General features: G+C 43.1%; 1 protein-coding gene and 1 non-coding gene across 2 annotated transcripts; one reads left to right on the forward strand and one right to left on the reverse strand.

Moving 5' to 3' along the window:
• Positions 1-2078: 2078 nt before the first annotated feature.
• TRNAK-CUU (transfer RNA lysine (anticodon CUU)) lies at positions 2079-2153 on the reverse strand. Its single transcript has one exon. It is a non-coding gene; the product is annotated as a tRNA-Lys (tRNA).
• Positions 2154-3062: 909 nt separating this feature from the next.
• On the forward strand, positions 3063-52341 carry FAM194C (family with sequence similarity 194 member C). Its single transcript, XM_035106520.3, has 15 exons — positions 3063-3603; positions 4519-4629; positions 5430-5558; positions 6095-6179; positions 7538-7729; positions 10085-10237; positions 13195-13315; positions 14212-14343; positions 16089-16212; positions 17013-17214; positions 21151-21472; positions 23196-23303; positions 27166-27308; positions 46489-46536; positions 51312-52341. The coding sequence occupies exons 1-15, from the start codon at positions 3063-3065 to the stop codon at positions 51406-51408; spliced, it is 2508 nt and encodes an 835-aa protein (XP_034962411.1). The 3' UTR covers positions 51409-52341.
• The last annotated feature ends 19748 nt before the right edge of the window (positions 52342-72089 follow it).

Consider the following 72089-nt stretch of genomic DNA (forward strand, 5'->3'; position numbering starts at 1 on the left):
CTATCTATCTATCTATCTATCTATCTATCTATCTCACACACATTCCAAACTATCTAGGGCCCATCAGAATGAGACCTGAGAGACCAGGGTTCAAATCCCCACTCGGCCGCAAAGCTCACTGGGTGACATTGTGCCAATCCCTGTCTCTCAGCCTAGTCTGCCTCACAGGGTAGCTGCTGTGTGGATAAAACTGGGGAGAAGGAGAACTATATACACCACTTTGACCTCCTTTAGAGGAAGGGTGGAATACAAATGCATTTAAAAAATAAAATAAAAATTATGCTGGCTTCCTGCATACTTATCCCTAGTCAGAAGTAGAAGTGACCATGTGGTTCTTCCCAGTCTAACTGTACGGACTGGGCAGCAACTGTCCAATCAGAGATAGTAAATTAGGGCTGGGGGGGGGCAGAAAGCATGGAGACCAACAGTAGATGGAGCCTGAGCCACTCACAAGGATAATTCCAGTTTTGGCTGCTGCCATCTCCCTCCTGAGTTCTACAACGGCAAGACTGATGCTAAGTAGGAAGAAGATGACAGCGACACTACCTGGACTCATAAGTAGGAAATCAGGTGGGGTCTGGCTAAGGGCAGGTGGAGGTTGGGACAGCAACCCATTTCCCTAATGGACCAGCCTCCCCTGTTTTTGCCTGGTGTCTGAATGGTAGAAGTGAGGGTACCAGGTGGGCCTCCCTAGAGAGTGCATTCCAATGGTGAAGACCAGGCATACCCAAACTTCGGCCCTCCAGATGTTTTGGACTACAATTCCCACCTTCCCCGACCACTGGTCCTTTTAGCTAGGGATCATAGGAGTTGTAGGCCAAAACATCTGGAGGGCTGCAGTTTGGGGATGCCTGGTGAAGACCCACCACTGAGAAGACTTTCTTCATGCTGGCCAGGGATGATGAGAATTGTATATAAGAAGCAGTGTAGATAAATAACTACCCAACTTTTAGAAGACACCTGAAGGCAGCCCTGTAAAGGGGAGGTTTTAATGTTGGATGTTTTATTGTGCTTTTATATCAGTCAAAAGCTGCCCAAAGTGGCTGGGGCAACCCAGTCAGATAGGCAGGGTACAAATAATAAAATTATTATGGTTGTAGTCTGCAACATCTGGAGGGAACCATGTTGTCTTCTTGTGGTTCAGGTGGGTGGACTGGACAGCCCGTCTAATATGTTGGTTGCTTTTTTCCATTTGGGATTTCAAAGCAAGCCCTAAATGAGTGCAAAAGAAGTCTCTACTGAGTTGGCTTGTGTGAGAAGGAGGCTGAACTGAATTAGCCATTCCTCTGTAGAGGGTATTAGCCTCTAGCTAGCTGTAGAAACTTCAACTTCCATAAAACTTAGACTGACAGTTTATTAGTTCCAGCTGAAAGTTTACTTTGTAATTAAGAAAGTGCTTCAGATGCATTTTCTAATTAATTCAAGGGTAATTTATCTGTCACACTTGAAATGCCTGGGACTATTTTTGGACTTCTCATTGGTGAACATAGGAGCAATAAAAAAAGCATGGCTGCCTGCTTATGCTGGGAAGTTTTATTGTCTCTTGAATTCCATGTTTTAATTCTCATAGCCTTTTCAATTATACATGATAACTCAGTTCATTTTTTGTCCTTCAAGCCTATTTTGCCAGCTTCTGTCTTCAGGCCACTGCAGTTTCTTTTAAGATGTACTTCTAAGAGTACCAGAACAAAGTGGTTCTAAGTGTGGCTTGACTGAATTGGACCTACAGTTTATACATATCTTTAGATTAAATTTTAAGAAAGCAGAAGAGATGCACATCTTGTTCTTCATTGCAGCTGGTTCATTTGATGTCACAGTCTTCAAACTGTAACTTGGAGCTGAGCTTTAATATACCTGTTGACTGCTGAAGAAAGAGCTCAGTGAAACAGAAAAGGTTGTGTGTGCTTAATCTACTGGTTAATCTCTCCGTTGCAGCAAAAAGAGTATGTCTGATATGAGGGCTGCAGATGGAACCAAACCACCAAAGCCTGTGAATCGTTTCACCATGCACAGAATCATAGAATCTTAAGGGAGCACGAGGATCATCTTAGTCCAACCCCCTGCAATGCAGCAATCTATTGCCAAACATGGGGTTTGAACCCAGGACCCTGAGATTAAGAGTCTCATGCTCTACCAACTGAGCTATCACAGCAGGCTTTCTTTAAGCATGAGGCATTTGTGCTCAGGGCCTTCTAAAGCAGCATTCCTACCTCCATATGGTGGAAGCCTTGCTGCAGCGGGGTAGCTTGACTCTAGGAGAGATGGCCAAATTTGAGCTCCCCTCCCCACATTTTATCTAGCTGTCTCTTATATGTGTGTTTTCTGCTCATCCAAGGAACTCAAAGTGCTGAATACGGTGATTTAAAAGTGATGGGGAAGGCATTTTCTAGAAATGAGCCCGCAGTATTGACAAATAACCTGGTTGGGCTGGGGATAGTTGCATAGTCTTCCCAGGATCAAAAAGCAAATGATTCAGAAAGGCTTCCACTTTGTAAGAGTCCTGTAAAGATTACAGTCTAGGTTGGTTGACCCAAGCTGAATAAAATCTCAAATAACAGACACCCCTAATCAAAACATTTATATTTGTTTATTTGTCTAGAATGCACTTCTCTTTGTCAATCAACATACTTTCCTCCGCTAGCAAACAATTTCTTGATGATCCAAATCTAGTTTATGCCCCTTCTGTCACCTGATTCTTCCCTGTCCTGTCCCTAATATCCATCTGGCAAACTCTAACCTCTTCTTGCCCACCACAATTTTTTGTTTAGCTATTGTAGAGTTCAGGTCCTCTGGAAAAGGACCAAGTTCCATGTGGGTCCCAGGGTGTCCTCTGAAAGATGCAGAAATATTGTGGAAGAAAATCTGGCTGACGTGAATAGAATGCCATCTGGGAACGCTAGGCATGCTTCCTTGAGCTCTCTGGGAGGAAGGTGGGATATAAATGAAATAAATATGTGTGAAGTAGTGTTAGTGCTAGCTGTAGAAGGCATTCATAACACAATAACACATTCTTCTCCACCACATTTTTTTAAAGATCTCCTCACATCAACTGAAGTGGTGATATGAATGACCCAAAACCCGAAACAAAGACTGACCAAAAAGGCGAGGCAAAGGGTAGCTCCAAAGGAGACCAAAAGACTGATCCCAAGGGTGACCAAAAGGCTGACCAGAAGCCCAGCCCAAGGGTCTCCCCAGTGAAAACTGTAGACTATGCACAAATCAAAGCCACGGCACCAAGAGTTTTGGCAGACATGGTACAAATGCTTATCATAGGGCGGAAAATGGGCTTCCATGTGCCACGAGGGGTCAGGAATATCTTTGAGTTTACATGGGATGAGCTCCTGTTGACACCACCAAGAAAATCATTCGCTGGTTTATATTGCCCTGTGGTCAAGTTCGCTTCCATGGATGACACTGATATTTCCTCCACTCCTACTTCAAGAGCTCAGAAGGCGGGTCCTACACCCTCAAGGTTAAAAGCGAATTATGTGACCCCTTCATCTGAAGACCAACAGATGCTCCTCAAATTCCAAAAACGGTCTGTCCATCTCCTCACTGAACTCCTGAAGATGAAGATGAAACTAATGATTGAAGCAGCTGCTGGTGAGATCATCTAAACTAAGTGTTCCTGCCAGTCTTCAATTTACACAGGGAATTTAGTAATCTCTTTGGAAATCCTGAACTTTATCAGACAAGCAGGCACCATCCTCCAGGATGAAGCGGAGTGTTGTAGAAGGCAGCATGTATCTGTTATGTGCTTACCAGCACATGCTATGGTCCCTGCAGTTGGAAACACCAAAAACCAGGGTTCTTGGTTGTGTGGATTATTGCCTTCTCATTGTGTGAATGTAGGCACATTGCAAATATCTGATTGAACATGTGTGTTGCATGGGCAGACCCTGTCACCCTTTACCATATATTTGAGAGTACAGGGTGAACTCTGTAAGATCTGAGTTGGGCTGAGCTAGCACTCAGAGGCTGAGTTATCATTCATGAATTATATGCAATTTTTTGGCATGGGACTGTAAAGAGGCCAGATTTGTTTGGGCTAGTGCAGGCATCCCCAAACTTCGGCCCTCCAGATGTTTTGGACTACAATTCCCATCATCCCTGACCACTGGTCCTCTTAGCTAGGGATCATGGGAGTTGTAGGCCAAAACATTTGGAGGCCCGCAGTTTGGGGATGCCTGGGCTAGTGCTTTCATTCTTGCTTTGAGGTTCTAGGTTCAATCTCTGGCCTCTCCCACTAATAATACCAAGTCCTTGGTAATAATAACAGAAACCTTGGGAAACTGCTTCCAATTAAAGTAAACAATACCAAGGTGGTAGGACCAATGGTTTCACTCAGCAGTATTTTTTATCTGCAGTTAGTGGGAAATTGCATTCCACTGCCGCTGTGAACACACACTTTTCTTATTTTATGCATGGTAGCTGCTTTTATATCTATATCTATCTAAATGTACACCCCAATTGTTCAAATATTACCTTTAATTTCTAACCATCATGTTTCCTTCCCAGGCCCCGGTGCTGAGGAGATTGCAAGGAGGTTTTTGGAAGGTGGCCAAAATCTGTTCCCGAAATCACGCGAAGATGCAGCTGAATTCACACCCAAAGAACCTAGGAGGAGAGGTTGGGGAAGAAACAGTGTTGTCAGGTGTTTGGACCCTGTGATAGCACCCCTCCTTTAACTGTTTACACTCTAGTCTCCTTTGCAGCTGGAAATGCTTTTGTTCCCAGGAGTTTTGCATGTGCCAAGAAGATGGGCCAACGAGTAGGTATGGTAGCAAGACCACTTGGGCTGAGGCCTCGGTGTATGCATGCACCAGAACGAGATGTGAATGAGGTGGCAGAGTCCAGGCCAGCATATTTTATTCTTATGTTATTTTATTCTTATTTATTAATTTAGATTTACATGCCAAAATGGCTTCTTAAGCAGCCTACAAGAACAAAACCAATTATAAAATATCCAAATGAAATGCATGATAGAACAATTCCACCATCTAACTGGATTGTTAAACCACTCTGAGAATTGTAGCTCTGCGAGGAGAATGAGGATCTCCTAATAACTTTCTGCACCCTTAACAGTTTTATTTTGCAGTGTGTGAAGACGTACTTTTTTTGGTGTGAGTTGAATCTTCCAACATTCAGCTTTACTGAATGCCCCTTTCTCTTTCCATTTTCTGTACACCATACATAATTTCTATCATGTCTCTGATCTGACGTAAAAAGCCCCAAACATTGTAAGCTGTCTTCCTGAAGCAGCTGCTCTATCACCCTGCCCATTTGGGTTAATATTTCAGGTTTTTTTCACAGATGCGCTACCCCTGAGGTATTTTACTTCCTGCTCTCCAGAGTGTTTTCATTTTTAAAACAATCTGAAATGGAAAGGAATTCTTCTTAACTCATCAGTTTGCGTTTTGTTGCCGCAGGACGTGGTATGGCGCCAATACTTCCAGCGATTCCTGTTTCTTCAACCACCCAGCTTATACAGCAAATGTCAATGAACTGTCTTTGCTTTCAGTTGTCTCTGAAAGACACCAAGCAGCAAAAGGGCGCAGGTAGATACAATTTCTAGAAAATGAGAGAATACTAAATGCTCCGTAGGGCAGAGTTGCCACAGGTGCTTGGGAGCCCATGTTGCAATGCTGTTGCTGTGTTAGCCCTTGATACTGGTATCATTTTGCATTTGACTTTACTGCTGGAGGAGCACAGCATCATGACTATAATATGCCAACATAACCATGGTGTAGCAGTCATTAGTGTAACGGGTATTGGGCTGGTACAGCAGGGCTATCCACATGGCTATTTGCCTATAAACAAACAGGTGTGTGTGTGTGTGTGTGTGTGTGTGTGTGTGTGTGTGTGTGATTTACTGGTGAGTGCAAATAATTTAATATTGAATTTTGACTTCCAGTTTTGATAAAGTGATGTCCAGTATAATGTACAAAAGGCTATTTGCAACTTACAAAAACACCATGTGGAAATGTCAAAAGTATCCAGTAGGTTGTATTGAATAAATTTAATATTTAACAGATTTACAGGATGACTTTAGGAGAGCTCCATATATATATATGTTTTCCATGTCTGTCTAAAGGTAAGGAGAAAGAGCCAGCTTACGATGAGAGACTTGATCCGTGCCCTGAAGCTAAGGAGTTGCTCCGAGACATTTGCCGGACTATGTAAGCATCTTCAAATGTTTAGGATACAACACATCTTTATAGGGTAATCTCATGGGTTATTTTAATAGGTCGAAAGCTCAGCGGCAACCCCACACCTGCAGTGGGATGATATCTAGGCAGATGTTTTATATAGAGTCCATCTAGGCCTGTATTTGCTTCTCTGCTTGGCCGTAACTCTCCAGAGTCTCATGAACTGGTCTTTCCTTACGCTGCACCATGAGAGACTTACTTGAAGAGGACAGGGATTGATCAGTGGGTTTTATACATACAAAACTGGGGATTTGCACCGGTAGCCAACAATGTTTTTAGACCCACCACAGCCCAACTGTAGCTCAAACCTAGCGGTACATTTCAGCCATTCCTGACTCTGGAATTAATGGTCTTAGGGCTACCTCATCTTTAGATGGAAATGTGTATTACTCAGGCCCCATCCACACCACTAGTTACCAAGTGCAGTAATGCTTCTGAATACCAGTTGCTGGGCAGCGCAGAAGGGCAGAGTGCATTTGTGCTGGGTTCCTACTTGAGGCTTTCCCACAGCCATCTGGTTGGCTGCTGTGAGAACAGGATCTTGGACTGGATGGGTCCTTGGCCTGATCTAGCAGGTTCTTCTTATGCTCACTTGCATTCCACTTTAACAGTCACAGGCCTCATGCCTTCCCCCAAAGAATATTGGGAAGTGTAGTTTGTTAAGGGTGCTCAGAGTTGTTAGGAGACCCGTTTCCCTCTCAGAGCTACAGTTCCCAGAGTTCACTCAGAAAAGTCTTTGGCTGTTAAACCCTTCTGGGAATTGTAGCTCTGTGAGGGGAACAGGGTCTCCTAACAACCTTCAGCACCCCCCTAACAAACTACATTTCCTAGGATTCTTTGTGGGGAGTCATGAGTGATAAAGTGGTATGATAGTGCTTTAAATGTATGGTGTGGATGTTGCCTTTTCTTGAAAATGTAGCCAGCCAGGCCTGCTGTGTTGGCGCCCCCTCCTGCTCATTCCGTTCAGACTCCCTCTCCCAAGTGGCACTTACATATGTGTGGATTAATTCTAAGTTTCAGCCCCTTTCATTTATTTTGCTCTGTAAAGTTGCTGGCAGCCCGAACATGAGAGCTATTGAAAATAATAATCCTGAAAATGACATCAGTTTGTTATTGTTTTATTATGTATTTTGTGATTTCATTTTGTATTTTTATCCCCACCCCCCTTGCCCTGTGATCTTTGGATGAAAGGTGGAAAACTAACTAACTAACTAACTAACTAACTAACTAACTAACTAACTAACTAACTAACTAACTAAAGAAAATCAACCTACAGTACTGAAGTCCTGACTCTGCTGACACACTGCTGTTGTTTCTGTTCCTTTTAGAGCGCTAGAGAAGAATGCAGCCATAGTAAAAGGCCATACGAGACCCCTAATCTTGAGAAATTACATGACAATCCATAGGTCACCATCTCAGGCCTTGAAAAGGGCTTCAGTGTCCCTAGTAGCTTCCGAGGTCCGGCGTATGAAAGGGAAGAAGTTCTTCTTTTCCTTTCCTGATGGAACATCCCTGATGTAGTATCCTTGGAAATGTATGGGGAACGAGTTTGGGAGATAGGATTGGTTGTTGTTCTTTTCCATCCCTACTGTACAAGGATTAGGCTTCTTCTGAGTGCAGCTACAAAATTCAGTGTGGCTTCTTGATTAGCAGTTTTTTCAGACCTTTAATGGGTCTAGACTGTTCGGTTTATCTATGTAAGCCAAACCTCCTGTGCTGGAGTGGAATGTTTAAAGGTCAGCTGATTGTGTGGCTTGCTGCAAAGAACTGCACCGGGCGTGATGCGCTGGGCTTTACAATGGCCACTGACCAGCTGATCAGTGATGCCTGCAACCCTCACGCTTTGGCACACTACATCTTAAGCTGCTCCACAGTGGAGTAGGTGGACATGGCTTGGCCTCGCAGGACAAATGGGGCTTCCTCCAAAGAATGATGGGGGAAGCCAGTGGGGGCTGCTCCATTAGTGCCCCACCAACCTGAGTCTGCCCTTCTTTGCTTGCCTTGTTACAATCAATGAGTCTGGGGTGGCTCTGCCTGCCATTGTCTCTAGCGACACCTGCTGTTGGTCTCCTTGTCTTCTACCCTACCAGCACCAATAGGCACCAGGCACCACTTTGGGGGAACCCAGAGTAAATTTGGTGGTTGGGGCTGCACAAAGGGGGTGGGAAGGGGGAATTTCATTGCACTTGTGGATGTAAGGATGCAAATGAGTGAACGGAAGAAAACATGCAGCAAAGTGTGTCCGTTCCAGTTCTGAAATTAATTTGAGATTCCTAGTGAAGTTGGCATCTGAGAGCTGTAGAATTTAGGACAGAGCAAACCCACAGAACAAAAAACTATCAGAAATCCCATCATCCCTGTTGTGTGAGGGCTTGCAGAAGACTCGGACTCACTTTCTGTGGGATGTCACTTTGTTGTTGTTTAGTCGTTTAGTCGTGTCCGACTCTTCGTGACCCCATGGACCATAGCACGCCAGGCACTCCTGTCTTGCACTGCCTCCCGCAAATTTGGGGTAGGAAAAGAGGTCAGAGGAGAGAGTCTTAATGAAATCTGCAGCCACACTCCAAGAATCTCCCCCTCCCCAAATGCCAGCCAAATAATGGCTGCACTGTAGCCTTCTAAGATCAGTAGCTAAGGGAGCAATGGCACAAAAAAGCAAGGGGGTGATGTAATTCAAGTACTGCTAGCTTAGCTGGTGCTGCTGAAGCCTCTCTGCTTGCATTGCAAGAGCATAGAGCTAAGCTATTTCAAATCCTTTGCACTCTTGCTTTCTCTTCTCTCCCTCCCTCCCTCCCTCCCCAAACTTCCTTGACAGCCACTTGGCTGCAGTTCATTTGGAGTTGTTTCACAGAAGCACATGCTCCATTTGATCTTTCCACCAAACTGGGAATTAAGAATGAAAGACTCTGACAGTGCAGGCTTTCAGATCAGTTCTGTGGTTCAAATGACTCCATTTGTCAGTCTCCATTTTCTAACACAGTGCGTTAAACACAAAAGCCTCATTTTGAGACCTTTACATACCCCCTTTTTTCTAGCTGATCACTTTGGCTAATAGATTCTTTTCCTTGCTGCGGTGCTTATGAAGATGTTGGGGAAATAACTCCTCTGAGGCAAACTGTTTCGCAGACAGAGGCACCCTATGCTTCATCAGACACTCAGCAGCCTTGAATAAAACTTCACCACTGGCAATCTGGCAAGGATCTGCATATGAAAATGATACAAGAAGGCAAGAAGCTCTAGAATTATGAGGACAATGATTACAGATACAGAGTACGCACTTGCTAATCTCCCTTCATGGGGAAAACTAGTGCATCAGAGAAGGCTATAATTAACTGTGTTAGTTTTGCACTTGCAGGGACTTTAAAGTGCCCCCCTGTGCCCTCACCCCTCCCACTACCAGGCCATGGGCAAGAGTCTGGGGTGAATCAGTTGCAGGGAACAAGGAGCTGGTTAGAGTAGGAAGCCAGTAGTCAGGACTCAAGAGTAAGTCAATACCACAGACCTTATAATTCAGAGATATGCCCAGTGTGTTTTTTCTAGGGGTACTCAAGGGCACACAGTACCACCCCCCCCAACAATGTTAAAAGTGTGGCAGCTACTGTAACAACTTCATGGTGAGTGCCGGCACCTTTTCATTTTTTTATTTTATTTAAAAAGTACTGGATATGACTTTAGTATTAATTTGAGGACTTGCCTTAAGGCAGTTCCTACAGTTGGTTGCTCAAGTTTGTAACATTGGAAACAGCCCTCATCAAAGATCCAGCTCAGTGAACTTGTACTATTACACTACAATCCCACAACGCATAGCTAGACAAATGCCTTTATTTTCTTTTTCTTTTTCTAAAAAGTGTGATATTACTTGACCCATGTCAAAGTTACCCATCAGGAAGTGTTGCCGTCTACCAGTTTCCCATATGCTGCCTAGGAAAAACCATCACCCTTCTGTTTCAGGATGCTCCTAGTCAAACGCTTCTAGGTACAATTACGTCTCAGGGCCATTCGTGGATACGCTATTGCTTTAAGGCCAGGTGAGTGTCACTTATTGATCCTAAAGGTTTGGTCAGGGGGTGTAGCGGGGAAAAGTGCAACAGCTGAGTACCCAGTGGATTCTGGGTCCTGATGTTAGATGGGCCATTGGCCTGATCCAGCAGGACTCTCCTTATTTCCAAATGTCTAAACAAGAAGGGAGCAGCACTTTCAAAACAGTGGTGAAAGCATACTGAGAGATTTCTTTTTTAAAAACAACAACCCCACATTGAATTATACTGACCTTGGCTCAGTTGTTCACAACTGGCACTGGCATTGCTTCTGCTTACCTAGGCAAGTCTTGGGGCTGTGCGGGTGAATGGGTGGGGCTGACACTTCTGATCTGGCACTCCCACTGGTGCACATGCATGCCCCGACCTCACTACTGCTCCACCACATGGGCATCACTGCTTAGGCCAAAAAGGATGGGCATCACCAGAAAGGTCGCAATGTGCATATAATTTACACATGTATAGATGCGTATTTAGAACTCATTACTATAATTTACTATAGTAATCTGGGACGGGGAACCTGTGCATGCACACGAAAGCTCATACCAAAAAAAGAAAAAAAGAAAAAATTTTTTGTTTGTTTCTCCAGACATCGTTGGACTCCAGCGCTAATTGGCTCCAGTCTCCATGGCCAATGATCAGAGATGGTGGACTGGTTGTAGTATAACAACATCTGGAGGCACACATGTTAGCCACAATCCATCTCACCATAGGGGGCAAGGCTGTGACCAGCTCACCTGGGTGCCTGCTCAGACTGCTGTTCAGGGGTTCATTGCTGATGGGTAGTTTCAAGGCCGCTGGTCTCCCTTCTTATAGCTTGCTTTTCTTTAAACTGGACTTGAACCAAAACGGCCCAAACAGAAGACTAATAATAATAATAATAATAATAATAATAATTTATACCCTGGCCATCTGGCTGAGTTTCCCCAGCTACTCTGGGTGGCTTCCAACAGAAAAATAAAATACAGTAATCTATTAAACATTAAAAGCCTCCCTAAACAGGGCTGCCTTCAGATGTCTTCTAAAAATCTGGTAGCTGTTTTTCTCTTTGACATCTGGGTGTTCCACAGGGCCGGTGCCACTACCGAGAAGGCCCTCTGCCTGGTTCCCTGCAACTTGGCTTCTTGCAAAGAGGGAACCGCCAGAAGGCCCTCGCTGCTGGACCTCAGTGTCCAAGCAGAACGATGGGGGTGGAGACACTCCTTCAGGTATACTGGACCGAGGCCATTTAGGGCTTTAAAGGTCAGCACCAACACTTTGAATTGTGCTCGGAAACGTACTGGGAGTAGAGGACTGTCATCCTGTGAAAGCCCTTCAAACAGAGGACTGTCCTCTGTAAAGTAGCACACATTGGTACCGTAATCCTGACCCCAGCCATGCTCATCTAGAGCAAGCTGTTTATATGTCTCATAGGCTCAGACCATTCAACTCTGTTGATTGAGTGGTGGTGGTAGTAACTTCAGGATTATAAAGATATTAATGAGTGCTTATAGAAATGCCTTCACTTCCTGGACTGCTTAGGTATCATGTGAGAGAGGCGCCTGCATTATCTCAATTTTACAGATGAATAAACAAGAAACACAGGGAAAGCTCAAGGTCACATAACTAGCCAGTGACATGGATGGAAAAGCCAAGGGCCATAACCCCAATTAAATCAAATGTGCCTTATCGTTCATGGTAGACTTTTAAAACCAAGTAGTGTAGATCTGTTACTGGTCATTTATTGTCATGATTTGCACCCATCATTCCTTTTATAAGGGAGGATTAATTAATTATCTCGTTTCTCAGTCTTTAAACCGTGTGATATAGGAAGCTGCTAATGGCAGATGTTAAAAGCATAACCCCACTGGGTGTAACTAATGGTTACGCTACATAGCACTGCTCAGGGAGAGAAAGGTCATTGGAGTGATGAGGATTTGGAAAGGGGATTGTAAGGGGGGGGGCGGAACTAACATAGCTCTGCAGCCAGACAGGGGCAGGCCAGAAACAGTTACACGTGATATTTCCTGGGGAGTAAAGAGCAACCAGAACAAAAGCACAGCAGCTATAGAGAGATCTGAGGAAACTGAGAGGCCAGGGTTAAAGAGGCCATGGCTGGAGGCAGCAATGCATTTGAACACCAGTGGCTGAAAACCACAGGAGGGGAGAGTGTTCTTGTGCTTGGGTGCTGCTTGGCCTCTGTGAGAGCAGGGTGCTGGACTAGATGGGCTAACTAGTCTGATCTGGCAGGCTCTTCTGTCCATAGGAAAGTAGGGACCCCTAAAAAGGGGGAGAGTGACTGGTGTGCCTTTGGGAATAAGGAAAGCGATCGTTAGACTGACCACCTGACTTATTATCAGAAGAAGAAATCATGCAATGATGTAAATGCATGCTAGTTAGTCAGTTTTAATCATTTCTGAAAGCCTGCAAGGATTTAGGTTCCACACCAGAGAAAAGTAGTGGCCCAGCTGGCTGGTACTGTAGTTAGAAAAAAGACAAATGTGAGAGTTGGCAGTGATGTGACCTAGAAGTAAAGCAGCAAGCTTTTGTTTGAATCTAAGGCTCTGGCTATGGGAGTAACAAGACCCTTTAGGGTGTTGATGCTGTGAACCCCTCCATTGTAGGCTCAGGCTATATATGTGTGTACATAAAGGTACCACAATCTCTACTGTGCCTCATTCTCAAAGAAACATGAACCCTGGGTAGGTGCCTGGAACCTCTGGAATCTCATACCGCTTGGAAATTGGGGAGGTGTGCAACAGTATTATAACATCTATTGTGGGCTATGAATATCATGGTTCAATCACATCAGTTCAGGATATTAAAAAATTGGGCCACTGAGTTCCTTATTATGCATTTCCCAATATTATTGCAATCGCTACAGTCAGAATCTTTATTATGTATGTATTCCCATCAACTTCTTCCTTAGTATTAAATTGCATAGTTTAACTGTTTTTCCTCTCACCCAGCTGTTCAATAGCGCTGATGATGAATAATGAAGGAGGGAGCATTAGAGACAAGGATGGCTATTTAACCCAGCACTGGAGCTGGTATTCCAAAAACCAGATTCTGCAGTCGTTAGACTATCAGGTATCAAATGGAACTCTCGGACCAAAGAATCCACTAACATCTCACATTTTTCGAATAGCCGTCTCTGTGGTTGGTCTCTCTAGAATTCTACAAAGATCTCTAAAAGTGTGTTCTTCTAGTTGAGAGAAATTATAGGCAGAAATTCCAGTTTATGCTTTGTTTCTGCTGGTTTCCAGAGTCACATTTTACAAATCCCAGAACTGCCAGCAGGCACTGGGCTAGTTGCCACAAACTCACTTGTGTGACGGTTCCCAGAGATGAGATCACAGCTGCTGAACTTCTCCCTTTGTCCTCCCTTTGCTGTGCTGCAGGGGGCTAGTACATGGTTTGGCTTAGCATGTCATCTCAACCCTGGTTTGTGGTCTGTTTTGCTCCAGATAAACCATGAGCTGTAATCAAGATTTGTCTGTGAGTTGTCTGGATGAGAATCCATGAGGTTAGATTTGGATAACACACCAAGCCAGGTCATGGCTTAGCTCATTGGGTGTTGAGTGCACTCACACAACTAAAGTCATCTAGCTTGGACCTCAAATGCCCCATTTGTCCAAGACTTGAGTTTGCTGTGGACATAAAGTACTATAATGAACTCCCCATCAGAATCCAGTAACGTGAAGCCTGCACCCCAAATTTGGGCAACATTTCCATACAATTTCATCACCACTACTGTAGTTGAGGGAACTTTTAGATGTGGGAAAGAAGGCTTTTGCACTTTGCATTGCACCCAACTAAATTATACTCAGGTAAGACTCATTGAAATTAAGTCTGTCATGTCCACTAATGGGACTGCTCTGAGTAGGACTGACCTTGGATACAACCCTGTAAGCATGATGACAGTGGCAAATGCCAATTGTGTGAAGCAGCCCCTAAGACTTTCGTTTTCTTCTTTTACTCCTTAGATAAATGAACAGCTAAAACTCAAGGTTGTTAATCAAAGTTCAATGACAATTACTTTCACCGACCAAAATGAAAGCATCACCTTGTCTTTGGTAAGAGATGGATGCACACATAGATCCAAAACTGATAGGCAGGTAAGAAGTCACAGCATGGAAATAACATTATGGAAGTAACAATAGGATATCCAGTAACTGCGTGTCCATTGACTTTTTCATAACCCTGAGGGAAATTTCTAGAAGTAACATTTGAAAACTTGTCCTAGGTCTAATTTTCCCCAGTACATCAATCCTTCTGTTATCTCTCTTTTTGGGATACAAAAGTCTTACTGCCATACTCTGTAGATTGTGATAGAATCTATCTATCTATCCCGCCAGACAGCCGTGCTAGGAAACGGGGCGGGCACCGGAGGGATCTTCGCACCACGGCGCCAGAGCGCCAGATATGCTTAAGACGGCCCTGTTCCCAAGGCAGTTAACATACAAATCACATATACATAATAAATTCTCATAAAGCATTAAAATGGAACAATCATTTAAGATAGCATACAACAAACTGTATAGGTGCCACTACAACCCACAGGATGAAGGAGAATCATTTTAGTGTCCAGTTTAGTCAATCAGTTTCCATTCCGGATAAGAAACAGCAGCGTTATCACATTTGCGGTGATATTTTTGTGTGACGCTATCGCACATTGTACTGCTAGCAATGTCTCATCACAAGGGATGCCTCATGCTTGTCTCACAGATCTCGGCAGTAACCCCCTCTATCATTTTGGTTGCCCCTTTTTGAGGCCTTTTTAGCTCTACATCAACCTTTCTGAGGTGAGGTGACCAGACTGTGCATACTCTTCCACCAATGTGATTCCTAAGAGCACATTTGGCTTCGTGCGTTGTTTGGTCCTAAGTTTTCCAGCACGTTACCTTAAGCCTCACACATTAGAGTGCTGTGCCCTTTAGCTAACACATCCCTGTAGCCAGATTTTATGCTTATCAGCAAAAGCTAACTCTTCTATGAAGGCGAGTAAGCAAACCATGCTTTCCTCTTTCTTAATAATAACAATAAAAAGAAGGTATGCCACATTTGACTCTTTTCAAATTGCTTCCCTGGAGTCCCATTGACCTTTGAAGAGTAGCCCTCAGGAACGGCACTGAAACCTGCATTAAAGGCAACCTTCTTTCTTTAAGAGCCTATTTCCTGGTCTTTCTTCTAAATATTTATTTTGTGAATGCACTTTTGTGGAAAGACAGCCTTTGCATTAAAATGCTTTATTACCCCACAGGCTGCCTTCATAGGCTGGCTGAATGACATATTTCTCAGCTACTTGGTGTTAATTGGGCCATTCTTTAGATTAAGAATTCATTGTTGTCCCAGCTGGCATTCCCCCCTACTGCTTCCACTTCTTAAATACAGTGTGTGTGTGTGTGTGTGTGTGTGTGTGTGTGTGTGTGTGTGCGTGTGCGCGCAACATATAGATATAGATATGTATGTATATTTTATATTCCCTTTTCTTGTTGAGAGCAAAACTGTTGATGTATGTGTTAGGAAAACAAAAAATATTTTCAAATCCATATTTGTAAAATTTGCTAGAGTTTGTAACTGCCTTGTGCATTCCATAGCTGCCAAGTTTTCCCTTTTCTCGCGAGGAAGCCTATTCAGCATAAGGGAAAATCCCTTAAAAAAAGGGATAACTTGGCAGCTATGGTGCATTCAGAGGAAGGTTAAGTGCTGAACTGTACATGCTGGTATTGTGGATTTTAGCAGAGGATGTTCCCTTATTTCCAAATAGCTCAAAATGCAGCAAGGGCCACTTCTCCCATGGATAAATTTCCATCTGCTCAAATATAATAATAATAATTCCTTTTCTCTTTACTTACCACAGTCGACTGGGAAAAGCATAGAAAGTGCTGACCAGGAAGGACAATGGGTCAGAGCCTTAACAGAGATTAAAAAGAGGTTTGAGAAGATAGTGAGACAATTTATAAATGGTATTTTGATCATCTCAGGTACAGTAATTCTTATTGGTCATGTGGTATTCGTATTGCATGTCATTTAATTTGCATCCTGAGGTCTCTCTATCTCTCTTACAGACCTAAACCCACCCACACCCACCATGATGATACAAATTAAAACTCAAATGGATAATTGTACAAGCTTGACACACCCACCCACACTCACACTGTGTCTCCCATTGCTCTCTCTTAATCAAAAAGATAGCTCAAGCTAGCAACCACATTATTCTTCTGACTAGTACAAATACTGTAACGTGCTTTGCACTGTTTGGAGATGGGGTCTTCAAAGAAATAGCTCTGAGCATGCTCAGAAGGCAAGGAGGGCTGCTCTTCAATCAGCCCTCTGTTGCCCTATACAGGTGCTGGAATTGCCCTCATAACAAGAGGGAGGGGTAACCTTCACAACTGGGACTGAAAAGCTGGCAGTCTTGATACTCAAATTTCATGTACTTTCTCTGCCCAGAAATAGATGGGAGGCACCTCTCTGCCATAGCTATGCTTTTGGATTAGTGTTGGCTGAGTGGTGCAGAGATCTGATTGGACAGAGAACAGTGGATTGACAGAAATGTTTGCAGAGCTCCTTTGAGTTCAAATAAAAGCATAAAATGTATGTGGGACAGGGAAGAGTGTGGTTTTGAGATATTGAGGGTATTATTATTATTATTATTATTATTATTATTATTATTATTAAAGTGCGACATTCTCATTGGGAGAGCTGTGCCCCAGTAGCTCTAATGGGTCTGCCTTCTCTGTGTCAAAAATAACTGACAATTCTCTTCTGGTTCCTATGGCAGGGATATGTTGTGTAGACTATCCAATTGACTTTGCCCCTTCAAAGAAAGTGAAGTTTTTGACAAAGGACACAGTACTTCAGTCCTGGGATCGTGTTCATACCAGACCTTTGACCGCTAAACGGAAATCAATTATCAAGCCACATCCTACACGGAATCTTGCCTTTGATACGCCTTTCAGGGCGAAATATAGGCCTCCTTCAAGGTCAGTGGGGTTATCTTTTGTGGGGACAGTGTCTTAGTTTCTATATAAAAGCAGGACTAATCATGTGGGTTAGCCGGCTGCAGAAAGGATCCTTGTAAGCCGGCATTTCAGTCATAAGTAATCAGGATAGAGGGGCAAGGTGTGGTGTGGGTGCAGCAGTAGAGCCATTCTGATGCTCCCTCCACTGCACCCTTACCGTGCCAATCTGCCTCTCAGCTGGCAGCACAGACCTCTACATGGGGAAACTGGATGGACAACACTGCCCTGCAGGCTGCTTCTGATTTTTAGGCCATGGCACATTGCATCGGATGCATGAAGTGGATACAGAAGGTGCAGGATGCAGAGATGCTTGGTCTCAGGTGCACTAAAGTAGGCCCAAATTGGCAAGCATCCTGCAGTAGGGGGAAAAAAAGCTGCCATAATGGGTGCATTTGCATGAACATGGATGCTAAATCAGTCTTTGCCAACCTGGTGCCCTCCCAGTACTGGATTTACATATAAGCTAAATTTAAAGAAAATTTAAAGGGAAAAAAACTGGATGTACATTACCAAAATCTATATATATATATAAATGTAGAAGGTGCATGTTTGTTATTCCACACATTTCTCCACAACCACTTGCCCAATTGCTGTCAAATTTGGCTACAACATCAGAGTCACATGTGGGAGTGTAACCATCCACCTAAATTGGCCAGATGATACACCTAGCATAGGTAAAAACCTGGATTTATGTAAAAAAAATGCGCCCTCCAGTGGACATCCAACAAACAAAGGGCAAACATACTCCCACAATCCCTCACGCCCCGGAGACCACGGCTCCAACAGGGTTTACATACTAGCTCTACTTTACAGCCTACAGACTAGGCCTCTGCTCTGCTTTACAGACTAGGCCTCGGCTCCACTTTACATCCTACAGAGTAGGCCTCTGCTCCACTTTACAGACTATCCCAAGTGGAACTGTGGGTGGGGGAGGGGGGAGGGGGGCCCAAATAGGTCATGGGCTGACCCAGGGTGGGGGAGTCACAGGGATGACCCAGGTGGGGGGAGGGGGGAGGGGATACCTCATGGGTCACTACAGGATGGGAATAATCACAGGGATGTGACATAATGGGGTGGGGTGGAAAAAACACATAGCCCAGGGGGGGGAAGGACACATCCTCCCCCTTTCCTGGGAAACAAGGACCCTGAGTCAGACACAGCAACGCGTGCCCGGGCCAGCTAGTATAAGATTAAAAAAACAAATAAAATAAAACCTACATACAGCAACAGTGTTTTGTGTTGTGTGGGCTCCTACTTGTTATGTGGCTTTAGATACCTATTAGGTCCATAAATTACCATATAGCATATATTCAACACAAAAAACAGCGACAATTTGCTGTTGACAAAGGACAGCTGGACATATAAAGGGCCCCATTACCTCCAGTAGCTTAGGGCCTCATCAAACCTAAATCCGGCCCTGTGCCCGCCTGATGGTTTTGGACTCCCACTCCTACCTGGCTGGGGTTGAACGGAGCCTGTGGCATTGTGACAACCTCCCTCGATAAAGATGGGAGTGCAGTAACGTGACCAGATTTGGGAGCTTTGAAATTTAGACGCTCCCCGTCATCAGGAAAATTTAAGAGGTCTGGTGTTATCTGTATGTGGTAGTGTTTCCTAATATCCAGCAGCAAGGATTTTTAATGTGAAGAGAAAACCTGTGGCCAGTTATCCCTCAACCAGAGGATCAAAGTAACGAGGAGGCACTTTGTAAACAGAACTGGAATTTCATTTAAACACTCGATGAGGGTTATAGAATAATGGTTACTTTGATAAGGCACAACCCTTTGTTCTAGTCAAAAGCTCTTTACAGAGATAGTTAAGAACTTTACGTAAAACTCTCACTTTAACTTGTTTCTGAATAAATTGATTCCTCCTAGGATGGCTATTTTGTTCTACTAGGCCAATAAAACACACCCAGGCCCTTTTGGGAAATTTTTTACCTTCCCCTCAGGATTGCCCTGCCTAGCTCACCCCTTTCCAGGCTCTAATTTAATTCCAGTCTGATTCCCATCTGACAGTTTATTATCATTGTTGCATATCTGTTAAGTTCTCCCTTTTTTTTAAAGGGAAATTCCCTTATGCTGAATAGGCTTCCTCCTGAGAAAAGGGAAAACTTGACAGCCATGCATCGTTGTTCTTACTACTACAATTTATTCCTGCCCATCACCCTAAGGTCCCAGAGCAGTTTACAACAATAAAAATACAACATTGATACTAAAACACAATATCACATACTTTTAATATCTATTAAAATCATTTATCTCTATCTCAGCCCTAACTCAGCCCTTCCCATGCTCTAAACTAATCCTGGCCTGATTCCTATTTTATAGTCCATCCCAATCTGACAGTTTAACTGTCAGGTTCAAATTTTGAACTCTCCACTCCCTCTTCATTGATTGGCTTCTGAAGTCTTCAGGAGGCTGACCAAAGCTCTGTCCATCACAGAGCCTTAGTGCAAAACATCAGAAGGTCACTAAATTGACAAGTGCTATGCTAAATGTTCCCTGGAGCACTAAAACAGCGAAAGACGTAAACAGGAGGGAAACTATAGGGAGAATTACCCCTCATACAGACTTCTGCTTGTGCTTTCTCAGCATGGGTTCATCTTGTTGTGTCATGCCATTTTCCCCAGCAAAACCTTCTCTTTACTGCTGACAAACATCAAGCTGCAGAAAACTCAGTCCCTGTTTTACCAACTCTGGACAAATCTGTCCATTTTGGTTTCTCTCAGTTTCTCCTTTTTCCAGTCTTTAGTTCACCACACCTGTACCCCAGCTTGTGATTTATTTATTTATTATTTTTTAAAAGCCCTCACAAAATTCACCAGCATTTTAGTGTGCATTTATCCTAATGGGCTTGCATGCTGTTTTCCCTGATATAATGTAGTTTTGCGTGTTCACAATTTTGTTCATGCTTTCCCCTAATAAACATTGGGGGGGGGGCCTGGAGAACTACACCGCAAATTTCCGAAAACTGCAGATTCCAAAAGATTGCTGCCTTTTGGTTCACATATTGTTTTGGGAAGTTCAAAACCAAACACAGCTTCTCCCTTGCCCCTTCTTAGCCAGCCCAAAAATTGAAGAGGCATTCACTGGGAGAAGGGCTATGGAAAGAGATATTGTTGGCAAGGCACTTTGGAAGATGACTGACTTGATTGGAGCTGTGGCCCACCACTCATTCCTTCATCACCTTAACTAGTTGCTGACCAGGTCTTCAACTATGTTGCCTGCTTTCTATCATGTTTGGCATTTTGCCCTTGATGGACCATAACAGGACTGTACTTGAGAAGGACATGTCTCTATGGTAAAGCATCTGCCTTGTGTGCAAAGGGCTGCAAGTTCAGTTCTCAGCATCTGCAGGTAGGGTTGGGAGAAAGCCCTCTATGAAATCCCAGAGAGCTGCTGCCAGTCAGTGTAAACACCACTGAGCTCGGTGGACCGTTGGCCTGACTCAGTACAAGACAGTATCCCGAGGACCACCTGTTTCCATATTGTCACAGGCGATGCGTTGCGACTACTCTAGAGTTGGTACACATATGTACCAACTTCTTTGTCCTTTCAGTGCCAGGCAGGAATATCTTTTTATTTCCCCACGTTTTGAAGATGCAGTTTAAATGCTGCTGGCTGTTTTTTGCTACTTCTTTTAATTCTGTGTCTTTTAGATTATTATTATTATTATTATTATTATTATTATTATTATTATTATTAATGTTTTAATGGTTTTGTGCTTTTAGTATGCCACCCTCATGAATACGATTGAAGGGCAGTATGAAAATGCTTAAAATAACCAACCAACCTCTGACTAGCATTCAAGTCGCAACTTTACTTTGCTTTCTCTGCCCCCCACTCCCACAACTACCTCTCTTTCTCTCACAACCGCATTGTATGCTTGTCACAGGGGCAAAGCAGAGGTGCCTGCACCTAAGGAGGCAGTTCGTCCACCAGAACCTTGGGCAATTTCTCTTGCTGACTGTCCGGTCGTGCTACACAAAATTATGTCCAAAGACAGAGATGATTTATGCTGCAGGTGTGTGGTGAAGATCCCGCTGATTACAGACTTGGAATTTGAAAAGTTTATTACTGCCCCAAGAGACCCTGATCAGGTCATTGTGATCTGTGTGCTGTCGCCTCAAAATCATTCTTACTCCCCTTACTTTGAGTGGTCCGTTGAAAATCTGTACATACAAATGCAACATGGCCGTCCCTCACCTTGTATTCAGGTAAGCTAGCCGCTAAACGTGTGTGCGCTCCACACACACACACAAGAGTTGTGTTGGTTGTGCATCTGTGTTTGTATTTTGTGAGCGTAGGATTTGATATCTGACACAGAAGTCTTCTTCCTGTTCATTTTAATTAAGTTTAAAAGCATGTTTCTGGAGTGTATGGAAGCTGAGAATAAGATAAACTCTGAAACGTGAGGGTGGAAGCCGAAAGGAGACGTTCCAATGGTTGGGTGACTCCTTCTGTTCTCTGCACCCGAAGCTCTTGGTCACTCCTCTCAAAATAGATAAAGCTGCAATGCTATGCCCACTTTCTAAGCCCCAATAGGCACAATGGAACTGCAAAACATCCATAGAATTACACTGTAGATTAAAGTCATACAAATAAACAGCTTCTGCTTATTTCCATATTTGATTCACAACACCCAATCAGTCTTTCCTTGTCACAAGAATAGGACTACTTTGGTAAATAAACTGGATTTTGGTGAAGCATATACACACCTTAGATATGAGGCCCTGTTTACTTGGCTTCTTTTCACTAAAGGTATTAGACAGGCTCCCTGTCATTTAGGCAGCCCATGTGCACACAGACACATATTGCCTGATGAGAACATGCCTTGCTAGAACAGACCGCCAAGGCCCATCTGGTCTACTATTCTGCTTCCCACAGCAGCCATCTTGCGACCCACAGGCAGGGCAAGAAGGCGAAAAACAGATCCCCCGCCATTTGTCCTCAGAATTTGGTATTTGGTGGCATATATTTCCTCTGAACATAGAATAGCAACGTAGCAATGTGACTGTTATGTATTTGTCCTCTGTGAATTTCTCTTATCCCTCAAGAAAAATGGGCACAGAGGTGAGAGGCCTTTATATTTTGTTACAGGCACAGGAACTCCAGCCACAACATTTCCCCTCCCCACAATGATCCCTCCAGGCTGTGATATCATTTTTCAACACATTTATTTTCAGGGCCTGTGCCAGTATCTGTCACCCATGGGCAGTTGCCAGGACCACAGCATCTCAGCAGGGCTCATTGCTGATGTCTGCCCTGAACTCGCCTTAAAATGTTTGTTTGACCAGTACACAATGGTTGGATCTTGCTGCCATTTTAATTCCCCACAATGTGCCACAGTAACACTACATCAGAGCATTGTGAGAAATCAAAATGGAGGCTAGATTCAGAAGCCTGGTACTCCTTGGAGCACTGTTGCTGTTGGACTTTGCCTCAGTTTAAGCCTACCAGGGCACGGCAACAGTTGAGGTGTCCGCAGTAGATATCAGTCTCAAACTGGCTTTGGTGACTTTGGAATGAAGGGAACAATGTATGGCAAATCAGTCCTTGGGGAAGAAAGACCTGGGTCGAGTGGGCTCTACGGTGAAGCTTACAATCTCAGCCTTTCTTCTCAAAGTCTCTTAGCAGTTTATATGGCCAATAGCTGGAATAAGCCTCTGCTACAGGCTCTCCCTGCTTTCAGTCAGGTTTTCAAACAGTGGGTGGGAGAAGAGAACGAAAAACACCCTGCTCATATGGGTGGAAAACAGAGAGGTCTGCTAGAGCCCTCACTGTCTCCACTTCATCTGCCTGCCTGCTGGAGTTGGCAATATTTAGTTCCTGTGCTAGACTGTTTCTGTCCCCTAGCTTCAGAAACGTTACACATTGGTTAGAACAGAAACCCCAAGGACCTTTCCAGTACACTGAGAGTATCACTTGTTCCATTCCCAGTGCAAGCATGATCCCTTCCGTTTCCTGAGATACGATCTTGAAAGCCCTCTAAACAAAAATCCTCCTCTGCTGGTGCAGAAGCATGCTGTTGTTCCTGGAATGGTGGTAGTAAGTATCTGGTCTTTTTCTTCTTGCAAAAATTCACACACACACACACACACACACACACACACACACACACACACACACCTAATGAATGAGACCCCACAACCTTTTGAGGAGTTCACTAATGCTTTTGCTATTATAAATTTGTTAGTCTTTAAGGTGCCACTTGACCAGGGCGGATTTTGGTAATATGGTGCCCTGAACAAGGACAAAATTAGGTGGGCCCCCAAATATTTCTTTTCACAATAATTCCTTTTGGTACAGTTGATCTTTTCAGCAGGTACCCATATAAATATTGCTGCTGCTGCTGCTGCTGCTGCTGCTGCTGCTGCTGCTGCTGCTGCTGCTTATGTGGCTCCTTAGCTCAGCGCCCTGTGCAGGGGAACTGCCCTATTTCCAGTGCTGACGAGACAGAACTCCCTACTGTAGTATGTTTAGGGTTGTAATCCTAGTTACATAACGATTATGCACTGTATCCACAATCCCTATACAGGTAAATACACTGTAAAATACCTGTCTCCTCTCTTTGGTTTCTTTTCTAACAGAAGATTTAAAAGCACTCTTTCCACTTGTTATATTTAGACAGATATTAAAGCAGATCATGACGCTGAGTTCACAGGTCAGATGATGAGATTAAATCAATCTCATCATCTGACCTGTGAACTCAGCGTCATGATCTGCTTGAATATCTGTCTATATATAACAAGTGAGCAATAGAGCTTGGGCTTCAGTTGACTCCTCCAAACCTCATGTTTTGTGCAGAAAATGTGCTACTGTGTTGAATGACTCAGGCCCCCACTCTAGTTATTCCTGCAGTATATTGTCTCTTCGTGGGAGCCTTAAGCACATAAGGAGAGATGCTTTTTATTTAGACCCATTGACAGAGGCGCCAAATCAGATAATGAAAGCCTTTCTGTGCTCTATTAAATGCTTGTAAACCTCTGACCATGGAAGTCTTAACACACTGGGTAGTCAAGTTCAGAGTTTCAAAGGGTTTGGAGGATATTATTCATTCCCTTCAGCACAGAAGAATCTATTGGCTGACTTCACCCTTTCTCTGTCCCAGTGCAGTTAATCATATTATATACCACTTTGAAGTACAGGCAACATTGATTCTAATAGCAGGAGATAATATTTTAACTGCATAAAAATGGAGGTGGAAGTGAATCAGAGGTGGGGTACGGGTCACTGGTAAGAACTTCGATTCATCTCAGCAGAAGGCTGGCACCCAAGATTATCCACATGGGAAGAAATAATTAAAAGAAATGGGAAGGAAGGTAACTTTCTCCCGTCTTCCACAATATTATTGTGATCATAATTAGTACTGACATAATTAATCTACTCTTTTCAACTTTTTGATAGATGTATATTGTACTTTACACCCCAAATTTAATTTAGTTAGCTCTGAGTTCACCAGAAGTTTAAGAACCAAGACCCTTTTAAAAGAGCTAGATCCTTTGCGTTTCTGCTTGGGAGTAAATGCTATTACTTCCAAGCAAATATGTTTAAAATTGCAACCATAATATTGCATGTGACATGTGCAAATAATCTGCATAATAACTGGCTAAATATGGATGGGTGCCAGGCAGCAGCATCTGGTGAGCATTCCCTTGGATTATTTTATTTATTTACTGCATTAATATAGCTGTCTCGTGATGACTTCTCTGAGTGGGCCGCAAAGCGAAAAATTAAATAAAACGCAACACTAAGCTACCGTATATAGCAATGAAATGATAACAAATTAATTTTAAAAACTGAATTGAAATACAATTAAAAACCCAATCAGTAGCATCCACTGTAGTCTATGCATTGCTAATCTTGGGAATACTGCTCTGTACTCCGTGTGGCTCTATCCTTGGGCCTGGTCCAGAAGCTCCAGTTAAGTGCAGCAAGACTGCTGGTGGGGGCAGATGTTTTTATCAGCTGGAAAGATTTGTTGAACACTCTAAGATTTGTTCTTCAAACCTGAAAAAAACTGTAAATTGCAACCCATGGCCATAGACCATCTATGCACTGTCAGCCATAATATACAGAGGTAAATTAATGAGTGCATAGAGACTATTTTTCTTCTCTAGATAGAAATGGGCAAGTCCAGCAGGTGTATTTGAGACTGCCTTGTCGATATCTTATGACTGTGACATTCACGGGGTTAATGAATCATTCTGGTGCCGACTACATATGCAGACTAAGGCCCCATCTGTAATATACATTTAATGCAGTCATGGTTTATCCCAAAGAATCCTGGGAACTGTAGATCAATCAATCAATCAATCATTTTATTTGTATGCCGCTTCCCAAAAGGTAAAACCAAGCTCAAGGCAGCTTAAAACATATAAAAAGTTACATAATTACAAACATAACAAAATAATCATAAAAATAAAGCACACGACCAAATTAATCTAAAAGTACACAACCAAACCGAACAATTTCTGCATAAATCTAAAATAAAGATAAAATAACAATATCAATGATAGCAACAACTCCCATTTGTCCAGCTGGGTGTTTGTTTCAAATAGGAAAAAAGTGAATACCACCTGAAACTTCATTACTTCCTACATAAAGGTGACTTTTAAAACTTAGTAATACAGTACTGTGCCTTCTATGGCACTTGAAGTGAAGCAATAGCCCACTAGAGGGAACTGCTGATGCTCTGAATGGGCAGAGCTGGGAAGAGAAGAGGCTGCAAGTTACAGCTGCCAAAGAACTTTGGCTTCACAATGAATGCTTTGTTCCTTGCACGGAAGCAACGCTAAATCATACAGGGCGAGCATGTGGTTGCCAGCCACCCATTTCCTACAGGGACCCTTACCATTTCCGAGCCCCTCTGTCCCACCTCCCTGATCTCATATCCTTCCCTCCTTGAGCCTTCCACCCACACCCCTTGTTCTCTCTGTGGCCCCACCTACTTCTCCTGAGCAACTCTACTTTCTGCCTTCTCTCCTGGCTCATGTGCCTGTTTCTGTGGCCTGCCACCCTTTCTCTCCCACCCACGTCTCTTTCCTCTCTTACCCTTTTCACCCCTTCCTGGCCAGTCAGCCCTTTGAGACTTTCCAGTATCACATTGCCTGCAGATATGTACATTACATATTGTATTGCTGTACAATGAATAGAAATATTATTTATTTCTGTATATGAATCTATTACAAAAACAAAACAAAAATTTTAACTGGCCCTAGGTAGTAAGCATGCCCACCATAAATTTTGAAATTAATTACAACAAACCCCCCCTTACAAAAATGTGGGCTCTTTGCCTTGTGGTAACAATATTGCTGTAGTTCTTTTAGGCGATAATGCTCCCCCAAAACACACACCAAATAGTTTTAAAATACAGGACTTTTGGCAATTGAATCTTCTATATATCTATATATCCAAGAGTGAGCCACTGAACTGAGCTGCAACCACACACACCTACAGAAATGTGAAAATATGTCGCTTTTCTTGATATCTGGCACACACAAAAAAGGAGCTGGTAACCTCTTGTGATTTGTGGGGAGTAGGGGTGTGGTCAGCAGGCACTGCCTGCGAGGGACACAGCAGCCGAAAAGGGTTTGCAATAAGCCTTTCTGTGGTCAGGCTGTAAGACCTATACTGTTTCTGCTTTCCCAAAGTAATTGATGTTTCATTCAAAATCAGGAGTGTTAAGTGATGTGCAGGAAGAGTGTGTGTGTGTGTGTGTGGAGAGAGAGAGAGAGAGAGAGAGAGAGAGAGAGAGAACTGTCAAAGCCCCTTCATGTCTGGATGAAAACATTTAAGCCTCCTGTGCATAACAGGAAAAGGAAACCATTTGGTCCTAGCCTTCCAACTCACTTATATATATTATTGCAAAGCATTTTTGTTCCCCTCCTTCCTGCCTGTTTGTCAACAGATGTATGCTGGAGGGAAGCCAGTCTTTGGGAGCTGTGTTTTCAACGGATACAGCTTCAGCAAGAAAGACCTGCTGAAGCAGATCAACCGAGTTTGCCTTGACTGCAAGATGGGCCACTTCCTGCCACAGAGCTTCAAATTTAGGTAAAACAGGAAGTCCAAAGGAAGGGGAAGATGGGAATGGGGACAGGGGACAGGGGAGGCAGTGTCATGCAGAGGTCTGTGTTTGCAACATGAACTGGATGAACTGGTGCACTGTGACCAGAGGTGAGTTGTTATAAGAAGAATGATGTGCCCATAAACTCCATTATTAGCTGTTCTTGCTGCTAAGTATATAACTAGAGCTGGGGTAGCCACTGGGATACCACCCAGATGTTATTTATGTATTTATTTCATAAAATTTATATACCACTTGATTGTAAAAATCCATCTGATGGGATGTCTTGGACTACAACTCCCATCAGTCTCAGCCAACTTGGCCAATGGTCGGGGTGATGGGAGTACGATGTTGTACCATGTTGGCAACTCATGAACGAGATGAATAATTTTTAAAAAGAAAAAAGGTTGAATGCTAAATTCTTCCTTGTTGTGTTTCAGGTTTCTAACATTAGGCTTGTTGACTGATTAAGTTTTTAGAGTTGTATCCAAAGCTAGTTCTCAGAGTTTGTGTTTGTTAGTGGGCATGAATAACTTAGGTTTCTTAATTTCAATTAGTCTACTTTCAGTACAACTTGGAAGTCAATTGGATACAACCCTTAATTTGTTGTTGCTTATTCAACTGACATGTAATCAATGTATTATGTTTACATAAATCTGCATATTACTGTACCAAATCTTTAATAGAGACTCATTTTTTAGCCTGCTGAAGTTTCCATTAAGAATGAGAGAAATGAACTTTTGAGTTAATAAACTTGCATCACTTAGGAAAGGGCACCATCATTTTCTTTTTCACCCAAATGGCAAATTCAGTTCAGTGTATGCAGGTGTGCCACATTGGGGCAAAAAATTTCCTTATTTCACAAGTGCACTAATGGAGCCTAAGCAGGAAAGAGACCTTGGGGTCAAAATGGATAGGTCAATGAAGATGTCAACCTAATGTGTGGTGGCTGTGAAAAGGGTGAGTTCTGTGTCAGGGATCATTTGGAAATGAAATGAAAATAAAACTGTCATCAGTGTTATAATGCCATTATACAAATCTGCGGTGAGACCATACTTGGAATACTGGGTACAGTTCTGGTTGCCTCACCTCCAAAAGGATATTGTAAAGCTAGAAAAGGTTCAGAAAGGGGCAATGAACATGAGCATGGAACAAGTAAAACAGGCGTATATGTAGAAGAATATAAGATTATTAAGTGTGGAGAAAGTGCTGCCACGGGCTGTAGTAAGGGGCCACCAACTTGAATGGCTTTAGAAGAGGATTAGACAAATTCAAATTTGTGTAAGATAATGCTGCCAATGGCTGCATTATAACTTCACTATCGGATGTATTATGCCTTTGAATGCTAGTGCTGGGAATCATAAGGCGGTGGAGGGGGTAGTTCTGTAGCACTCAGGTTCATAGTTGTCAAGTTCTCCCTTTTTAAAAGCAAAATTCCCTTATGCTGAATAGGCTTCCTCGCGAGAAAAGGGAAAACTTGACAGCTATGCTCAGGTTCTGCTCGTGGGCTTCCTGAAGGTATCTAGTTTGCCACTGCAAAGCATCTAGTTTGCCACTTGATGGACCTTTGGAGAATAAGCAGAGAGAAAAATAAATTTGTGATTCGCCCATCCATACTCCTTACATATCTCTTAAACCTGTAGGGGTCAATGTCAATGTAACACAGTGTTTCTCAACCAGTGTGCCTCCAGATGTTTTGGGACTACAACTCCCATCATCCCTAGCTAGCAAGACCAGTGGTCAGGAATGATGGGAGTTGTAGTCCCAAAACATCTGGAGGCACACTGGTTGAGAAACACTGATGTAACAGACTGAATTGCAACACAAGTTCCATCCATTCTTTCTTATAGCCCCTTTCCCTTTCTACTCCTTCTGCCTTCTCATCCCCTTTTCATCTGTAATGTGGCTTTGGAGCCGCCTAATTTCCCTTCCACAAAAGAAACAACGCATGTTCGCAGAATGGGGATTCCACAGCCGTCTTGAGAGTCTTTTGTTGATGTTTGAGGGGGAGCTGTCTGCCCCCATCTTGTTCCGTTTGCTTTCCATTATTCCCAGCCCATCTCTACATGACTCTGTGGTGCTGCCTATTTTCCTTCTCCTCCATCCTACTCTGTATTCCAGTTGCGTGTTCTATACTCTATGGACAGCCCGAATTGAGGAAACTGAACGAAAGACACAAATGCATCAAATGGACACATGTTCCCCAAATGTGCTTAATTCATTTTGAACTGCCTCTCCACCCCACCCCTGGAATTTATTCTGAAACTAGTGACGCAGCCTTGATTATCCATCAGCGATGTGAGGCTGTCCCTACCTGCCAGTCCTGTGCTTTGGTGCGTATTATTTTATGTCATGTGGGCGCCTTTAGCAGCAACTCTAGCGCCGAGCAAGATTTACAGTCTGTTTTTAGCAGCTCGGGAGACTGGAGGAAGAAAGTCCATTCAAAGCATGTGCTCAATGGATGGATATAGCATCAGCTCCACTACAGTCTGTTAAACCATTTGCCAGGGGTGACTAATGGCTGTTCATTCCTGTGGTATTCTCCGCAGTCACGTTCAAGAAGGCTAGAGTTTGTTACTGGAGCGACACTGATATCTGGGAGCAGCATGACTTCATTCTGTTCCTCCCTCCACCCCATAAACTAGCTGCTGTTGGAATTTAAACTATAGCGCAGTGTCAGATTCCTAGACCAAGGGCTGTGGACTCTGACTTTGCTAGAAACTCATTGTCTTTGTGTGTAGGAATTCTAAGGGTGAGATATTTCACATCCTAAATTTATGGCACCACTGTTGTGTTCTCTCTACTTTGAAGTACTTTGAAGCACACATACACACAGTGCCAGGCATCTCAGAGTCTTTAAAGAAAGCAGGCACAACCCAGTGTTAAGCCCCGTTGAAATAAATGGGACTCAAGTTAGGTCATGTCCACCTCATCATCACTTTCACTGGGGTTTAGTCATGATGACTAATGTTTTGATGGATTGTGGCTGTGGAATCTAGGAACTGATCCATTCTCTGCTGATAACAAGATGCCTCTGTGTGAACTGGAGGGATTAGGAAACCCTTTATGCGTCACTGGAGCTTGCTTGTGATCTTAACTAACATACACTGAAGAATGAAGTAAAGATAAGAGGGGAAGTAGGAAGCATTTTCACCCTGTTTGCAAATATCTGTTCTCTCTGCAAAATAATCTGAATATTGAAAGAAAGGAAGTGGAATTTGGTGCTTTCAGTGCAATGTTTTCCTTCATGACTTCTTCCATGAGCATTCCATGAACATCTGCAGCATCAAGGTCCTGTTTGCTTGGTTAATTTTTACAGTCACTGACCAATGAATCTAATTCTATCTCTAGAAGGACAGTAATATTTAATATATTCATATAGACTATACTCATTCATATATCCACATATGATCCACATATATTCATATATCATATACACATTCTTCAATCAAGTCTTGGCTATATTTTCCAAGAGATGGTAGTTATAGACATCCCTTATTTTAAGAGATCTGATATCTGAAGACCACCTGAGCCATCATCAATACAATGTTGTACTGGAACTCTCTACTGGCACTTTCAGTAATATAGAGAAAACATGTGATAGCCTCTCTTTTTATTGAAACTCTGTAATGGTAACCAAGTCCAAGTCCCCCCACCCCCCCCCAAAAAAACCCCTTTGTATTACAGGTCTAAATTCTCAACTCATCCATCTCAAGACAGCCAGTGCTAAGGGTATCTACTACTGTATTGCACTTTGCTCAATAGTACAGCAAAACCTAATCTCTGTTCATAGCAAAGTGCCGTAACTGTATTTCATCTACTGGCTTGAAATGAGCCCTTTCTGCAGCCTTATTCAGAACTCCTGATGTCTGGACAAGGGATGGAGTTCATAGACTCATAGTTGGAAGGGTTTATGAGGATCACCTAGTCCAAACCCCTGCAATGCAGGAATCTTTCACCCAATGTGGGACTCGAACCCATGACCCTGAGGTTAATAGTTTCATGTTTTACTGAGTGGCCCTTTAGACCATGCCCAAGCAGCACCCATGGGAAAAGAATGAGAAACCAGCTTCAGGGAGAGTAGACATGTATATGGAGTGGAGTCCAGGAAGTCAATCAGCTGGGTGTAAATTAGAGAGGATGACAAATATTAACAAGTGGAGAGGAAGATCAGTGGATAAGGAAGAACTGGCGGCCATTTGGGCAAAGATGTGAAAATGGAGAAGGCTATGGACAACTGCACTTTCCTCTTTCGTATAGGCATTAATGTGGAAGAACTGGCAGTGCGGGAGCAATAGCACATGATGAGCATGACTTAACTTTAATTCTTGCCAAACATATTTTGACAATTAACACTTTTGTTGAGTCAAAAATAACTGCAGGTGTGTGATCAGTCAATGAGAGGAGTTGCATTTTTTAAATAAAACAAAACCCAACCCAGTCAAATGATGATGTCCGGAAACTAGGAGGAGTGAGAGTAAGGCCAACAAGTTAGCAACTTGCAGATATTGTTGAGTTGATGCTATTTATTATTGTACAGCTTACCCTAAGCAGGGCAATGATCTGAGTCCAACCAATGACTCACAGATATATGAAAACATAGCAGCTGTGTTCCTTTTTGTGCCTGCCACCATGAACTGCCCGGGGTTGGGGGCAGGAAAGCAGGCTGATGGCCTGTCAAATAGGATGCATTCGACATAGCAAAGGAATGCTAGAAAGCAGCAGAAAGGAAAGTCTGTTGTTCAAAGGTCAGCAAGACAAATCTCTGGCACTGGCTTTCAGGAAAAGTTGAAGGTAGCTGAATTTGTTACAAGGAGCACCATTTTTAAAAAACACGCACACATACCACATTTTGTTCTCTGCTCAGATGACTAAGTGTTTATAGTGAATAATCAATATATTTCTAGTTAAAACAAGGCAGATCATAGGAGTGAGAGGAAGTTACACACAAAACACTCCATCAAAAGGCAAACAGGCAAAACAAGTGAGACCAGCAACAAAATGTTGCAGTCGGGAATGTTTCTGTATCTGTTCAGGGTTCCACCTGGCTCATGATTCATGCGCCGGGCCTCTGTACCACAAAGTGAAGAACGAGAGTGCAGAAACTGCCCTTTAACACAAGAGAGTGCCACCCATGCAGTCATCATAGTACTGCTGTGTGTTAAATGCAGAGCTATGGGGGTTGCACACATGGCACTCTCCCTTCTAGTAGGGATAGACAAGCCTGTCAATATTGTTTCTCATGTTTCCAACCTTAAATCCAGTTCTCCATATTTCCATATCTATTTGCAATTTTAAACCCTCATGAAAATTCACGAGCAGATTTATCCTAATCCACACATTCTTGCAAGGCATTTTCCTCTAACATGATGCATTTTTAATGCTATTTTCACTTATATGCATTTCTATGCACATTTGTACCCTAGTGAATGCATCTTTTATAAACATTACTGCCTGGAGAACTTCATTGCAAAATTCAGAGAAGAGTAGATTATGATTTGCATATTGTTTGGGGAACAGTAAGTTGGGGAGATTTTCCCTTTATATGTGAACTGGAACACAATTTCTCCCCATTCCTATCTTCTAATGTTAAAAAAAGCCACTAACTAGAGCAGGCAAGTGGTAAATTGGTGGCAGCAGCTGGAAGAGGGGCAGAGGAGTAGGAGTGGGACAAGTGGAGCACGATGTGTTATATGTTGGACCTTGATTGCAGGTTATATATACAAGTTAAATAACAGGGTTATATAGAGCACCCTGATAGGTCTGTTAATTCTGCAGTTTTTGCTAGTCCAAGGGAAATGAAAGAAGGCACAGTTTTGTTTGCACTTACGTGAACAGTGCACAGTTAATTCCCTGTAAGAATACAACATGCAGGAAGTGGGCAGCTACCTCCTGACTAATTACTTTCTTGACAAAACTGTACCATTGCCTTGGCTCTGTGATTGGCACATGGTCTTTGTCTGGGCCAGCTCCAGGTTGGCATGGGTCATCAGGGTGGACAGCTCTGGCTCCTCTTGCCGTCCCATCCTCTGCCCTATGTCTGCTACTGGTGGAAAGGCAAGCAGGGCAGGACATCCCCACCCACAGTGGACAAGGAGAGGAAACTCTAGTAAGAAAACCAGTGCCATGGGTGGAGGAAGCAGAATCTGTTGCATGGCTAGCAAGGTGGTGAGAGCGGCAGGGAGGTGGTGCGAGGTTGTTGGCAGCTGCCCTGCAATGCTGTCTGGTGCCACCAGGCTTAGCATCTGCTGTATCATAGGAACACAAGAGGAGCAGGCCAGTGACTCATCTTTTCCAGCATCCTCCTCTCATAGTGGCCAATCAGATGCCTATGTGAAGACCACAAAGAGGACCTGAGCACAACAGTGGAGGTAGAACATAACCACCAGAGTCAGAAGCTATAGATAGCCTCATCCGCCATGTTTGTCTAATCCTCTTCTGAAGCCATCTGTGCTGGTCGCAATCATTGCTTCCTTTTGGGAGCGCGTTCCATAGTTTGATGATGAAAAGGTTTCTCCTGAATCTTCCAACATTCATATTCAGTGGATGCTCCCGAGAGGGAGAAAAACCTTTCTCTAACCACTTTTTCCACACCATGCATAATTTTATCCACTTCTGTCATTGCAACATACTCCCTTTAGAAATGCGCTGCAAATGTAGCAATTTGGAGAATGTGCATTTGAGTGTCCTATGAGATGCCCCTCTGCTTTTTCCTTACATTTTGTTTTCTGCAAGCGAGACAGTTAGAAACCTGCTCAAGATTAACTTTGATAGCTGTGGACTATGAACAAATGTTGTAATGGAGGCTGAATGTGCCTCCTGGGTCTGCTAATGCCCACCCTGCTGTATGTCTGCATGGTCCAATAGGAAGGTGTGTAATGCATTTGGCTGTCTTAAGCATCCCGGACGGCAGAACATAACAAGAACAAAATTGCCTTGCTAATAAGGCCTTAAATCCAAAGGAGGCTAAGGAACCTGGGTATTCCGTGTGTCTTTCAGTTTGTGATGGATTGTGAATTGCACATTTATTGTAAGTAAGCCCCTGCCTTTCTCCTGGTCTGCATAATCGGCCGTAATAAATTATCGGGGAGCCACAAGTCCCCATTCCTAAATTGCATTCACGCTTGTGCAGTTGGTCAACGTCTCTGTCCATTGCTGTGAATAATTGAGCATGGTGACACATACTGGAACTTTGCTAATAGTTAAAATGATTTTTGAATTAAATCAAGTAATGGAAGAAACAAGGAAACGGCCTGTAAATCATGTCCAGATCCCAAGGCGTTTGAACCTTTGCTGCTGCCTGTTTGGAAGTTTTTACAAACAGCCCTTGACATATATTGCTTTTGTGGAGTTCCCCAGCATGAACCCCCTCCATCCCTTCGAAATAAAGAGCAGCACTTGAGACCTGTTCTCTGAGTTGCTGGCAGGAGATTCTGCACAAAGATCTTGGCAGCACTGTGAAGGAACAATTTATTATTCCTCCTGCACCAGTGCTAGGACTCAAGCCCGCAACCTCAGATATTGACTTCCTCTGGTGCTGTTGCACTGATGCTCCTGTCTCAGCCCACATATGGTGCAGTCAGAATGCATCTCTAGTGTAGGTGGGGAATGGAGCTGGACTATTCCTGTCCTTTCAGTGCTGTATATGTGGTCCAGCTGGTCCAGAGGAGAGGTTCCGAGTATAGGATCAGCAGTCCATCATTCTTTGTGCCACTGAAGCAAATTGAAAGGATTGTGGTCCTAGGCTTTTCAAATATCCTTTGAAAAAAACAGAGAGGGTTAATCTTTTCATTATGGCACTCATTTCTTAGCCACACTTTATCACTCTATCACTAAACCTTTCAAGCAATGGTATTTACTTAGCTGGATTTTCTAGCTCACTTTTTCCCAAGGGCTTGGGAAATCAATTGCACTAAAATCAGATTTTATTCTTTTTTTAAAAAAGAGGGAGAGCTATAGAAATACCAAAATACAATTTCAGAACCATATCTCAGGGTGGAAGAACACACTGTGTGAATATACATCTAACAAAAGTGCAAAAGGCAGCTTCAAGAGGTAGATTTGGGGTGGAGAAGCAGTGTGTGTGTGTGTGTGTGCGTGTATGTGCGTGTGTGCAGCTTTTCAGACCTCAAAGATTTCACCCAACTCAACTGGGAATGGACCCTCGCTCATTAAATTGCTACCAGTTGATGCACATTTATATGAGCCTGTTCTGCTGCCAATACAACTATATCACTCTATTCAGTGATGTACTTTGGATATATATGATCCCTGTTAGCTGTTTTCTAGTAGCTGCCTTACAGCTGTAATCTGCTGGGCTTGAGCAAGCAGTCAAGTTTATGGTTTAAATGTACCTCTCCACCCAAAATATTTGAGAATGAAAAATGATGGAGCTAATATAAGAGAATTGTGAGCCAACTTTCAGGCTTAGCAAGAGATCTGTGTGCAGGTGGGCCTTCTAATGGGCTCTGCTGAGCACTTCGTTATTTAGAGCCATCACCCCAGTTTGCTATAAAGAATTTTTCCCTATAGCTTTTACCGTTTCAAAATTAATTTTCTTTTAAAGCCACACTGCCTTGAGGTGAGGAGCAGTGTAAAGAGAAAGTAAGAGCTGTAAAAGAAGGCAGTTAGGAAAATTGCTAATGTTCATGTGTACTGAGCTGACTCATTTGTTTTAGCAGTCCTATTTTTATAAGCTTTCTTTCCACTGCCCCTTTAATGTACCTTTCAACTAATACTGTCCTATGGAGGAACTTCCTTCCCAGTACTTGCAGAAAACTAATGTTCCTGACTATAGAAGGACTGCTAGGGAAAACTTACAAGTAATGCTAGATGGAAGAGATAGTCATCTTCTTCTTCTCTGGTGATGACTTGTAGCCAAGTAAGATTGTCTTACATAAACACGGTTTTAACAGTGAGTCGGCGTAAGTGACAGTGGAGGCCAATTCTGGATCCACACATCCTTCCACAGTGAGGACATAGGTTTCTGGGCGGGAGTTGATCACAGTGAGGGTTTGCCAAACTTGCCTTCATCTTAGCATGTTTCTCCCTTTCATCCTGAGTTTGATGACACCTTTGGTAAAGGCTGTTCTCCAGTTGGAGCACTCACAGGCCAGTGTTTCCCAGTTGTTGGTGTTTATACTATATATTTTAAGATTTGCCTTGAGAGAGTCTTGAAACTTCTTTTGTTGACCACCAGCATTACGCTTTCCATTTTTAAGTTCAGAATAGAATAGTTTGCTTTTGTGGAATTTTTGCCAGAAAAAAAGTAAAACAAAGGTGGTGACATATATGAAATTAAACATATTAGAAGTGTGGAATCCCTGGCAAGCATTGAACTATAGCATCCCTACGTTCTTACAGATCCAGCTCACAATACAAATAAATGAGTTAACTGGGAATATTCAATTCATTTTGGTACTAATAGCTTTCTTTGTCCCTCTATCACTGGTCTGCAGACTGACCCTGTTGTTAAAGTGATGAGATAAGTTAACATTTTAGAGTAACATAAAGATGAATCTTTGCCAAAATATATTTCTGTTTCACCTTCTCTCTCAAAATTAAAAGACCTATCTCTTTACTGCCATAAATTATTTGCCTCTGTACCCATAACCTCACTTAAACTAAACATCCGTAGAACTACCCTTTTGCAATAGGCATTTTCTTTTGTACACCAATGTCCTAGGCTTCAGAGAAGGATGGGTCACAGGAGTGAATTACTTTGCTGACCCTCCTGGGATTTCTGCTGGTTCTTATCTAACCCAATTGTAAACGGAATCTTTCTTAGACTTTGTGCGGGGATAAGAAAAAAGAAATTAATGGTGTCCCTTTAGATCAAGATGCAATCCCTTGCCTTTATTTGGTAGACAACTTGCAAGCAAAGGAGCACAAGTTCAAAAGAAAACAAGAGTCATTGCTGTAATCTTTCTCTCTTTAAAAGATGTGGATTCTGTTGGGTCTGTGACTTTAGCGGTGAGGACCAAAGTCTGAGAGGAGCTTTCCTAAAGTGCAGGTAGTTACCGGTAGGAGAGGCTTCAAGATATTCCATGAATCAGTGGAAGATTAAATACAGATTAACCAGTTTAAATGCAGGCAATACCATTTTAAAAATTGCATACAAGGAAGGATGTGAACCAGCATGCCTTCTGCCATCATTACTGCTCTGTGATGGAAGTAGCTGGCTCTGGATAAAATTTGCATATTGTAGGTTCCTTAGCTATACCATAGCTGTCAACCCTCCCTTTTTTGCGGGAAACTCCCTTATTCCAAGCCACAGCTGTCAAGTTTCCCTTTTTTTGTTGGAAATTCGCTTATTCCAGTGCTGTTTCCCGCTGCTATCCTGGATTGTTGGATATACTGTAGACTGTCCCCGGGTGAGGCTGCTGATCCCTTATTTTCAAATCCGAAAGTTGACAGCTATGAGCTATACAGTGTTACCTTGGTCTAAGAACAGCTTAGTTTATGAACAACTTGAATTAAGAATGCTGCAAACCCGGAAGTAGGTGTTTTGGTTTGTGAACTTTGCCTGGGAAGCAGAACATGTTTTATTTCCTGTTGAGTGTGTTCCATTCGTAAACTGACTCCCCCACTGCTATGGGAAAGCACGCCTTGGTTTAAGAATGCTTTGGTTTAAGAATGGACTTCCGGAACGGATTAAGTTCGTAAACCAAGGTACCACTGTACAGGAGAGGCACCATCTTTTGAATCTGGCAATCTCTGTTCATTACTACTTCCAGTTTAGCTTTGGCAGAGATTGGGAACATAGGAAGCTGCTTTATACTGAGGCTGCCCAATGGTCCATCTAGCTGCATACTGCCTACTACCCTTTGGAGAGCTCCAGAGAGTCTATTCCAGCCTACCTGGAAATGCTGAGGACTGAACCTAGGACCTTCTGCCTGCAAAGCTATGGTCTCTTCCTTTCAGGATGGGCCCAGATAGACTGAACCTACCCACTACTTTCCCACGATAGGCCTGGACCAAAAGTCCAACTAGACTAGCACCCCATTTTCCACAGTGGCCAACCAGAAGCTTCTAGGCAGCCCATAAATAATGTCCCTCAGTTTGTTAAACCTCCTAGGAGGTTTAACATCACCCTCTTTCATAAATAATTTTTATTAGATTATTATACAAACAAAACAAACAAGGCATACAGTATATTTTCTGTCCCTTCAAATACCCCCCACCCACGAGTCCACCTCTGCCACCTGTGGCACCCGCTGGTGTTGAGAATCAAAGGGGTCCATTATAAGACTGGGTTTGACCTCCCCCCTCCTCCCTCCCCCTCGTCCCCCCCCTGCCACTGAGAGGACAAGGACGGAGGGGTTCTGGGGGCAGGTTTCCCCACAGCTGCTCCTTTAAACACAGTACCCATAAAAAATACAAACAAAAAAAAAGAGAAAAACAAACAAACAAAGATTTAAAAAAATTCCCCATTCTTATATTCATCACATTGTAATTATGACTTCCTCAGATCTCCTCTTCCTGGTTTTCCTGACTACTCTAATTAATTATGGCGTGTTTTCTAATCCAGTTCCAAATCTTATCCTTATAATACTAACTTAATCCTCCTCCTTCTTCATGCTGCCCCCCCCCCACAAGTCCCCTCCTGCCACAAGAGGAACCTGCGAGGCGCAGCACTTCAAAGGTTCCACTTTTGTGTCTGGGCTTCCCTCCACCCCCCCTCTCCTCCCCAGAGCACCCCCTGCCACCAGGTGCTTCTGAGCAAAGAGAGGGGGAAGGCGGCCCTCCATCCAAACACTTATCTGAACGCAGTCATATTAATACAAATCTAAAAATTGTTTCCTAAGCCATTCTTCTACCTCCCTCCAGAAAACTAAAGTTTAAAATCTATTCGCTCCCCCTTCTCCTCCCGATGTCCTTCCCCCCCCTTGAATCAGTAGTCCTTTATCCAGCCAAGATTTCAGAAACCGTTAATCAATCACCAAAATACTTTTTAACTAAAACATTTTTACCCCACACCCATTCTTTCCCATTTCCAGATCCAGGCCTCTGTCCCCCCCTCCCTCTGCCTTTCCTTTCCCTCGGTTACCCATGCCCAATTTTTAGCCCCTCCAAAAGCCCTCTTTTCTTCAGTCTTCAATTCATTTTGTTGTTCTTGACAGCTGTCACTTTCCTTTTCAAGTCCTTGTTGTTCTTCCTCCAAGTCACCTTTTTTATAATCCACCTCAGTTTTTGCAAAGTCCAATTCTTGTTCTTTACTTTCAGGTAGGCTTTTCACATTGTCCTCTATGTCCTGCTCTTGAATCAAAGTCTCTGAACATGTTAAACTGGAGTGTTGCAATGTCCTGTGAATGTCCTTCAAAATCTCTAAATAGTTCAGAACTGACTCTTGGAAGCTTGATGAATACATTGTTTTCATTCCTTCTAACCACAAACTGGCAGGAGATTAGGAGGTAGAGCACACTGGAAATTTCCATTCTCACACGCTTTCCTCCATCTTGGTTATTCCATCCATTGTCTTTAACTTTTCCACAAAAAATCGTCTCTTAGGTCCAAATGCTTATCTTTTAATAAAATCTTACAGCCAATAGAACTTTGAACAAATTTTTACAAATTTCCTTGTCTTTTAGCAATTTTGACAGCTTTGACAGCTGTCAAATGAAATCTTCCCTTTGTGCACTTACTGATCCTCGGGAGGTAGCGGCACCGGGATTTGTAAAGGGATACAAAGTCTTTGTTTCTTTCAGGTACTAGAGACAAAGTATCTTTTTCGGCTTTGGCATGTTTAATGCGCCTCTTATTCAGCCATTAGGAAGAGATCGACTCCCATTTTTAAATCTCTTCCGATATTCCAAAATTATTAAATTTAGAGTCCAACAAGTCCCCACGAAGATTTCACTTACTTTACGGATGTCTTTTAAATTCTTGGGAGAATCTGCCGCTGCCCGGTAGAAGACTCGGGGCTTCGCTCTGTGGAGGTTCCGATGTTGACCAAAATGGCTCCCGCGACTCCTACTCCGCTGACTCTCGGGGACTCTACTGGGTCCCCGGGCAGCAGAGGAATCGCAAAAACGGAGCCCGCCGGTCTCGGAGCCTTCGGGACGCTCGACCCGAAGTTCTTGTGGGGAATCCGCGCGCCCCGCGGAATTCCCCCCCCTCCGCGATGCCAGGGACTGCGGAGCTCGCAGTCCCTGCGTCTTCTTTCTCCGACGCGGCAGACCGGAAGTGACATCACCCTCTTTCAATGCTCCTCCCGATGGAAACATGCAGATGGGGACAGATATACCCCTGCTTTAAGTCATTTAAATACTGTATTCTCTTGTATATTATTTACTACAAAGCTCAATGAATAAGCTCTTTAGTGATGAAACGTCTGATTACCGGAATGACGTCTGAGCACTGAACCACTGGTATATCACAAGTGGACTCTTTATTACTGCGTTTGCAATTGTTCAAGATAAAATCTATTTTGGAAGGAGAAGAAATGAGCACTGAACCACTGATGTAATATATTACAAGTGAACTCTTTATTTACTGTGTTTGCAATTGTTTAAGATAAAACCTACTTTGGAAAGAAGCTACTTTTGGCAAGCAAATGATAGACAGAAGTACACTGCTTAAGAACTTGGAAGGTCCAAGTCCAATAGTGGCTGATATATGTACACTATCATGGTGGTTCAGACTGTAGCAGAGTGCTAATTTTAGGGGCAGGGGGTTTCAGAGTGTTGGGCAGGCCTGTCTAGAAAAGCTCGAGATGTATAACGCGATGTATAACGGGAGGTACAAGCTTCTGACTCCACCCAGGGGGAGGAATAGCAATGACGTTTCCCCATCCATCACCACCAACTAATCAGTACAGTATGTGCATCTGTTTCCTGCTTCTTGTGTTGATTGAATTCTCAAATTAAGAAATAATAATTAAGTGAGCAAGCCGTAGCTTGCATGTTCTAAAGCTCTTCCATTTCTCTAGAGACCTTGGCAGTTAATAAGCGATGTTTGCAGAGGTACATATATCTCATTGTAGGCTAGCTTTTTGTACCTCTTACCTTTGTAAATGGTGCCTTAAACCAGTCTGAAGCACTGATTGCAATATTGGAGGAATCAACTTGACTCACATTTGCTGAATTGTTATAGGATTCCTGTGCCCCCAAACATGAGAAACCTCTTAAGATTACTCATCTGTATTCATGAGATTTATGCAACATTTCCTTTTGAGTGGAAGGTCTTCTGATCTTTCTCCCTTTACTTGTGACACTGGGGTAGTTCTGGCTGGGTCAGGTGATGAACTTGATCTCATGTCTTGATATCCCTGACAATGACTTTGTCAACTGAGAGCAGCAAGCATTAAATCAGGCCTGCAGAACTTGAGACCCACCAAGCTGAACACAACACACCAGCTTTCCCTTTTGTGGTGTACAGGTGCTTAACAACCTCCATAGTTTGTATAGTCCCAGGTGTGGTGCCAAACGAGTTGATTAAGACACGCATAATACGGTAGGTCTGCAAGTTGCATATGCCTGCCATTTAAAAAGAGAGTCAGTGTCATTTTGTTTTTGTTTTTTTAAAACATAATTTTTATTGAATTTACAAATTACAAAAGATGGTACATACATATACACCTTTTCCACCTTCTTCCCACCCCCCTCCATGGGTCCTCCCCTGCCACAGAAGTATCCCACGCAGGTGAACAGTCAGAAGTGGTCCATTTTATGATTGGGTTTCTGTCCTCCTCCCCCTCCCCTGCCCCCGAAGCCCCCCCCTGCCACCAGGGAGCTCCAGTGAACCAGGGCAGTACGCAGGAGTTCATCCATCCAACCATCTATTGTCATACCAAAAAAAAAAGAAAATACAAAAAGAGAAAAAGAGAAAAAAGAGAAGAAAAAAAAAAGACAAAAAGGAAAAAAGACAAAAAAAAAATTCATCATAATTGTTAAATTCATAATTGTTAAACCATATTTTGTGGGCTTCCCCACCCTCCCCCCTTCCCCGGTTTTCCTCCCTTATTTATCATCTTCAACAGTTTCATAGTTCATATTTTATAACATACACCTTTATATCTTGTACCACTTTTAAACTAACTATTATCATTTTCGCCTATTGTCCAATCACTGAGAAATCAAACTCCCATTTTTTCTTCCCGTGCCTAATTTTTACCCCTCTATAGGCCTCCATATTTTCACCTTTTTCCAGAATCAATTCACTTTTTAAACCTATAATTATTCCCAAACTAACCTTACACCCCCCCGAGTACTGGCTCCACCCCACCAATCCAGCAAGTTCCATAGTCAGCAGTCCAGTTATAGTCCTATTAACCCATCCTTACAATCACAACTTCACTTTCCCTTCACCCCACCCCCTGTTTACAGTCTTTTGCCATCCAGGCCTCCATATCAGACCCCTGAGCTTCTTCTCTTCTCTGCTTAATTTTTCCTTCTTCCCTGTGGTCATTCTGGAGTTCCAGTAAGTCCAATCGTGCCCCCCTCGAAGGGGAGGCACTCCATCCAACTTTTTGTAGAGTAAAATCATCATTTTTTTCGTGATGGGCTTCATTTTGTGTTAAGTCATCACAGTCCTCATCATTGTCATTCTCACATTCGTCTTCTTCAGTTTCAAAAGCTTCATCTTCTAAGAAATCATATTCTGCCATCATCATCTGGAATTGTTGCTGTAACACTTGCCGTTGTGTCTCCTCTTGACATAGTTCTATTCTTGCTTCCCACATTAAGGTCAAAACAGTCCGCTGAAACTCAGGCGGGTACCTTTTTGTTGACATAGTTCAGTCCTGTCAAGGTCAAAACTTGTCACATGGGGTGGAATATAATCGCAGTCTATTTTCTCGACTCCATTTTAACAAGCTGGCTGCATTCTTAAAAATAAAGTTCGAACTCACATTTCAAAAGTATATAAACCAAAAAAGAATTTCCAAAAAGTCCAGAGATAAAGATAGAAATAGAATTTAACTATAGATCCTGATCAACTCACTGGATTGTCTGGGCTGCCGGCTCCCGAGGAACAGAAAGGTCTTTCTTAGTCTTAACTTCTTTCTGCAGGGCAATCACAACCACAGTCTCTCTCCCCTTTTACCCTGCATTTAGGGGAGATTCTCTTTGATGCCTTTGAGGAATCCTTTTAAGTTGAAATCTTCTGTTTACGGCTTCGGGTTTCTGTTTACTGTCTCTTATGTTACCGTAGGGGGGGGTGACTTCCTCTTTTCCCCTCTCTCCCAGGTCCAAATTGTTGCCTTAATTTACATTCCAAAGAATCCAAATTACTCACAGTCTATTCATTTGCTGAATGTTCTTTGAAGAATTGGCCACCTCCACTTCCCAGACTCGCAGCTTCGCACTCTCAGAGCAGCAATGTCAGCCTGTCCGCCGCGGTTCACCTCCTCGCTCTCGGGGGCTTAAACAAAGCCGATCCGGGGAGGAGAGAGCCCGCTTTTGGCGCCGCCAGGCAAAATCTGTCCCCAAAAAGCTCGATTTGGGGCTTTTAAGGAGGTTTCGCTTCGCTGGAACGATTCCCTCCACCTCTGAAGCGCCGAGGTCCGCTCCGCTGTGCGGACCCCCGTCTGAGCAAGATGGCGTGGTCAACCGGAAGCCCGAGAGTCAGTGTCATTTTGTGGTGAGAGTGTTAGACTCTCAGGGTTCAAATCTCCATGAAACTCATTGAGTAAAGTTGTGTTAGTCACCTACTCTCAGCCTAAGCTACCATATGGGGTTTCTGAGATGAAAAAGCAGGGAACTGTATGCCACCCTGATTTCATTGGGGGAAGGGTGGGATAAACAGGGCCTCTTCTGCAGTGGCTCCCTATTTGTGGAATGCTCTCCCCAGGCATGCTTGCCTGGTGTCTTCATTACATATCTTCAGACGCCAAGTGAAAACAGTCTTATTCTCCAAGGCCTTTGGTTAATAAACAATATATGACTTTTTAAATGGGGGGTATATTTGTTTGTTTGTTATACACAAAAGGCAGTGTATTATTTTTTTTAAAAAAAAACTGTAAACTACCTTGGCTGAAGGGCAGTATATAAATTCAATAAACAAAATAAAAATGTAGTAAATAATAATTGCAACTAGTAATAGGGAAATGGAACTTGCCATGAAGAAGTAATCAGGAGTCGTTAAATCCAATTTATTTCATAAAATGGTTTTGGCATGTATTATACATACACAGTCTAAAATAGCTTAATGCTGTTTTTTGTGGGGGTTTTTGGTAAATCATGCATTAGCCCTCAGAAACTTTACTTTCCTCCTCCGGACATGTGTGTATATATGGGCCTCAAAGCAATGGAGTGAGTAATTGGTTAACCAGATGGAATTCACAACTGACACCAGATGAGTAGACATTTGCAACATTGGCTTAAGATAAAAAAAGAGAAGAAATTCAAACTTTCGGACTTCCGGTCTATCGCGCTGTTGTGAGGACGCAGAAGCCCCGAGCTGCGGGGCTTCTGGCATTCGCGGAGGGGGGGAATACCGCGGGGGCACGCGGATCCCCATAGAACCCCGGGTTGAGCTTCCCGGGGGCCAAATTTGCCCTGCAGAGCTCCTGACGCGACTCCTCCGCTGCCCGGGGAGCCCAGCAGAGTCCCCGAGAGTCAGCGGAGTCGCAGTCGCGGGAGCCATTTTGGGCACCAGCATTACCTCCAGAAGCGACGTCCCGAGTCTTCACACAGAGAGCGGTGGATTCCTTCCGTAAAAAGCAACGATCAGGAAAAAACAAAACTCAGCGTGAGTAAAAAAGCTTGATTGGCAATATTTTTTTAAAAAAAATTGGACACGGTGGGTGACTATAAAAACGGAAGTCGGTCTCCCACTTTGATTGTTATGTGAAGCAGTAACCTGATCCCCAGCAGGGGAAGAGAGAGGAAGTAATTAATTTACCAAGAATCAGACTCTTAAAACCCTCCAGGAGACTGGAACTAGGTCCCTGGAGAGATCAGTGAATGGATCGATATTCTGTTATTATTAAGAAGAGACCATGTTATTGATATTTGGATTTATGAAATAGCCAGGACTGGACTTAAAATGGACTCCATCTGGGAATTTGACACCTGTCACATCCGGTTTTATTATCTGCTGCTTTCCCACGGGACTTGAGAGCAAGGACGATGGCAGTCTCAACATCAGTACAGGACTTACAGTACCAAAAGATTTATTTGGAACTTTTATACATCAAGGGACAGCTGGTCAAGAACAATGAACAAGTGCGACAAATTAACAACAGAATTGAGGACACGAAGGGAGATATGGACAAGGATTCTGGAAGAGAATTGACCTGCGCAGACAACACGGAGGAAGAAATAAAAATGATAGACATTAATGATAATTTAGAAGAATTTCAAAATTGCAAAGAAGAGAGGGAAGAAGACTGTCAAAAAGCCCCACAAGTGGGAGATGTGGGACAAGTTTTGGACTTAAAAAAAGAACTCTCCAACGGAGAACCAGGGGGGGGGGTCTCTGCACACCCAGTGAGAGAGGGTGTGCAGGGAAGGCTCTGGGTTGAGGGGAAGGAAGAAGGGGGTGTTGGGAAACAGCAAGGAAAGTGTGGAGACAGCAGAGTGGGAGTGGGATAAAATGTTTAATCATGTAAATTTAGGCTGGTCTGATTGGAAATGTCCGACACTGGTATGAAATATGGAATTTGCTGAGGTATCTAGGGAATCTGGGTCCAGGGGAAGGGGGGGGGAGAATGAAGTATTAAAATGCAGTTTCATTGTTGGTAAAAATTCTAAGTTGGGGAGATATATTAGAATATGAGTATTTAAAAATTGAGTTTATAGATATAATTAAATGGTGATAATGAATGAGGAAATGTTAATTAATTAAAAATTATCTGGTATAAGGTGAAAACTGCTCTACGAGGAAGTAAATTAGGGAATCAAAGAGGGGGGGAACCGGGGAAGTCTCAATGTTATGAGAATGATATAAGATTATTAGATTGATTTTTTTTCTTTTTCTTTTTATTGCTGTTATATTTTCCTTTTTTCCTTTTGGGGGGGGTAGGGGGATCTTTTTCTTTTTCTTCTTTTTCTTTTTTTGTATGCTGAATTTGTATTTTGTGTTATTTTTTTAATGTGTAAAATGAATAAATATCATTTAAAAAAGAAAAGAAATTCAAACTTTCTATTAAAAATGTGCATAAGGGGTGGTGCAGAATACCTACATGTGTTTATTGACACAAACTTCTTTCATTTCTCCTGCCAGCCCCACTTTCGAAGATCCAAAGAGGGTCTCTGTCCCTGCCTTGGAAAGGTTTGTGTTTTTAAATGGTGGGATTTGGGGCTATGATAATAAAAATCAAGCCCAGCATCAGCACCTGGCATGGTGGGTCAAATGCTGGGGTGATTGATGCTGGGATTATTTTATTGTTAATCATTTTGTCAAGTTGCAAGGGTTCAGCACTCAGAGGAGAAGGGCAGGCCTGGCACAGCTGCGATGACTGCCATCCGCCACCCTCGGTGCCACTGGGTCCCAGCAAAGCTACGCTGGCTGTGAAGCTATACAGAGAGCCAGAGGCATTTTGGGGAAAGAGGATGGTGGCCACTACATGCTGCACCTGGCACCTAAAAGCAAGTTATGCCAGCACTGCTGCCTCCCCAAAGGCACCCCCTTGCAAGACTGGCACACCTTTTCTTGTTTTTAAAAACCTGGTACTAAGAGAAAGACTGGGCTGGGAGGCTACAGCAGCCTCTTCCTGTTACTGGCCATCCCTAGTATCCAGTAAAATCACAACTTTGGCTCAAATAATCATTGATCTGACGGCTTCCATTTTCCTTCTTGGTCCTTTCTTTGCTGCTTTCCCACATAGAAACAAGATAAAGCTGCAATAACCACAGAACAGAGCTAGTGTTAGTATACCATTAACCCCCCTCAAATGTATTTACGTTACTTTTGTCACTCTTTGGAAGCACCCAGGGTGATCATCTGACTAACTGATTTCCTGCCATCGTATCTCAGTGCCCAGTTTTTATCCAACTTATGGTGAATTCACATTTTGAGCAAGTAAGCCAATGGCTAACTTGCTCAGAGTTCCTGTTGTTGAGTGATAGGCTGATATGATAGGGGGTAATAATCCATGATGGCTTCCTGAATCAGGAAGTGGGAAACTATCACTATGTGAATGTCATAACTTGTGAGCTAATCCCTTGTTAATTGCTCACTGTCAGAGAGATTTTTAAGTTTGTAGATTCTCATAGCTCTATATGATGATTATTGGCTGGGGTTTTTTTGGGGGGGGGCAGTTATACCAACCCAGGATACGCTTATAAACAAACTGCCAACAAGGATGTCAAGTTAATGGGCTCATTTCCTCGACTAAACTGTACCTGGCTGCTTTGGCAGCTTTACAGTTTATAGTTAGGACACATCTTAAATTCTCAGCTTGTCAGGATCATGCTAATTTCGTTTAGGCTATGCTAATTCCACCCCTGTAGCCATTCCACTTTACCTGGTAAAGGGTGAGGCTGGATGAGATTCTGCAGAAGAGTAATCCTCAATGACAGAATGGGAGTGAGAGTATGAAGTCTTTCCCGTGTCTTTTTCCTGTGATGCAGTAACCGTTTTACGCTGGGGCATGTCTGCAAAACACTAGAGGCAATTAAAGCATCATTTGAAGGTACAAAAGGATTGAATGAGAGACCACGTAGTGTGGCAGCTGCCATGTTGCACTTAGACCGAGGAGACCCACATTCAAGTCCCCGATCAGGCATGAAGTTTAGTTGGGCCTGTCACTGTCTCTCTACAGGCTTTGGAATCTACCTTAAAAAAACAACAAGAAGAATCTAAAGCTCTACCTGTCCCATCTTAGTATAATCTGCTTTGCATTGTTTTTCCTAGTTAAAACTCGGGGTGGGGGTGGGGGTTTAGAACATTAGGCCTATGTGCCACCCTGTGCTCATTGGAGGCAACCAAAATTAAAACGTAGCACATAAACAGTGGCAGATCTTGGGGTCTCAAATTTCAGCGGTGGCCTGTTCGACACCAAAATTCAGCGTTCTTCTCCCTCTCGTACTCTATTCCAAAGCATAGTTGTGGCTTCCCCAGCAGTGCCCTTGAGGCACACGGTGCGACTGAACACAGTCACGCTACTCTAAATCTGCCTCTGACATAAATAAAATTGATGCAGAGAGTCTAAAAGGCCACTTCCCATTACTAGGACATGTGTTTGGTGCTGAATGTACCCACCTGGGTATGTTTAAAAACTAGAGGATGCTGGATCTGGCCTGATATGCAAAGCAATTATGATGCTCTAAACCAGAAATGGGAATCTTGCAGCCTCCCAAAAGCTGTTGGACTCCAGCTCCCTTCAGCCACAACTAATATGGCCAACGGTCAGGCCTGAAGAGATCTTTGGTTGAAAAATATCTGGAGGCAGGTTTCCTGTGCTTCCTTTGGAGGAAGCAAGCTTAATATCAAAGCACATTTTCTGTATATACGGTATGAGGGCTCACATTCAGTCCCTGACATTTCCAGTTAAAAGATCTCAGCCTGAGAAACGCTGCCTGTGATCTTGTATACTTGCCACCAGAACTGATGTTGGTGGTTTAAATAAACCTTAGAGTTTGATTCAGCATAGGTTAGCTCATTACATTCTCTTACATCTGCCAAGGTTGTGGGTTAAACCACAGAGCCTAGGGCTTGCCGATCAGAAGTTCGGCGGTTCGAATCCCCACAATGGGGTGAGCTCCCGTTGCTCAGTCCCAGCTCCTGCTAACCTAGCAGTTTGAAAGCACGTCCAAGTGCAAGTAGTTAAATAAGTACCGCTCCAGTGGGAAGGTGTGACGACCGGTGTCCCACTCTCTCTTACTATCACTGCGCCACAGGAATCCAGAGGGGAAAACACCCACCCTCTTCTCCTGCCGCCTCAAAAATAAACCCCTTTTACTAATGGGTTTCTTAGTAAGGAGAGCCTTCCAGCTTGCGTGACCTGGTACCTTAAGAAACTCTAGGCTGTCCGATGGAATAACCTCTTGCCTACAGTAAAGGGTCTCCCTCAGTTTGATTCCCCCACTGTAAAAGTTTGCCCTATGCACTCTGGCAACTTCTTGGCACCTCAGGTTACCCTTCTAAGCCTCCTCCGTGTAACTTCAGGACACAAACTGCCACCTCCCTGCCTGAGGTGAGTTTTGCCCTCTCTTGAGCCACCACGGCTGTGAGTCCTGGTACCTCGCTGGAAAAATGAAGACGGACCTCTCTTTTTTTGGCAAAACAGAGATGAAGTTTTATTGTGCTAGAAGCATAAGTGTTTCTTTAACGTTTCATGTATTTATTTGCCTTGTTCCAGTTGTACAAGAAAGAAAACTCAGTCAAACATTTAACTTTAAGTTTCCCTAGCCTCTTCACTTTCTTCATACAAGCCACCACACCCTTCTCCCTCCTAACTGACCAAACCGACACTCCCTCCTTTTAAACTGGGCACAGTCCCGCCCCCATCAGAATTCTCTGTCAGTCAGGCTGGAGGTGGGTTAACTCTTTGCCAGCCGGGTAGGAATAAATATTTTAAAAGTGCTTCAATTTGTCACATAAGGTAAACGGCATTTCTGTTCGCTGCTCTGGTTTGCCAGAAGCGGCTTAGTCATGCTGGCCACATGACCCGGAAGCTGTACGCCGGCTCCCTCGGCCAGTAAAGCAAGATGAGCGCCGCAACCCCAGAGTCATCCGCGACTGGACCTAATGGTCAGTCCTTTACCTTTACCTTTAAGTCCCATTGATTGCCGAGTAGACATGGTTAGGATGTGAGATATTCTAGAATAAGAGCATAGGAGCCACAGGTTAATGTATGGGACTGAGCCTAAATCTGCAGAATCTCTTCTGAATTGGATGTCTTACTAGAATTATTTAAAGACTTATATACCACATCCTAGCAAAAACCGTATTATGCATCCTTAATAAATCATGCAAATTAAATTTACACATATATACTTTGCATAATGTATTCTGCTTTCAAGACAGGTTTTCTTTTATTTTCTTTACAAGACGGCTGTCAGAGTGCAAACAGGAAAGAATAATATGAAGACTATAGAGTAGAGCAGTGGGGGTGGGGAAACTGCAGAATAGTGCAGCTATGGGCTTCAGGGCATTATTTACTTGCTTGTTAACAGAAATCCAACCCACTAAGGTTCCATTGTTTTAACCTTCACCAATCATTGCTTGCACATTTCTGTTATTTCTCTTCCAGAAACTTACTTTTAAAAAGATCAGTTTGATTGGTTGTAGTCAGCTAGTCCAACTCAGAGTAGACCCACTGAAATTTTTGAACCTATAATGTTTCATCTGTATGGTGTGAATGAGACCTTAGTCGTGTCCATTAACTTCAATGTGTCTACTCTTGAGCAGGACTAGTATTGCATACCACCCAATATTCTCAACATGCCAAATTATGTACTATATTCCATACCTGAATGAAGTGTTGGCAGACATGATAAATATGCAGGATTGTGGTTTGTTATGCTGCTGCGACAAGTTATACACTGGGTCTGCCGTATTAATGCTCTTTTATCAGTTTCTTACAATTAACACAGCTGCATTAGAACAGAACCTTTGCATAGGGTTGCCAGACTCAATAGAGGACAGGAACTTCTGTGCCTTTAATTGCCCTGCTCTCTTTTGAGTCTGGAAACCTTAAAGAGAAACCAGCAGACCCTTTGTTTAATTTCCAAGCAAAAGGGTCTGCTGGTTTCTCTTTAAGGTTTCCAGACTCAAAAGAGAGCAGGGCAATTAAAGGCACATAAGTCCTGTCCTCTATTGAGTCTGGCAACCCTACCTTTGCACAGTGATGGGATGATCACACAGTGAGGCACATGTGAATTCACCATAGTGGCATTCAGAACATGCTGCCAGATTGATATATTATATTGCCTTGAAATAGAAACCAGAGTTCACACGCTTGTCATGAATGTTGCAACATGACGTTTAACACCTAACACCACCTGTAAGATGATTAGGGTTCCCATTGTGTGTGGTTTTCAGTTGGCCTTACGATACAACTCACACTGCAAACGTCTCCCTTTCTTTTTCCCTATATATAGTTATTATAATGAGCCTGTGCCTCTGGAAGAGCCCGTTCGTGAGCAACAGAAAGAGACAGAGAAGTCAAAACGTGGAAAGAAAAAATCAAAGAAATAGCATACTGAGACTGGAAAGATTTTTTGTTGTTGATGACATTGTGTATATAGATATATAGATATATAGTATCACACACACTTCATGTATCCATATAGATGCAGCTAACTATATTTTATACATTATGAAGAAAGAGCCCACAATGAAAGAGCCTTGATTTCTTTCATTCCATGAGAAAGTTGCCTTTCTAAAACATATGGAAATCACTTCTCCAAAGAGGCAGTGAGAGTTCTAGTAGTAATTATTTGCATCAAATGTCTGGTTTCCCGGTGTACCAAAGTCCCAATGCTTTAAAATGGAAGCAAAGTCAGAGTGGTATCATCAAAATTTGGAATATATAAGACAAAAGGGCAAGAGAGCAGGTTCCTCAGGATGAGAAGGGAATGGAGAAGATGAGCCAAAACCAGGAAAGTGAGATATCAACTTTAATGTTAGCTAGAAGTGCATTTACGTTCTTAGTTTTCCATTTACATGTGAGGAAGAAGGAACTACAATAGCGTGGACTTGGCCCAGCTGAAATTTAGGGTCTGGTATTCATTTTCACAAGAAGATATCAGTGTTAGCATCCTCCCTCACATGCTATTCTTCTATTTGCCATGATGGTCCCTCTCCTCCCCCAAAAGCATTCAGACATGATCTCCCCTCCACCACCTTCCCTGTCACAGCCTAAAATGTTACAATTTAGGGGAAAATATCACTCAATTCTTCTCTGAATGTTCCACATGCATGTGGCTCTCGGATGGCAAATGAGAATAAGCTGTGCCAATTTCACATTAGACAAAGCTCAGGTGAGCCAACACTGCTTCATTCAAGAAACTGCAGAAGGATTCCTGTGGAAACACAACAGCATGGAGTAGAATTGTCATATGTCTGTAAACTTCTTAGTTGCCTATAACCTCTTTCCTGCTTTATATTAAAAGTAACATGTTTATCAAGTGGGTGGAAGCATCTTTGGGAGGCTGGTGCTTCTGAAAACTCTTGAGAGTCAGAGTGAGACTAGGTCAGGTGCCTTTCAGCCTGGAGCTGCAACCATAGAATCATAGAATTGTAGAGTTGGAAGGGACCCAAAACGGTCATCTAGTCCAGCCCCAGAAATGCATTAGTCATACCTGAAGAATCCCTGAAAGATGGCCACCCAGCCTCTGTTTAAAAACCTCCAATGAAGGAGCGACCACCACCTTCTGATGCAGTCTGTTCCTCTGTCAAACAGCTCCTACCACCAGAAAGTTCTTCCTAATCTTGGAATCGTATTGGCTACGCCAGACCTCCAATAACTGGTGGTAGTTCTCCAAACTGAGTGAATGAGCAGTAAAATGGCAAATGCAATTCAATGAAAACAAGTGTAAAGTGATGCATCACATTCATGGGGTCTGCACTAGAGGGAATGGACCAGGAGTGAGGCCTTGGGGTTATAGTAGATCGCTCAATGAAGATGCTGATGCAGTATGTGGCTGCCATGAAAAAGTCACATTACAGGCTAGGGGTCTTTAGGAAAGGAACTGAAAATAGTACTGTGTACAGTTCTGATAACCTATGAAGAAAGGTTGCAGTGTTTGAGACTTTTTAGTTTAGAGGAAAGGTGAGTAAGAGGTGACATGATAGAAGTTTATTAAATTATGCATGGTGTGAAGAAAGTGGATAGAGAAAGGTTTTCTCCCTCAAACACTAGAACTCGTGGACATCCAATGAAGCTGAATGTTTGAAGATGTAGGACACTTAAAAGACTTATTCACCCAGTGCATAGTCAGACTATGGAACTTGTTCTCCCAGGAGGCAGTGATAGCCACCAACGTTGAGGGCTTTAAAAGAGGATTAGACAAATTTATGGAGGAGAGGGCTATCAAAGGCTATGTCAGGGACTGGGCAGAGGAGGAATGGTGGAGCCTGCTCCCCAGCCTGACCCAGAGAAGAAGACAGTTCAGAGCTACAATAGGGGGTTGAGGGAGATCACAGCTCAGAGGCAGATGAGAGGAAAAGTTGGGAAACAATGGGAGAGAAGGCAAAGGCGGAGCTGGAGCAGCTGGCTGAAACTAGAAGGCATTCCAGACACAAACACACCCCAGAACCTGGCGAGCCTTAAAAGTAGGAGAGTAAAGGGCTCAGAAGCAAAGGGCCCTCAGTGCCACTCATAGAATAGATGACAAATGAGGAAGTGGGAGAGAATGGGGGTGGGTGGAGATTTACTCGGGCAACGCCATTATTCCAAGAGGCTGCATTCCCAAGCCTCTCTCTGTAAATATTGAATAAAAGCAGGTGTAAGGACTTTTCCTTGTCTTATCCGTTCATGGCAACCTGCTGTAGGGGTTGGTTTCTCTGAGGCCTTAGTAGCTATGGTGACTTCAAAGTTGGAGGCAACAATGCTTCCAAATACTACGTAGTTGCTGGAAACCACGGGAGAGGAGAGTGCTCATGTTCTGCTTCCAGGTTTCCCAAAAGCATCTGGTTGGCCACTGTGAGAACAGGGTGTTGTATTAGATGGGCCCTTGGCCTGATCTAGCATGCTCTTCTTATGTAGGAAGTACATACACAGAATGCCAGCTATGACTATAAAACCTCTTCTGGGTTAAATGTACATACATGTACAAGTTCTTCTCTACACCCCGTCTCACGGCAAAAACACTACCACATGACACAAATAGCACCCCAGATGCTTTCACATAAGGCATATATAGGCTTATCCAAATCCTCAAAGAGAAGAAAGTGAAAGGTCAGCTTCTCAGCCTGTGGAGACATAATATACAGTGGTACCTCGGGTTACAGACACTTCAGGTTACAAACGCTTCAGGTTACAGACTCCGCTAACCCAGAAATAGTAGAACTTTGCTTCAGGATGAGAACAGAAATTGCGAGGCAGCAGGCCCGGCTCTAGGTGTAGTCCCGGTGACGCGGGGCGCCAGGGCACCGGGTCGGTGGGGGGGGGCACTCACGGCAAAGCTGTGCGGAAGCTGTGCTGCGTGCTGCGAGGGCGGGAGCGTCAGAGCGATCTTCGCGTCTCAGCGCCAGGGCGCCCAACCTGCTTGAGACAGCCCTGCGTGGCAGTGGCGTGGTGGCAGCGGGAGGCCCCATTAGCTAAAGTGGTACCTCAGGTTAAGAACAGTTTCAGGTTAAGAACGGACCTCCGGAATGAATTAAGTTGTTAACCAGAGGTACCACTGTATATGCTGGAGGTTGGTCTAAGAGTCAGCGCTAACGCATTAGGAAGACTGATCTGGTACCAAGTCAAAATGTTCTTTAAAGTATAGTAAGTCACAACCTCATATCAACAATTTTTTGATTTTTAGGACCACTGAAGTTCTAGATCTACCGGTGAACTTATTGAGGTAACCAGAAAGGAATGGAACGTCTTAAGACTCTTATATAATAATAATAATAATAATAATAATAATAATAATAATAATAATAATTTATTTATACCCCGCCCATCTGGCTGGGTTTCCCCAGCCACTCTGGGTAGCTTCCAACAGAAGAATAAAATAAATGATTAAAAATTAAAAGCCTCCCTAAACAGGGCTGCCTTCAGATGTCTTCTAAAAATCTGGTAGCTGTTTTTCTCTTTGACATCTGATGGGAGGGCGTTCCACAGTTCCACAGGGCGGGTGCCACTACCGAGAAGGCCTGCTGCCTGGTTCCCTGCAACTTGGCTTCTCGCAACGAGGGAACCGCCAGAAGACCCTTGGCACTGGACCTCAGTGTCCAAATGTTGCCATTCAGATCACCTAACAGAAAAGTTTAAATTTAGATTCCAAGGGAAAGGTATAAATTTCTTGCTCATCCTTTACCCTGAGGTCCCAGGTTAAAACAATAGAATATTGAACAATAGAAACAGAGGAAACTATTCCAATCATAAAACAAAACCAATCAAAATGGAACTGTATAAATTCCATATATATCTGTTGTGATCATTTTGATATGTATTCAGAAAGAAGGGTTGCAATTCTTTTAAAAGATTCGTTTATTCAAAAATTTAACAAAAATAATGGGAGGAAACAAATGAAACATAATATAGAGGAAAATAAATACAATATAAATAATACTAATAGTAACAAAAAAAATCACCAGCAATTCACATTATGGATACAAGAAGTTTAAGGGTGTATCCATCGGCACATGCCTTGTAAGTTACATTTATTGGTTAACACAAGCCCTCCAGTTATCCAGTAGGTATTCTCATGAAATTAAGTTGTAGCCAGGGCAGTGAGATCTTCAGACTGCTGTATAATAGACAGTGAGTGTTTATCCTTCCAGGCTCAAAGTCTTTTAGCCTGTGCTTTTTTCTAAAAAGATGTTTAGGGGTACTCTCATTTTGACTCAAGAAAACCACTATTTTCTAGTTTAAATCGGGAAAATTAAATACAGTAAATGGACAAAAGTACAAAGATTCACAAAATGTTTAGGGGTATGTGTACCCCTGCGTCCCCCCATAAAAAAGCACTGCTTTTAGCAACCATCAAGGCTCTCAAAGTCCACTTTGGTTGTAAGTACCCAAGAACATAAGATGAGTCTGCTGGATGAGGTCAATGACCTGTCTAGTCCAGCATCCTATTGTCACAGTGGCCAAAGAGTTATCCTGCTGTTAATCCCCATACTACAGAAATATAATTTAAAAGTGGGTAAACGTGTGCAAATATTGAGGATTTCACCAATACAAAATTTATGCAGAAAACAACTCCATACTGGACAAGCCCACATCATATGCCAAGCTGCAGTCCTAAACTTGGTTACCTTGGAGCAAATGCCACTCAACTCTATGGGACTTACATAGGACTTATATAGGGTTTCATACTTTTATGCACATTTTTTTTAACCGTAGGCAGGTTATACAATCAAGATGATGGTTCTCACAATCAAAATGTCTGCAAAATCATCATACAGCAAAACTACATCTCAACCATAGTTCTAATATACTGCTTTTATATTTACATTTTTGTGATATGTATAGGATAATTTACTGAGGTTGTGAAACCAAGTTCTAATATCCCTCTGCCAAGGCTGGGAATTTGTGTGTGTTTTGTAGATTTTTTGTTTTTGGTTCATCACCTTTCAATAAAGTGGGCAAGTGTTGGATGTAATAGCTTTGTAACAAAGTGTCCCCCAGAGGCTGCAATAAATTAATATGGGTTTGAAAATTGCCATAGTCAAAGTGACATTTTATTAGGCTTGCTGCCTGTCTTTCCCGTGCAGACTCATTCCCATTATCTTGAAGACACTGCATGAATTTGACATAAATCATGTCATATGAATTCTGTACAAGAAGAACATTAGAAAGAAGACTAGATGGCGATGGTTTTATTGGATCATATGGGAATAAATGTTGTTCTTTTGCTCTCGTTTCCTTTCTCTTAAGAGCCTGTCACTATTGAATCCAAAAAATTATATGCAGCAAACTACAAAGACACACTTGGTTCCAGCCTAAGAACTGTCCTGCTGGATTAGACCAAGCTTCAGTCTAGACTGGCTCGCTGCCTATAACTGTGGCCATCTGGATGCTCCAGGGAAGCTTTTCATCAGCTGTGTCAATTTCTGTGTCTCCAAACCTCCCAAAATATAACCTAAAAACTGTGGGAATGGCTCTGGTTGAGAAAGATGAGTGCCTTACTTGTGCATTACATAACTCAGGAACAGACAGGGTCCCATCAATCTTTGCTATGTTCACATCAAATAGACCTTTGTATGTGTACATTTGTCCTGCTTGCAAGTTGCTTGTTTTCCAGATCAGTCTGAATGGCTTGTATTGGTTATCCATTATTAGGATGTTGGTGATTTACCACCTTTGGTGGGCTGGAAAGTGACCAGGCAATGTGCCTCAATCTCTCTCGCACAAACAATATTGCAAAAGATTCTAGGATGCACTCAAATGGGAAAGGGAGCTGTCCATGGTAGAAAGTATGTATGTGAAAGGGTAAAAGACTTTTGATGCTTCTGGCTGTCACCCCTTGAACTGTGTGGCCCTAGCCAATGCCTCACCTGCCTGTCTGGTTGAAATGCCCTGGCTAAGAAAGGCAATCAAAATCCCTGATTTTTAATTTTTTTAAAAAAACCTTCCTTTAAAACAGCTGAAACTGAACAGAAAGAGCTCTGGAAGCAGGAATCAAGAGGGAACCATTAAAAATGTCCACGTGCCAATGTGCTGGTGGGAAAACACATCATCCATGACCATGGCATGCTACATCACCTCTCCCAAACAGGGACACCTGCAATCTGTGCTACCTGGTAATCTGCTCCTTGTAAACGGGACCTAATTCCGGCAGGGAGAATGTAACTTACCACCTCAGCAGCTCAAATCCATCTGGTTCCCGTCCTGGCCATATGTTCTCTACAAAGAGAAGATTAATTTATCTTGAGAAATCTTTGGTGTATAACTAATTTTAGCTGCCACTTACGATAACAGGGCCAGAATCTCAAATGTGCTTACTAAGTCTCTGTAACAGAAATGTGTTGTGGAGGCCATTGGTTGAAAGTGCCAGCCAGCCATGCCTTCCTCCAAGAGACTCCATTCTACCCCTGCCCTGTCCAAATAATCAGCCAGCATTCCATACCCACTAAATATGTCTTTTGCGAAATGCTTGGGTTCAGATTGACTGAATAAACCCTCACTAAGCTGTTGTGGTGGGCTCCCCCTCCCTAGTGTTTCCCTCCCCCAAAAATATTTTTTGTACTTCCCTACACATTGGAATTGGTTCCGATACCTCCTTTTTTTGGGTGTGGACTGTGCTGCCTTGTCTACCCAAGGATGCACATTCTCAATGAATCAGTTCCCTATTCTTATAAAGGAGAGTGTACTAAAGTAATTGGGAGGTGTTGACGGTGTGGAAGTGAGGGTTTATTCAGTCAAACATGAACCCAAGCATTTCGCAAAAGACACAGGCACGATTTAGGCAGATGTTTCATATCCTCCTCCTGCATTTGTTTACTCACTGCCCTACAGTATTTCAGCAAGCCTACTCAGAGCTATAATTTAGTTATCGATTATATATTGATTATAACTAGCTGGCTGCCTATTAACTAACAAACCATTTTTAAGGTCCTGGTACTTACATATGCAGCTCTGGGCCAGTTTACCTGAAATGTTGTCTTCCCCTACATTGTCTGTAAGGGCATTAAGACCAACAAATGGAATCTGGTTAGTTTTGCCACTACCTGGTGATTATCATCAGCTTGTGGCAACACAGGAGCAGGCTTTTTTATATATATACTGGTGGAATACATTCCCTGCTGAAATATGAGAGGCCACATCAGTAATGGCATCACTTGAAGACAACCATTCCCCAGATCTACTGACTTTAAACTGCCTATTGTATTTAAATTCACAATTATCTGACATTTAACAAAGAACAAACTCGTGGTGAATTGGCTGCATGTATAACCAGTGTCTCCTGAAGAAGCGTAGTGTAGTAGGACCTGGGAGACCTGGGTTCAAAAACTCAGCCATAGCATTCAATGGGTGACCCTTGGCCAATCACCATCTCTTAGCCCACAAGGTTATTGGAGGGATAAAACACAGATGGGAAAAGCATCTATGACACCTTGAGCCCCTTGGACAAAAGGTGGGATACAGGTGGAGTAAATAAATAAAATAGTAGATGAATAAACAGGCAACATAAAGTATGAAGAGGAAACAAATGTTTGCAGGGATGGTGCATGTTGTGAACATGTTGTGAGCATGTGCATAACTGTGGCTCCCCATCTTGTCTCCAGCCTGTACCCCTGTGTGTTTACAGAAGCACACATCCAAATCATTCTTTATGGAGTTCTCAGTGGAAAACACCACACACAGACAATAGCAGAGGTACCTGTTGTGAACCTGTGCAAACCAGGTGTGGGGAACCTTTAGGCCTTCCAGCTATTACTGAACTACGACTCCCATCTGCTCCTTCAAACATGGTCAATGGTCAGGGGTGATGGGAGGTGTGGTTCAAGAACATTTGGAGTTCCAAAAGTTCCCCATGCCTGATGTAAACCATGGAAATGTGAAGTTTCACCGTTGGAATTAAAATCCCCACCCCCCAATTCCTGCTCCCTCAGGCAGAATTTTGAAGCAGGCAAATTCAGGTGTTACATTTCAAATGTTTTTCATTCTCAGAATGTCTCCATGAGTTTTGAATATATGTATCTTTGTTTCCCCCCCCCCCCATGCTGCAGTACATCTGGAACACATCTGTAATGCAAAGCCCTGCATGCAAACCCAATCAAAAATATGACGGGTCTAGCAGGACAAGAGGGCTTTGCGCTTTGGGGCATCTGTTGTGAACTTGTGCCTTGAAGACGTCAGACCAAAGCTTTTTATTTGTGCATGTTAAAAAGGAAAGGGAAAGCAAGTGTTGTGGTTCAAGGGCAATAATGCCCAAGTGATGGATGATTCATGTGAAGCTGGAGACATTAACCCAATAGAAAAAGATGTGGTGAACAATGACTCCTCATCTGTGTATGTAAAATGGTGCAACTACAAGGTAAGGAAAAAAGGTAAAAAGATTTACTGAATGCAATAAGATTGGACTGAGACCGGGGTGGGGGAATACAAAAACGCCATACAGATTTACTAGCTATAATAAGGCTGGAAAAAAATTAATAGTGGACAGTTAAAAAAAGATTCATTAATCACAAACACATGGTTCCTGTAGCAGCTGTGGAGGAAGCTATCTATTTGGATTTATAGATTAGAATGTCATCCCGAAAGGCAGCCAAGTTGCAGCTGCTGCCTCTGCCAGTGTATCGCTGCTCCTAGATGTCTCAGCCAGGAGCCAGACTGATCACAAAGGCTCAGGGCATGGCTGGCCCACACAGACATTGTAGGCAGGGATCCCACAGCCTACAGTATTTGTCTCACTTGTCATTTAGGGCCAGTTCCCATGGTCCCATTCATGGCAAATGCAACAAGGTCTGCAACCAACTGACTTGCGACCTTGCTGACTTGTGAAATATTGCCTTCTTGATGCTTGAGTCCTCCTCTCCATTGGAAACAAAGCTCAAGTGTTACTCTCTTTCCTTCCTATATGTAACACGAGTAAAGTGTTACCAGAATAATTGTCACATTAAAATCCTATTGTTTTTCTTTCTCAAGAGGGGGAAAAAACATTTCTGTTGGTTCTTCCAACCTGCCTAGTAATGAGGAGTTCCCAGTCTGTGGCAACTGAATCAATCAAGGATGCATTCATACTAGGTGTCTGATTGGAATCAAATATGGAGAGCTGCTTATCCACCACCATATTCCTGCTCCTATCTGCTTCGCAGCTACAGCTCTGATGGAGTTTGAATTTTGGATATGTAAAGTGAGAACGTTAAAAAGGTTTTTTTTTAAAAAAAAAAAAAAGGTAAAGGACCCTTGACTTTTAAGTGCAGTCGCGAACGACTCTGGGGTTGCGGCGCTCATCTCGCTTGCAGGCCGAGGGAGCCAGCGTTTGTCTGCAGACAGTTTGTACGGGTCATGTGGCCAGCATGACAAAGCCACTTCTGGTGCAACGGAACACCAAAACCAGAGCAGTGCACGGAAACGCCATTTACCTTCCTGCCACTTTGATGTGCTTTCGAACTGCTAGGTTGGCAGGAGCAGGGACCGAGCAATGGGAGCTCACCCTGTCATGGGGATTCAAACCGCCGACCTTCTGATCAGCAAGTCCAAGAGGTTCTGTGGTTTAGACCACAGCGCCACCCATGTCCCTAAAGTGAGAACGTTAGGATTCCTCAAACATTCAGGTTCAACTTATTTACTTATTTTAAAAACATTTATATGTTGCCTTTCCACCAGGAGGTCTTCAAAGTGGCTTACAGTTCTGAGCAACCACCATCACATTCAAGAAGATGCTCTTCCCGTTTGCCTCAGCTATTCTAGAACTGATTGCTGCAGGGGCAGCTAACCTGTAGCCCTCCAGATATTGTTGTACTACGACTCCCATTTCCCTTGGCATTTGGTCATCCTGACAGGGGCTGATGGGAGCTAGCATCCAGCAACATCTGAAGGGCAGCACATTGTATAGTCCTTTGTAACAGTCTACCCAGAGGCAAAAAAACCTGCCTGCCCAGTTCTGATGTAACCTTTTTAAAAAAATGCCTTACAGACCTTCTTCTGCAGATGAAATATAATCTGGCTATAGGGTGAGGAATTTCTATTGAAAAATCAATTGGGAATAAGGTTTCTAAATGCTAACATTGCCACTGAGAAATGACTCCACCTGTCTGTCAACGAACTGCATGCATTTGCTTCTAGTCCAGCAGAAACAGACTCCCATATATCTAATCACAGTGTCACCAACTTTCATTAATGAAATTGAATGCATTTTGAGCCGGCATTAAGGCTATGTCATATTCTACTCTAGAGCCCCACCACATCATTCTACTGGTGATGCTGACAAAGTAAAGCATCAGAAATCCCAGTTTAATTGACATGTTAACCCTGGTTTATGACTGTGCCATATCCCAGGAAGAGCACAAAACAGCTATCAACCTACGATGAATCTTCCCCTGAATCGCTCAATATAACCATTTTTAATGCCTCTGTTATTCTGTTTTTATGGGTCTTGACCAGCTTTCTTGGTCTGGTGTGCTTCCCCCAATTCAGCCATCCCCACGGGGGGATGCTGATCAGGTTAATCAGATTGAGTATGGAGGTTTTAAGCATAATAGATGTTGGATGTTTCTTTGGAGGAAGGCAACTGGGTGGGTCCCAACAGAGCCAGCACTGAAATATAGCAGGTGCAGATCATCAGGAAGTTTCCTTTCCAGTCAGCCTGGCTTAGTCCTGCTGTCTGAATCCACCCTTCAGGGAGCCAATGGTTGATGGAGAGATTAAGAAGGTCGATATGGTCCCAACTGCAAGCGCATAAGCCACTGTCACCTTCTGCTCCTGTTGAATGGTTGAGGATAGATCCAGCAATACAGCCCAGTCCTATGCATGTTTAATGCAAAGTAATGCCTACAGTGAATTTAATGGGCCCTTAAGTGTACCTGGGATGCCTGCTTCAGTGGCCCAAAAACAGTGTCTCCCAAAAGTGAGAAGACACTTGTTTGGTGATATAGCACAGTCTTAACCATTGTGGGGCCCACCAGATAAATTGCACTACAGATCCCATAATTCCTTACCATTGGCCACGCTGATGTAGTCCAAAACATCTAGAGGCCACCATGTTGGGTAGGGCTGGTATAATGCATAAGAGTGGGTGCTGGATGGGGGCATTACATAAATCTTTGTTGCTTGGCGAAAAAGTCTGGGGCTCTCTAGGGCCAGTGAATGCCTATTCCACTTTTTAAAAAACAAAGTCTGTAATATATGCTTACACAAAGTATAAGGCAAAGAAAATCCTTACCACTCTACACAATTTTTGCTGTTCTCTTGCCATAATAGGACACAGCAGGTGGATTTATTCATATTCACGCTAATCGCTTTGCTTACTTCTATGTTCTTCAACCTTCACTTCCAACAATTCTGAATATGAGCCCTGATTCTGATTAAAGAACTGATCCTGCATCTTTTAAATCAGCAACGTAGCCATCGCCGGGTGGGGAGTCAGATGGGGTGTTTAGTAAGTGCATGAGATGATTACAAAGATGAGCATCATTGCAAAAGACCCAGCTGTTTAGATAATAAACCATATAAATAACATATTAAATTCATCTCCGCCTGAAAACATCCGCTCTGTGCAAATAGACCAAATTAAAAAGGGGGCGGTGGAGTCGACAGCGTGTTGTTCTTTGTGTGTGTAGCAGACCCTGTACGTTCAATAACCTGCCATTTGAGAAATAGGATCGTCAATATCCTGGGCATGTTTTTTTTTATTGGGATTCACTTTAATTCTACATTATTTATTTCATACACTGTCGAATCAAAGCACTGTGAAGTGAGCCAATATCTCTGGATTTGACTCCGGGCTTTTGCAGCGGTTGCAGGAGTAAATATCTTTCCCCACCCTCCCTCCTCCTCTCAGCATCTAATGGAAGTTTTATGACTGTTGCAAGAACATTGACTGTCTGATGTGGTAGCTCCAATAATCTCCTCTCTCTTGAGCCTTGGGGACACGGGGGGAAGGCTAATAAATCTTTATTTTTATTATAGGGCTCACTTCATCTGCACACATATGAGGGGAGAGAAAAAAATGAGAGGAATGTTCCAAGCAAACACCGTGGCAGCTCCGGGGAGGAGCCCAGGATTTGTGCAGCTGGCAAGCACAGAAGTGGAGTCAATTGGTTATATGTTCTATTACTAATAGCCACAAAACCTAACAGCCCCAGACAGAACTGCTGGATCAAACTTTTCAATGAAAAGGGGACACTTAGGAGACATGGTGTCTCTTTTATGGGGTGCTACATGGTTTTTGGAGTTGCTGGAAATAATGGACAAATGTCATCTGTCTTCAGGCATTCTTGTCCACTGTTCGTTAAATGAGGAGAGGGCTTTTGATGGCTACTAGCCATGAAGGCTAAGCTCCACTTCCACAGATGGAGGCAGTAATGCTTCTGAATACCGTGTTTCCCCTTTTTTAAGACACCGTCTTATAACTTTTTTCCCTCAAAAAAACACCCAGTGGCTTATTTTCAGGGGGTGTCTTTTTTTTTTTAAAGTGCTGGTACAACTGGGACCCACTGGCTCAGGACGCTCGGTGCTCTCTTCTGCGCGCTGCTGGGCGCGTTGTTGGCGCTGCCAGTTCCGAGCGCCTGCAGGGTGGGGTGGGGTGGCAGTGCTTTAAACCCCCAACCCTGTAGAAAGCAATGGAAGTTATGGACCGTAACAATCCTTAAGAGGCGCAGGTCTTAAAAAACCCCTGGTATCACCCTTGAAGCACAGCCTTCCAAAGTCAGGGGGAAGAGGTCTGTTTAGACAAAGGAAAGGATCGGGGGTGATTCTGCGCCCTGGGACCCACAGAACTATTTTAAAAATCCCAACCTGGGGGGGGGGTCAAATAGTGAAGCCCCATAGCCCTGTAGCATAAAAAATCCAGGAATTGTAAAATTAACAACAATAATAGGGGGGGGGCACTCTATCCAAAGAGTTAAGAAGGAATGGGAAAGTGTTGAGTTATATATGGAAAAATATGGAAAGGAAAGTTAAAGATAAAAAATAATAATTATCGCAAGGGAAAAAGTAACATCATAAAGGGTAATAATATTAAATATAAAATAGACAACACAACAGAAAAAGCAAGTATATGACTAAATGAGATCGCACAGGAGTGAGGGAAGTGGGGAGAGAGGGAGGGGGGTAAGGAATGGAAGGAGGCAATGGTTGGAGGAGGGTATAGGGGGGTGAATTAAAGGAAAATTAAGACTGAGAAGCGCATGGTTTTTGTTTTTTAAAGATGCAAAGGCTTGCAATCAGCCAAAGTATAGAGCCCAACTTCCAGGAGACTGCGATCTACTTGCGGATTTATAAACTGGAAGTGATCTACCCCCGTTTTATTGGTGTTCAGGTCAGAGTTGTTTTTAGAGAGAGGAAATATCCCATTTTTGAGGTTAAAGTAAAAGTTCCTGACCTTTTTTTATAATGAGGAAATGCTTCTAAAACTCCGTTCTTCATTCCACGAAGGGGAGAGGGGGTGGGGCCGGGTGCTCAAAGACAAAAGAAATGGAAAAGGAGATAGCGATCAACTGCAGCCTCCTGGGGATCGAGCATTCATGCAGCCGCCGGGAGAGGCAAGGGCTGCAGCCGAGTGCTGCTTCACAAACAAACGGGGGAAAGTGCTTAGAACCCAGAGAATCTGGCTGAAAAACACGAAGCAGCAACAGCAATTGCACACACACCATCCCAAGCCAGCACAGTAACCAAGTCCCAAAAGCAAGAAAGGACTCAGCAAACACTGCTGTGGCCGGCGTTGCTGCTGCTGACTCGGGGAGCTCAGTGCTCTCTTCCGCACAGCGCCTATCACTATGGCTTATTTTCGGGTTACGGCTTATATTTCTCAAATGCTTAGAAATGCTGCTATGGCTTATTTTATGACTACGCCTTAAAAAGGGGGAAACACGGTACCAGGTGCTGGAAAGCACAGGGTGGGAGAGTGCTTCATATTTTGCTTTCCCTTGACCTAGCAGGTTTTTCATGTGTTCTTAACATGGCACTAGATCTGAGCGATGTATCAATACATCATCCGAAATTGGTTTGAAGTCCGTATCATGGTAACTGTTTCATAATATTCAACATGGTGATATATCGCAAACCACTGCGTGTGAGTGTGCTACGTAAACAGTCATGATGTGGGGGGAAATGTGAAGCCGGTCACTGCTTCTCTCATGATTCATAGAATCATAGAGTTGGAAGAGACCACAAGGGTCATCCAGTCCAACCCCCTGCCAAGCAGGAAACACCATCAAAGCATTCTTGACATACGCCTGTCAAACCTCTGCTTAAAGACCTCCAAAGAAGGAGACTCCACCACACTCCTTGGCATAGCTGCCAAGTTTTCCCTTTTCTCGCGACGAAGCCTATTCAGCATAAGGGAAAATCCCTTAAAATAAGGGATAACTTGGCAGCTATGCTCCTTGGTAGCAAATTCCACTGCCGAACAGCTCTTACTCTCAGGAAGTTCTTCCTAATGTTTAGGTGGAATCTTCTTTCTTGTAGTTTGAATCCATTGCTCCGTGTCCGCTTCTCTGGAGCAGCAGAAAGCAACCTTTCTCCCTCCTCTATATGACATCCTTTTATATATTTGAACATGGCTATCATATCACCCCTTAACCTTCTCTTCTCCAGGCTAAACATACCCAGCTCCCTAAGCCGTTCCTCATAAGGCATCGTTTCCAGGCCTTTGACCATTTTGGTTGCCCTCTTCTGGACACCTTCCAGCTTGTCAATATCCTTCTTGAACTGTGGTGCCCAGAACTGGACACAGTACTCCAGGTGAGGTGTGACCAGAGCAGAATACAGTGGTACTATTACTTCCCTTGATCTAGATGCTATACTCCTATTGATGCCGCCCCTGTTGCCACAACATGTTTCTGCTCCAGTTAGGTAAATATCCCCGTGGCTATTTACTTCTCCTTGAGCTGCCCCATGTCCTACGCACAATCCCAACCTCAGTGACATTCACAGAGGTGGTGATGGTGGGAGAAAGAGGAGACGATCAGAAAGAATGTCTCAGTAGGAGGTGAGCAGGGGGAGGCAAGCACAGCGCATTTCCTGCTATGCAATCTGCCGCTAAGGGCTCAACCTGGCAGATGGCAGCTTATGTACATTGTAAAGGCGTGATGGGCACATCTAACTATTCCACTGTGGTCAGTTTCTGTCACCTTGATAAGAAAGCTGAGTCCCCTTTATCCAAGTTGCTGGGAAATTGCAGCAATGAATCCTCTGCTGAAGGTGTTTTTTTTTCTTTGCCGTTGTTGATGGGGTGAGATTAAGTGCTTGCAAGGTGTTGAGGTCTGCAGGATTCAGGGAGCTGCTTAGCAGATTCAGCAGGCTTTCCGTTCTCTTTCCCTTATCAATATTTGTACCAGCAAGCAAAGATAAACTTGAACAACAGCAGCAGTAGCAGCCACAAAGCAAGGAGGAAGGGTTGCATCTGTGTATCATCTCTGCCTACTTTGCAAAAAAGGAAAAAGCCACCTCTGTAATTCCAACTACCTGATGTTGGTCAGGCAAAGGTTTTTGTGATCTAGGGTGCTGTGTTGTTGTTTTTCTGGCTGCCACAGCAGCTAAGGGGAGAGAGAATCCAATCTATACACACTTTGCTCACTCTGTGACCATGTCCCCACATTCACAATGAAGGCTCTGTGGCATGGGTCTCTCTCTCTCTCTCTCTCTCTCTCTCTCTCTCTCTCTCTCTCTCTCTCTCTCTCTCTGTGTGTGTGTGTGTGTGTGTGTGTGTGAGAGAGAGAGAGAGAGAGAGAGAGAGAGAGAGAGAGAGAGAGAGAGAGAGAGATACCGGAGAGAGAGAGAGAGAGAGAGAGAGAGAGAGAGAGAAAGGAAGAAAGGGAGGGAGGGAGGGAGGGAGAGGAGTGGAGCAGTGACAGGAGGAGATACAGTTGTTCTTTGAGGGAGAAGCTGTGGGTAGGAAAGAGGGTTAACATGGGGGTGGGGAAGCTGAGGAATAAAGGCGTCATTGTCATTTTTGGGAAGGAGAACTAAGGTATGGAGACAGAAGGTATTGCAATCCTGGAGAGGGAAACTCTGAGGGAGAGAAACTGAGTGGGGCAGGGAGAAGTTGTGGTCCTGGGGGTAAACTGAGGCAGGAAGGGGGTGACAATGTTGTCCCAGGAAGGGAAACACTGCCTGAAGTAAATTGAGGCTGCGGTGTGGGGTTGGTGAGCTGAACATTGCAAACTGATGAGAACTGAATTTAAGATTGGAGGGCGGGATGGAACCTGAAAGAGACCCAAATGGACAGTTTCACTCACCCTCCCATGCTGCTTCATTTGAAACTATTTATAACTAGGGATGGCTCAGATTTCAACTCAGTGACTTCCAAAACCTGACTACAAGCTACCAAATCCCCAATCTTCCTTTCCTTTGCTCTCATAATCCCACTTAAGGCCTGCACAGTGTTTCCCCCTAAACCCAGTGTAGCTAATTTGGCAAAGTAAATCAGTTTGTGATTATTATTATTTTTAAAAAATCCTCATGAAAATTCATTGCATTTTAGTACAAATATGACCCAAGTTACACATTTTAATACACTTTTTGCCTAATATTCAGTTTCCTCCAAAACAATTTCCCTGAATATATTATATTTTTATATATTATTTTGTGTATTTATTTTTACTAATTTTATGCATATTTTAAGTAAGGTAAAGGTAAAGGGACCCCTGACAATTAAGTCCAGTTGCGAAGAACTCTGGGGTTGCACGGTGCTCATCTCGCTTTACAGGCTGAGGGAGCCGGTGTTTGTCTGCAAACAGCTTTCTGGGTCATGTGGCCAGCATGACTAAGCTGCTTCTGGCGAAACCAGAGTAGCGCACGGAAACACCATTTACTTTCCTGCTATTTATCTACTTGCACTGGCGTGCTTTCAAACTGCTAGATTGACAGGAGCTGGGGCTGAACAATGGGAGCTCACCCTGTCACGGGGATTTGAACCACTGACCTTCTGATCCGCAAGCCCTAGCCTCAGTGGTTTAGACCACAGCGCCACCCGCATCCCTATATTTTAAGTAGCATATGCATTTTTCTACACGTTACTTAGCAGGAGTAGCACATGGCATTGGAAAATTGGGGTGGGTGAAAAATTCTGAAGGATGCCCATGTTTCAGTTTGCATATCACTTTGAAAACTGTGAATGAGGAACATTCACTTCAAAACTGAATGAAGTTTCTCCCTCATTCGGAGGCCCTGTGGAACGCCCTCCCACCAGATGTCAAAGAGAAAAACAACTACCAGACTTTTAGGAGATATCTGAAGGCAGCACTGTTTAGGGAAGCTTTTAATGTTTAATAGATTATTGCATTTTAATGTTTTGTTGGAAGCCGCCCAGAGTGGCTGGGGAAACCCAGCCAGATGGGTGGGGTATAAATATATTATTATTATTATTATTATTATTATTATTATTATTATTACTGATGGTACCATCCTCATTAAACGGCACCTCTATATCCACTGAAAATATATATGGTTCACCATTTCTAAGACAGAACCTGAAGTATTAACTATATAGAAATACAATTTAAAATTTTTCCTATCTGTACTGGAGATGGTTCCTCATTACATAAATGTTTACGTTTGACAGCCATCTTTAATTAACTATATTAATACTCTGTGGAACTTTCTCCCCATTACTGCATTCCCCATTATGATCTATTGATCCTGTGAACACGAAACTTGCAATACTCTTTCTGAATGCAGTCTGCTCACGGTTCTGTGTCCACCATTAAACCAGCTTCAGTTCATTAAGCTTACACTTCATTCAAAAGTTTCTTGTAAGTCTTTTTAACAGCAAATCAATGCATTCCACATTACAATGCACTATCTTGCCGCACTCTGTACAAGCAACAGTAAGGGAACCTTAAACACATTCCCTTGCATTTTATTTTCAGAGCCAATTGAACTTCCCATGTGATTTGAGGATAATTAACCTGTGTAGGTTAGCGGCAGAAACCAAATTGTGCATGAGCCTATGGAGACTGCTGTTCTGCCACACATGGAGTGCACATCAGCACCTGATTTGTGATAAAGTTCTCCTTACCACTAGGTCGGATGGTGCAGAGTGCGGTAATATGTTTGCTAGAAGGTGACCAAGATGCCCTAGGATAAGACCTCTTATTGGTCATCTTTATGGAATTTGTGTATGTTCAGCAACATACAAGGGTGTGCAAGTGAGAGACAAAGAGATACTGGGATGTGCATTGCTCCATGCAATGGGTCATGTTTCTGAACATGATTTCTGCTACATTAGACGAGGTGTGGGGAACCTTTGGTCCAGATATGGCTGAACTACAATTCCCATCAGCCGCAACAAGCATGGCCAATTTGGAGAGACAAAGATTCCCCACACCTCTATTAGATTCTGATGATTATAGAGTCTAATTGTTTGGGTGAAGGGGATAGGATCACCCAGGTAAAATGTCTGTCTTCCTTTATGTTCCACATATCTATGCACTAGAACCAGAAATCCACTCCCGTTCCACACTTCCAACTGCAACCTTGCAGCCCCATGCCCAGTTCTGAAGCCCTCTGATAGTGATCAGTTTAGATCTCTGGCAAGAACAACTTGTCTCTCTTCCAGCAGAGAGAGGGGGGAGGGGGAGGGGGAGGGAGGGAGATGCATGGCAGAAAGATCTGCTCTGCGTGGGGCCTCTGACAGATAATCTCTTCTTTAGATCAAAACCAGCTAATTTATATAAGAATCTTACAACAGGCAAGTCTGTTATTTCTAGCAAACTGACAGTTGGACATTCCCTTCCAGGCTCCGAGGAATCTTGCAGGGAATACTTTATATGTTCTATAGTTTGAAGATAGCAGCAGAAATAACCGCATACATTAAAACCCCACTTAATTATATGTTGTTTTTTTATGGCAATAAGGATTGCAGTAAAATAAATGAGACAAAAAGTGGTGTAGCACCTCAGAGACTAGTCTGATTAACTGAGGCATGAACCTCCGCAGATGCTATCCTACTTCATCAAAACTAGAAATGTATATTTTTATGCATAGGTTCACTCCACTTCATCAAGAAGGATGTTCTGAAATTCACTCTATACAGGATCTATTTTCTTGTAATGGGAGACCGCACGGAATACTTAATAGGGCATGTTGGATTTTTCAAATATCAAAAATGAGGGGTGCTAAAAAGTTGCAACATGACCTGGGAATTCAAAAGGTATTTTAGTTAAATTAATATAATTTAGTTTTGCTTGGTAAGTAAAATGTGTGTAAAACTGCACAGAAATCATTAAAAATGATTGCCAAGTACTTTGAGTTATATTATATAGCAACATTATTTTTATTTATTTTTATTATTTGGCATTACCTGACATTTTCAGAACGTAAACTTAAAATTTAGGAAATCATCCCTGAGTGCTCACTGGAAGGACAGATCGTGAAGCTGAGGCTCCAATACTTTGGCCACCTCATGAGAAGAGAAGACTCCCTGGAAAAGACCCTGATGTTGGGAAAGATGGAGGGCACAAGGAGAAGGGGACGACAGAGGACGAGATGGTTGGACAGTGTTCTCGAAGCTACAAACATGAGTTTGACCAAACTGCGGGAGGCAGTGGAAGACAGGAGTGCCTGGCGTGCTCTGGTCCATGGGGTCACGAAGAGTCGGACACGACGAAACGACTAAACAACAACAACAACAAACTTAAAATTATTTGCTTTTCCAAAAGCTGTTTATGTGCTTCTTCATGAAACATACATTTACCAACCTAAATGCTGTCCAATCACAAAAACAATAACAGATTGGAATTCCTCATACCCAGAAACATATCTTTAAGGCCCTTCACTGAAGAAATTTACATTAATTAAGCTTCATCCCTAAAATAACACGATGATATGGAATAATGAATATCTGTTTATATCTACAAATATTCAGGCAATGCATATTGGAAGTTTGCAAACTCCTTAATCAGGCAGCGTAACTGTTAATCGAGCATTTGATTCTTAAAGAACAAAAGCATTAACTACAAAGCTAACTTGCGCTAAACTCCATGCTTGCTGTCTGACTCGTTCCCCACTAAAATTTAAAGTGGAATGAAATTGTTTCTCTGCTTCTCCAAATAGCTAAAGAATCTGACACTTCAAAGGCTGGAAAGAGACTTCCAGCCATTATGGACCGTTTTAAAACATTTTGTCTACAATCAAGGTTCAGATCATTAAAAAAAAAAAAAAAACATAGTGATCGGCCCATTCACAATAATGTTTTAACAAGATATACTGGCAGAACTCTTTCTGGCTGATTATATTTCCAGATGCAAGATATAAATTAGATACAAAACGTGGCTTGATTCCTATGAGCAACAAAGACTAGAAAGCCAAGTGGAGTCCCCCCCCCCCCCCGGTAATGCAATTTGAATGCTGCCTATAGTAATGAAAAAAACATTATGGGTACGCCAGTGCTGCTGATCTTATTAATATGTATAATATTTACTATGATTGCACCATTACGAACAACACACACTAAAATCCATCAGAAAATCTGTCACGAAGATGGTCAGGTTATTTAATTTTGAGGCAGAGCTGACAGATGAAACAATTAATTGCTCTGCCTCCATAACGATAATCACATCAAAGCTTGCCTCCCCCCCCCTTCTCTCACAGGTGCCACAATGAAGGA

Source organism: Zootoca vivipara, chromosome 2 (assembly GCF_965207765.1).
Source record: "Zootoca vivipara chromosome 2, rZooViv2.hap1.1, whole genome shotgun sequence".
Taxonomy (NCBI): Eukaryota; Metazoa; Chordata; class Lepidosauria; order Squamata; family Lacertidae; genus Zootoca; species Zootoca vivipara.

What these genes read in the sequence shown, in the direction of transcription:
- FAM194C (XM_035106520.3), top strand. Translation starts at nt 3,063, where the DNA reads ATGAATGACCCAAAACCCGAAACAAAGACTGACCAAAAAGGCGAGGCA. An exon ending in CGAGACATTTGCCGGACTAT is followed by an intron (nt 6,180 to 7,537) that starts GTAAGCATCTTC and finishes TGTTCCTTTTAG; the next exon opens with AGCGCTAGAGAAGAATGCAG. An exon ending in TTGTTCCTGGAATGGTGGTA is followed by an intron (nt 23,304 to 27,165) that starts GTAAGTATCTGG and finishes GTTTGTCAACAG; the next exon opens with ATGTATGCTGGAGGGAAGCC.